The 57567-nt window shown below is 39.4% G+C and overlaps 1 protein-coding gene and 1 pseudogene across 3 annotated transcripts; both read left to right on the forward strand.

The window, feature by feature from the left end:
- The first annotated feature begins 1255 nt into the window (after positions 1 to 1255).
- On the forward strand, positions 1256 to 14630 carry ZNF684 (zinc finger protein 684). 3 transcript variants are annotated; one of them, XM_039255960.1, is made up of 6 exons: positions 1256 to 1391; positions 3344 to 3382; positions 7694 to 7820; positions 8136 to 8231; positions 12452 to 12562; positions 13085 to 14630. In XM_039255960.1, exons 2-6 carry the CDS (start codon positions 3368 to 3370, stop codon positions 13987 to 13989), a joined length of 1254 nt encoding a protein of 417 aa, XP_039111891.1. In that variant the 5' UTR covers positions 1256 to 1391; positions 3344 to 3367; the 3' UTR covers positions 13990 to 14630. The 3 variants fall into 3 exon arrangements, with proteins under 3 accessions (XP_039111891.1, XP_039111892.1, XP_039111893.1); XM_039255961.1 differs by lacking the exon at positions 12452 to 12562; XM_039255962.1 differs by lacking the exons at positions 1256 to 1391; positions 3344 to 3382; positions 7694 to 7820; positions 8136 to 8231 and adding an exon at positions 11119 to 11615.
- Positions 14631 to 22523: 7893 nt separating this feature from the next.
- Positions 22524 to 57228, forward strand: LOC120247855 (annotated as a pseudogene).
- Positions 57229 to 57567: the final 339 nt, after the last annotated feature.

Below are 57567 nucleotides of genomic sequence, written 5' to 3' on the forward strand. Positions count from 1 at the left end.
TTCCACATTCCTAAATAATAATAGAATCTCAGATGCCATTGATTATAAGATACACCATTATTGCAAATACTCTAAAAGAGAAAAACATGCTGCCAGTTAAACTATAGCATGCTATCATTTATAAAATACCAGTTTCGCAGATGTTCAAATATGAAAAAAGTGTATATTAGGATCAATGTCATACAGTATTACTTTTCTCTCCTCAAGCCTCCAATACCGTCTCTATCTTCACTTTCAGCTTCCTATTTAACTGAGAAAATACAAGTATTCATAGGAAGATATGCTCATTCTCCCACCACCAAATCTGTATCTCAATCTGCATCCGTACCCATAAACTCTGTCTCCCTTTATATTTTAGTGGATGAATGGTCCATACTCACAACTGATCCTTCTAATGTGTACTGAATTCCATCCCTTTTCTCCAGGACTTTTCTTCCTGCAACTATGTAATTTCTCCTGTATTGTCAATTTCTCCCTCTACTGTATAATTTTAATTAGCATACCGACTATAATTTCTTCCATCTTAAAAAACCCATATGCACTGACAGCCTTCTTTTTCTACTCATCTTTAAAACGCCAAACTTCTTAAAGGGACTGTCTATATACTTGCTTTCCACACTTCCTCTCTTCCCATTCTTTCATTCCACTCTTACCAAATTCTTATCAGATTTTATTGAACTTCTACCACTACGCCGAAATGGCATATTTCAACAGCCTCCACAATGCTAAATCCAATGGTCAATTCTTAGTTATCATCCTACTTGACTTGGCAGCATTTAATACAGTGGATCACTTCCCACTTCTTGAAACATTTTCTTCCCTTGAATTTGCAGATTCAAACTCTTATACTTTGACGTCTGTCTCACACATTATCCCTTCTCAGTCTTCTTTGTTGGGTCCTCTTCATCACCTTTGCTGGGACCTACGCTAGCGCATCGCTAAAAGAAACTGAAATAAGGATAGATTATTATCTTATACTGACTTAGATTTTCCAGTTTTTAAAAATTCCGGTGTCTTTTATATTTTTAAACGAAAATGATATATACACTTCCCTTTTATAAATGAGCCTGGCTCTCGGGGAAGCCCCAGAGATACCAACCCAGGAATCTCCCCACAAAGAGGCAGAGGCCTCTGACACCTTCCGGAAACGAGCTCCACAGGCCTTATGGGAAATGTAGTCCCCTATGAATAGCCTGCACCGCGGGGGGACCTGGGAACCTGGGCGGCAGTTACTTCCGCACACGCGCAGTGGGGCGGCAGCCGGTATTCAGTAATCTTCCAACCTGCGCAGCCTGAAGGGAAAGTGGGGGGTTTCTCCCCGATAGTCTCTAGGAAATCTCTGTAATCTGATCTCTTAGACCCAAAGATGGGAGTGTGGTGGTGAAAAACTGGTAGGTATGATTCTGCGGAGCTTGGGGACGTAAGGGAAGGGCTGGGAGAAAGATAGGCACCAGTTTATTGGCTTACCCAAACGAAGGTAAAACTTCACAACTCCCACGTGCAGCGATTTAGTGTTTGGGTACTAATTCTGGAATAGTTAAGAGAAAGCAAGAGAAGGGTCTGACTGCCAGTCAGTGGGTTCCCAGATCCCGAGTGGGGATGGGGCAGGCTCAGTTTGCATTCTTGATCTTGGAGGTAGAAATCACAGTGTAGGAGTATGTGCATCAGGCTTTTCCTTACCTGGTTATAAGAACATCGTTGGCCCTACCAGAGCCTGTAAAAGGCAATATTAAATCATTCCAAGGGATCTAGGAAGTATTTCTAGAGAACCTGCTATGTTCTCCGTATATTCTCACAACAGTCATCTGAAGGAAGTGTTCTCTTCATTTTGCGTATAAATTAACTGAAGCTGACAGAGGTTAAGTTACTTGCTTATACTGACGATAAGTGGAGAGCTGAGATTCAAACCAGATGAGTTTTCACCAAATTTTATTGTTTTTGTTTGTTTGTTTTTGTCTTAGTATGGTTGACACACACTCTTACATTAGTTTCAGGTGTACAACAGTGATTTGACAAGTTTCACCTTGTGCTGTGATCACCACAAGTGTAGTTAGCACCCTGCACAAAACAAGAGTTGGATTCATTCTCCTTTTGAAATATTTAAGCAATTAATGTGGAATAAATTCTGATTTGTAGTTATTGTTTTGTTTGTTTTTGTTTTAAGTAAAGGATCTTTGGTGAATTTGCAGACCTTCCAGGGAAGACTGTAAATAAAGCTGTGAGTCCTTCTTGCATATAAAGCCTTCCTATGGCCCCAGCCCTGCTGGTGTGAATCTAAAAAACCTGGGGCGCTTGGGTGGCTCAATCGGTTAATCATTCGACTTCGGCTCAGGTCATGATCTCGCGGTGCATGGATTTGAGCTCTGCGTAGGGCTCTGTGCTGACAGCTCAGAGCCTGGAGCCTGTTTTCGAATTATGTGTCTCCCTCTCTCTCTCTTTGACCCTCCCCTGCTCATGATCTCTCACAATCTCTCTCTCTCTCTCAAAAATAAATTAAAAAATTTTTAAAAAAGAATTCTAAAAAACCTATACTGGGCTCAGAGGAGATGGTGAATTTCCAGAGAAAGAGAAACAGATTTAGAATTTAAACTGAAGGCTCCTCTTAAAATAAATAAATAAAATAAAATAAAATCCTGGGTCTCTCAATCCAGCCTTCTCAAGAAAACCCAACCTAATTTGAGCTCTTTTTTTTATCCCATCTTCAGAGCAGAGACCAGAGAGTCACAGGAAGGAATGACTTCCAGAGATATGCTGGGTTTCAGAAACCAGGCTTTTAGTTAGTTTTTAGACTCATTTATTATTATTTTTCTTAGGATAAAATTTTGGGAAGAAAAAATATCACTGGTTCAGAGATTAACAACTTGCCATCAGATCAGTAGGACAGAAATGTACAACATACTTATCTAACTTTCATAGATTCATAATAGATCCACCATTAGAGTTTGGTGCTTATAAAATATGGATTTTTCTGACATCCCTAGAGTCGACATTCTCTCTCAGTAGGTGACGTTTACTGAAGCTGCAATGTGAGCCTTTCTTTTCTGATTTTTATTTTTTCCTTGAGAGAGAGAGAGAGAACGTGGGTGGGAGAGGAATAGGGAGAGAGAGAGAGAGAGAGAGAGAGAGAGAGAGTCTGAAGCAGGTTCCCTGCTCAGCACAGAGCCTGATGCGGGACTCAGTCTCACAACCCCGAGATCATGACCTGAGCTGAAATTAAGATTCAGACACTTGACTGACTGAGCCACCCATGTGCCCCAAGAGTCCTTTTCTAATAGTGCTTCTTTTCTTTTGAATTTTGGTTTTTCATGTCTTTCTATTCTTTTTCCCATTTTTGCTTTCATAGATCCCTGTGTAAGAGTTACAGAAAATGATCAACTTCCAGGTATGTATCCATTTATTCAGTCATTTAAACCTCTCAAAAATCCATATAAAAAGGACATGTATAGACCTGTATAGGGAAAATGTAGATTGAATAGATTAGGTCCAAAAGAAAATTGATCATTGATATCCAGGTCACAGGGCCTATACATAGTTGGAATAAATATGAGCTGCATATATGTACCCAATCTTTATAGAAATCATAGAAAATGGATAGCAAACCAGGTAATGTATTGGTATTGTCCACAAGAATAGAGCAAAACAGTTCCTTGGAGAAGTAAAGATTTTCCTGACACAACTCTCTAGAGAAAATATCTTATAATCGGTTTTCATGGAGATAATGTTAGAAATAATATTCACAGGGGCTCCTGGGTGGGTCGGTTGGTTAAGCTCTGACTCTTGATTTCAGCTCAGGTCATGATCTTGAGGTTTGTGGGTTCGAACCTTGCATCGGGCTCTGCATTGCTGACCCTCCACTGTAGGTGGACTCTGGGACTCTGTCTCTCCCTTTCTCTGCCACTCCCCTGTTCGTGTTTGCTCTTTCAAATAAATAAACTTGAAAAAAAGTTACAAATAAGAAAAATAACATTCACAAGCAACAGCCCTGTGATAAATAAATGTAACATCACATTTTATATTATATGACATGCTATATTACTTAGAATGTTTCCTAGAGTAAGCAGAGAACATATTGTCAATAAGCAGCACTATATGAACTCAGTTTGTAAGTTCAGATACGTAGCCTTTTTAATATTCTTCTGGAACTGTAAATAAACCTTGTATCTTTTCCAGAGTCTGCTGGTATTCTTGAGCATTTTCTCTCCTGTGTGAATTTTACTTTATTTTATTATTTTTTAAAAAATATTACTTTTGAGAGAGAGAGAGAGAGAGAGTGAGCAGGGAAGGGGCAGAGAGAGAGGGGGACAGAAGATCCAAAGCAGGCTTTGTGCTGACAGCAGCAGGCTCTATTTTGGGCTTGAACTCACGAACTGTGAGACAATGACTTGAGCCAAAGTCAGATGCTCAACCAGCTGACTTTAGGTCTCTGGTTTGTCTCTATTTGACTTTATGTCAACTTACAAAACTAATTTTTTAAGTAAAAAAAATTTTTTTTATGTTGATTTACTTTTAAGAGAGAGACAGTGTAAGCAAGGGAGGGGCAGAGAGAGAGGGAGTCACAGAATCTAACACAGGCTCCAGGCTCTGACACAGCACAGAGCCTGACACGGGGCTTGAACTCACGAACCATGAGATCATGACTTGAACCAAAAGTCAGACACTCAACCAGCTGAACCACCCAGGCACCTCTGTGTCTTTTTTAAAAATTAAAAAACAATTTTTAATGTTACAGAGCTCCTATTAAAGATTTTTTTAGTTGATTCTTAGGTTTTCTAGGTAGACAGTTATATACTTTTCAAATGGAGTTTTGTTCCTTACTGCTCAATATATATGTTTTCACATTTTTTCTTGTCTTATTGCAATGGACAAGATTTTGGGGAACTATAAGGTTTTTTAAATGTTTTGAGAGAGTGTACATGTGTGAGCAGGTGAGTGGCAGAAAGAGAGAGAGGAAGAGAGAATCCCAGGTACACACGGTGCCTCCATCTCAGAGCCGAATGTGGGACTCAATCTCATGAACTGAGATCATGACCTGAACTGAAATCAAGTTGGATGCTCAACCGACTGAGCCACCCAAGTGCCCTAGAAACTATAAATTGCTAGCCATTATCTTTTTGTTCTAGTTTTAATGGGAATGATTCCAGTATTTCATTGTTTCCTCTTGTATTTTGGTAGATAGTTGGTTTTTTTGTTTTGGTTTGGTTTTTATTCTCTTGTTTTTAGTCAAGTTAAAGATTTTTAGCTTGTGAAGATTGTTTTCATAAATTGGAAACCTTTTTTCCTATATGTTTTTTTAAAATACCTGTTGGTTGGGGCACCTGAGTGGCTCATTCAGTTGAGCATCTGACTTTGGCTCAGGTCATGATCTTGTTTCTGAGTTCAAGCCCCACATCAGGCTTACTGCTTTCAAATCCTCTGTCCCTCTCACTGTGCCCCTCCCCTGCTTGCACTCTCTTAAAAATAAATAAAACATTAAACAAAAATAAATAAGTAGATAAATACTTGTTGGTAAAATAATATGTTTCTCTAATGTAGCAGGTAGGGAATTTCTGATATTTTTCTCAATATTGAACTGTCTGTGCATTCATGAGATAAATTCTAGCTAGTCTTCTAATTTTTTAAAGGGTCAGATGGTAAATATTTTAGGCTTGAAGGCCATACAGCCTCTGTGGCAACTACTCAATTCTGACTCTGCAGCTGAAGCAAATGAATGGGTTTAAATGTTCCAGTAGTATTTTATTTACAAAAATATCAGGCCAGGGTATGGGTTGTAGTTTGCTGACCCCTATTCTATATGGTTTTAACTATGTCTTTGTGGTAGAAACGTAGCCACACGTCTTTTTTTGTTTGTTTGTTTTTATTTATTTGTGAGAGAGAGAGAGAGAGACAGTGTGAACAGGGGAGGGTCAGAGAGAGAGGGAGATACAGAATTTGAAGCAGGCTCCAAGCTCTGAGCTGGCAGTCAGCACAGAACCTGACACGGGGCTCGAACCCATGAACTGTGAGATCATGACCTGAGCCGAAATCAGACACTTAACCGACTGAGCCACCCAGGTGCCCCGCCACATGCCTTTTTAATTTCAGCTTAAGTTCATTAAACACGATTTTGATGTTATGGTTGAGAGGATATATTTTATCATGTAAAAAAATTTATTTTCTATTTTATTATGGTCACGTGAGTCTGACATGTTACCTTATAGTCCTTCTAAATAATGTATTTACTTTGTAGTATGTAATAGAGTGTAAGATGTCTGAGAACAGTAATACCTTTATTACTATTGATTTTATATCACTAGTAGAGTGTCTGGTAGGTCCTCTTTAAACATTGTATGAGGGAATGAATGAAGAACATATAAACAATATTTTAAATAATTTTATTGAGCATAATCACATATTACAGATGGACCCATTTAAAATATATACAACTCAGTGGTTTTTAGTCTCTTCATGAATTGTAAAGCCGTCTTTACAATCTAATTTTAAAAGGTGAAAGATTATATGATCTGAAGAGAAACCAGAGTATCTGCAGTCTAATTTTAGAATATCTTCATTACCCTCAAAAGAAACCCCATATTAAAAAAAAAAAACAAAACCAAAAACCCATATTGGCAGTCATTCCCCATTCATCCTGTCTCCCAGCTCTAATTTATTTTCTGTTTCTAAGGATTTGCCTTTTCTGAACATTTCATGTAACTAGGACAGTATAATATGTGATCTTTTTAGTTCACTCAGGTATATACATAGGAGGGATTGCTGGGTAATATGGTAGCTCAATGTTTAACATTTTGAGGAACTGTAAAACTGTTTTCCATAGTTGTTGCACCATTTACAACCCCCCTAGCAAGGTATGACAGTTCCCATTTCTCTGCATCCTTGTCATCACCTGTCATTGTCTGTCTTTGATTTTAACCTTCCTAGTGGGTGTGAAGTGATACCTTATTGTGGCTTTGATTTGTATTTACTAATGATGCTGAGCATCTTTTCAAGTGCTTCATGCACATGTGAGCATCTTTTTCATGTCTTTGGAGAAAAGGTGTTCAAATCCTTTGTCCATTTTTAAATTAAGTTGTCTTTTTATTGTGTTGTAAGAGTTCTTTTATATTCTAGGTACAAATCTCTTATCAAGATATTTACACATATCTCATCCCATTCTGTGGGTTGTCTTTTCACTTTCTTGATGGTGTCCTTTGAAACACATATTTTAAATTTTAATGATTTCCAATATATGTATGTTTTCTTTTGTCACTTAAACTTTTCCTTTCATATGTAAGAAAACATGGCCTATTCCAAGCTCCTGAAGATTTACTCCAATGCTTTCTTCTAAGAATTTTATAATTTTAGTTCTTGCATTTAGGTCTTTGATCCATTTTTAGCTCATTTTTATATATGATGTGAGGTGTTTGTGTGTATGAGGGGGTCCAGCTTTATTCTTTTGCATGTGGATATCTAGTCCCAACACCATTTGTTAAAAAGACCAATCTTTACCCAATTTAATTGTCCTGACACTAGTGAGTATTTTTAATGTGATTTTTGTTTCTATCACAAAGTATATTTCTGAGTCAAGCATACAGCAGTTATCATATATAACTTTCTGAAAACTTAACAATGAATATATGATCATAAGAGGCTGCCATGATTCTCTTGCAAGTCCCCAAATAATACACACTTTAGTTTGAAGATGAATGTGCCATTATAGGGATCGGTGACATTCCAGGATGTGGCTGTGGACTTCACCCCGGAAGAGTGGCAGCTGCTGGACTGTGATCAGAGAGCCTTGTATTGGGATGTGATGCTGGAGAACTTTAGAAACCTCATTGCAGTGGGTAAGGACAGTGGGTGGCACCTCTTCACGGTAACATAGCACCTTTCCTGTGGGACTTGTGGACATTCTGAAGCATCACTGAGTTTGGCCTTGCATGTCAGTGGTCACAGATTTTTAATCCCCTTTGATATTAAGCATACACAGACAGTGAGTGTTTGCTTCCACCTCCCAAATGGAGGAGAAGCATCTCTTCTGTTCTAAAGTCTGTCTGTCATCCTTTCCAGGCCCTGAGACTCAAGGAGGCAGACCTGAATTGTGAGGGAGTCGTTTGTGTCTAGCACTTTGTCTCTAGTTCTGTGTTGTTTCCCACTAACAGGGAGTCCGGTTACCAAAACAAAAGTGATCTTCAAGGTGGAGCAAGGATGGGAGTCATGGATGGCGGAGGGGGATCGCCCACGCTGGCGCCATCCAGGTGAGTGAGAGGAAGCTGGGCAGATGGGAGTCTTTGGGACTGAGATCCCAGTTGGTCAGTGAGGGACAGGTAGCTTTGAGCACCTCTTTCGGGAAGCACCTCTTAAAAGCCGCACACGTTTGGAAGTGACTGGGTACACTTGACCCGACATTGTCTGGGCCCCAGATGACACCTTCACTTACTCTGCCCACACAGCTGCTCTGTGTCTTTGCTCAGCACTTGTATGGGGGGATGCCGCACTCCTCTCTGCCCGGGCTGCCTCCACTGCCTGTTTTATGCAGGTCCTTGTTTTCTTCTCTTAATTCCTCAAATCCTCATTCTTCTTTTTTCCTCAACATGATTACAGATTGGGGCTCCCGGGTGGCTCAGTCAGTTAAGCAGCCAACTCTTGATCTCAGCTCAGGTCTTGATCTCATGGTTGTGAGTTCAAGCCTTGCATTGGGCTCCATGCCGGGGTATGGAGCCTACTTTGTAAACAAAACCAAAAAAACGTCAAAAAACCCACACCTCTTTTTTGTACATATGGTTCTTATATTGTAATCAGCTCATGTGGATTTGAAGTCTTACTCCACCAATCACTGGCTAACCTAATTATTCTGTAGCATGATTTTATTTATAAAACCAGAGTAATATTAATCCTCACCTCAGGTTTCTTTTAAAGATTATCTGAGTTAATACATGGAAAACCCCTCAAGTAGTTGGCTGATGGTAAGCATTCAATATACATTGGCTGGTTTTTTGTAAGATTTTTTTTTAAATGTTTTTGTTTCCAAACATGCTACTAACATTATGCTCTAATTATTCCCCTTTTCAAAAAAAACCTTTCCATTTCTTATAGCATATACCCCACCTGTGCACCCCACCTTGCTCATCTTTCATCTCACTGCTGACTTGGGGTATCTACCTTTTATAGTGTATCTTTTTGCTTCACATGGTGATGCAGATGTCATTTGGAAATTCTCTCAAATTCTTCATTTGAGTTGGTTTCTCGCTAATCTGCCCTCACCCTCACTTCTTGCTTATCCACCTTTGCTTCTTGCCTTCGTGTTTCTCTCCAGAACTTCTCCCATAGAGACTGTCTCCCTCTGAAGACCTCACATGATTTTCTTTGTGCTGTCTGTGCCTCTCCAACTTCCCAGTCCCATCATTTTCCCCACCTGGCCTTAATCTCTGTTTTTTCATAGTAACCAATATTTAATATGCTTCACCCTTCAAATTTCTCTTCACATTGTGATCAAGGTTAATGACTGGCCTGCTGTTTTGCAGCCTCCGAATCACTGTGGTAAGCAACTTAGCTTTTTCTCTCACGAGCGTTTCCTTAAATACTGTTAGGACTTATTGCCAGTGATTTCAATTATTAGTTTTTCTAAGACCGATTTAAAATAAAATTTTCTTTTTCCACAGAGCCCATGAAAGAAGTATGTTTCAAATGATTAAGACACCAATTAAGTGTATCTTAGCTCCTGGACCCCAACTTCTAACACAAACCAAGTGAAGTTTAACTCCTGTTATGGTGTCTAGGCTGTTCGCCAATTCCATTCTATTTTCTGGTTTATCTTTGATGTTCCTGCAAGATTTTCCCAAATCATTTCATTTTCCTAGTCACTCTTCTGACAAATAAGCACAAGTTATTCCTTTACAACCTTTATTTAATAATACTTAAATGGCTTTGAAGGTCTCTTTAATGTGATCCCATTCTGTTTATCTGGAAACGGTCCATCTGGAATAGGTCCATCCCTATTCCATGGCAGTTGGGCTCTTTAGTGAACTTTGTACATGATTTAATTCTGTGCATCAGTTCTTTTCATACTGGTGTGCTCTACCTAACTAAAACCAGCATGCTCTTAAGTCTGAATTCAGTGTTCTCCTCTTTCATGGTAACTAGTAACTCCAGCCTACGTTAATCTCTACCTTCTTTGAACCTCCATCCCAGCTCTACTATGGTTCTTTCATGAAAACTTGACATATATTCTTTTAGATTTGTTTTTAATTTAGTTAATTATTTTTTTAAATTTACACCCAAGTTAGTTAGCATGTAGTGCAATAATTATTTCAGCAGTAAATTCTAGTGATTTCATCCCTTACGTATAACACCCAGTGCTCATCCCAACAAATGTCTTATTTCCCCTCACCCATTTAGCCCATCCCCGACCCACAATCCCTCCAGCAACGCTCAGTTTGTTCTCTGTATTTAAGTCTCTTATGTTTTGTCCTCCTCCTTGTTTTTATATTTTTCCTTCCCTTCCCTTATGTTAATCTGTTTTGTATCTTAAATTCCTCATATGAGTGAAGTCATATGATACTTGTCTTTCTCTGACTAATTTCACTTAGCATAACACCCTCCAGTTCCATCCACGTAGTTGCAAATGGCAAGATTTCATTCTTTTTGATTGCTGAGTGATACTCCATTGTGCATATATTCCACATCTGTATCCATTCATCCATCAGTGGACATTTGGGCTCTTTCCCTACTTTGGCTGTTGTCGTTAGTGCTGCTGTAAACGTTGGGGTTCATGTGCCCTTTGAAACAGCACACCTGTATCTCTTGGATAAATACCTAGTAGTGCAATTGCTGGGTTGTAGGGTAGTTCTGTTTTTAATTTTTTGAGGAACCTCCACACTGTTTGCAGAGTGGCCGCACCAGTTTAAAACCCTGTATGCTCTTGGGGCACCTGGGTGGCTCAAGTCGGTTGAGCATCCGACTTAGGCTCAGGTCATGATCGCATGGTTCGTGGGTTCAGGCCCCGCGTCAGGCTCTGTGCTGACAGCTAGCTCAGAGCCTGGAGCCTGTCTTCAGATTCTGTGTCTCCCTCTCTTTCTGACCCTCCCCTGCTTGTGCTGTCTCTCTGACTCTCAAAAATAAATTAAAAACATTAAAAAAAAATTTTTTAAACCCTGTATGCTCTTAAGGCATCTTTGTGCATGATAATGTCCTGAAGAGAAGGTCCTGTATCATTTTTTGTTTGTATTCCATTGCTGAGCACACAGTGGATATTTAATGAACATTTCGTTAACTTACTGTTGTAAAGTCAGGCTTTGTGGGGATGTTTCTTATTCTTTCAATGAGGCTTTTTTTACATTTCCTGAGGAGGATTTAAAGAAAGCAAAAAACAAAAAACCATTACCATTTTCCAAGTGTGTAATTGTAGTTGAGAGGTGAAACAGCCATATAAAATATTTTAAAATTTTATGAGTGTAGAAGGTTTGTTGGATGTGCGATAACATTGCAGTTTTGTTCCAGTTAATAGTCAGGATGATTGGTCTCAAGCAGCAGTGGTGACTCTTGGAAGTTAAGAGAAAATGGAGCTTAAAGTTTAAAGTGTGCAAAGATTAGAAGACTCTGTTTTTGAGATTATGGAACAATAGCTCCTCCCTAAAGAATATGTAAGTACTAAAAAAAAAAAAAGAAAAGAAAGAATATGTAAGTACTAGATAGGGTGAGAGGTGATGAGGAAGAGCAAGTTAAGGTGGGGAAGGAACATGAGCAAAACATTGTAGTTATTTAGAGTCTAGAATTCTTGGGACAGAAGGTATTTGTTCAGGACTAGAAGAATGCGTGCTTAGATATCGTGAGTGAGTTCATTATAATGTATAGTTTTGTTCACCAGGCTGATTGCCCTGGATTTTTCAGTTGGTTACTATTAGTTGAGGGAAGACAGGATGCTGCTTCCCATCAGTTGAAGTAGAGAGGAAAGGAGACAGGCACTCCAGTCTCCATGAAGAAATGTGTACTGATGGCTATAGACAGTGCTCGGGGCAGCTCCACAGAGAAGGCATGAGGCAAGAAGTTGGGGTGTCATACTAATACTACACAGGGAGGGAAATTCAGAAGGGGGAAATATAACCCTCTTTCCCTCTTTTTTCTTTTAAGTTTATTTAGTTAAGCAACCTCTGTACCCAATATGGGGCTCAAACTCAGGACCCTGAGATCAAGAGCCACGTGCTCCTCCAACGGAACTAATGAATTATTCCCCCCCCCCCTTTTTTTTTAATGGAGAGATGGATTGGAGACTTGTAGGGTGTTGAGGATAGGAAAGAAAAAATGTAGCCTCAGGATAAAGTGACTTCAGCTTTCTGGGGACTAGGTTGTTGAGTAGATTGAAAGAAAATGTAAAATCTGTACTTGTCAAATACAGATATTACAAATAGTTGTCATATATAGAAACCCAGACAGAACGAAAGCAATAGCAAGCAGACAGACTCTCTGCCTGGGCTTCCAGGTACACAGGAGAGTGAATCCCAGCTGTTGTCGATTGGTGCCCTCTGCACACATGTCTCACCTGTGATTTGGATGGAGTTAGAAGACTGGAGATATAAGAACGTTCTTGAAGGTAACTGCCATTGTGCCAGGTGATTAAGAGGAGAAAGAGATGTGAATGATGGAAATGGGGAGCTGTCCTACCAGGGTAACTTAGGACTGGGGTAGTGAGGACTCAGATTCTGATCTGCTCCCTTCAGATCTAGTTTCTCCTTCGATAATTTTCCCTTAACTCCTGAGTCTCTTGTTCCTCTGGTCACCACATCCATTGGTCAGATCCCTGCAATGGGTCTCTTCATTCTGTGAGATAACTATGCATCGACATTGAGCAACCTTTTGACTTCTTTGTGCCCTACTTACTGTAATTTGTGCCGATGTAACTATCTACGCATAGGTCACAAGTTAAGCCATTTGTTCTCATTGTTGTCATTCATCTGCTCCCGCTTCCTCTTCAGCAGTTTTATTCTTAAAGCTCAGGAGCAAGGCATATACAGGATTTATTTCAGAACTACATACTAGACTTGAAATCCTTTTTCTTTCAGTGACCGTTGATGGAAAAAATTAACTAGGCATGCTTTATTGTGCTCCTTTTTAGAAGCCGAGTGCCTACTTGTTGATGAATCAGAGAAGAACCAAGAAAGCAAAGACAATTTTTTGAATTCAGTTTTGTTCACATTCAGTAAAATTCTGACTATGGAGAGACTCCATGGTTATAACATGAGCTCAAGTCTTAATCCTACAAGAAAAAAACCCTATAAATGTAAATCATATGGGAAGAGTTTGCAGCCTGCTTTAGATTTATTTGATTATAATAGATGTTGTACTGGAGAAAACTCTTATGAATGCACTCAGTGTGGGAGAGCCTTCAAAAAGAAGTTTCATTTCATTAGACATGAAAAAAATCATACAAGAAAAAAGCCCTTTGAATGCAACGACTGTGGGAAAGCCTATAGCAGGAAGGCCCACCTTGCAGCTCATCAGAAAATCCATAATGGAGAGAGAGCCTTTGCGTGCAGTGATTGTGGGAAAGCATTTATGTACAAAGCACAGCTGGTGGTCCACCAGAGACTTCACACCGGAGAGAAGCCTTACGAGTGCCATCAGTGTGGGAAGTCATTCACTTGGAACTCCTCCTTTACCCAACATGTGAAATCTCATACGCTCGAGAACTCATTTGAATGTAAGGAATGTGGGAAAACCTTCAGGTATAGCTCATCCCTTTATAAACATTCTAGATTTCATACAGGAGAGAAGCCCTACCGATGTATTGTATGTGGCAAAGCCTTTGGTAACACATCTGTGCTTGTGACACATCAAAGAATTCACACAGGAGAGAAACCATATGAGTGTATTGAATGTGGCAAAGCCTTCATCAAGAAGTCACATCTCCTTAGACACCAGATAACTCACACAGGAGAAAAGCCCTACAAATGTAACAAATGTGGGAAAGCTTTTTCCCAGAAGTCAAATCTTATTGTACATCAGAAAGTTCATATATAATATTCATGTTGTGGATATGACAAAGCCTTAAATATTAGATAAATCTTATTAAGTAGAAGAGAAATTCATGTTGAGAACTCCACCAATTTGAATGGATTTGGAAGAGTAGATTCCCAGAAAAAATAATCAATGCCAACCATGTTCTGGAAGTGATAACAAAGTGTTTACAGAAAAAGATCACAGAAAACATTGATTTATAAATAATAGAGCATGAGCTTAAAAAAGTCGCATAAATTAATGAAGGAATTAGTGAAAACTACATTTACTATCCCTGATTTTTATAACAAATTATTGAATTATGCAAATGTGAGTATAAAATGTTTATGTGTTAAATTATATCTATTAAGAGCGAAGCACATACCATTTTTTCTTCCAATCCTAAAAACATGCGAGTGAAAAAATGTGGTTTAATATGAAGTACGAATTTCAGTAATATTTTTATCCATTTGCTGGCACTTTTCATGGGCCGGGCAGTGTTACTGAATCTCAGTCTCTTTAACTATAAAACTTGTTAAAAAGATGTTTTCCTGTGTATGTAAGCAGCAAAAACAAACAATATGCCCGTTGAGAGGGAAAAACATTTCTGTATTACAGTAAGTTGAAATTAAGTAAGTTTGTAAATAAAACATTTGCACTTCAAATACTCCTGTTTTTCATTGGTGTATCTACATAAGGTGTAAGCATAGCTCAAGTAATGTTTAACTGAGGTACCTTCTGTATTTGATTTTAATAGACTAGGGTATCATGATACTTTGCAACTTTGGGGAGTGAGTTTTTTTGTCTTTGTTTTCTAATAAGAAATCGATACAGGTTTAGCTCTTAGGGGTACCTGCAGTTGTCCTGTGACAGCATAGGCAGCATTAATCAAGGTGAAAAAGCAAGTGTCCCTCCTTAGCAACTTCACTTTAGAATGTGTTATCAGGTAAGCTACGCATATTCCCTTAAAAGGATGAACCACCCATTATTTAAGCTGGTTTTTATTGCTGTCCACAGTATTCCTGGAAGTATTCCTTGATGATGTCAAAAACCCTTTATGCCTTTTCTTGAGTAGTGACAAAACAACCTGAACCTAAATTTGGAAATCAAGCTTTTTCAACTTTAAGCTGAGTTATACCGTGTTGCATTTTCTTTCATCAGTCAGTTTTTGAAGACTAACATTGAGTAATGATTATAAATGAGAGATAGCGAGTGCTTTTTTGAACAAGCACACTAGAACTTAACGGAACTAAGTTAAATCTTGTCTACCAACAAAAATTCTTCACTTGACCAAACTTTAGTCAGTCACCTGAACCTTCCCCTAGGCCTTCTCTTCTGAGCACTTCCTTGTAAAATAGTTTTAGCAAGAATCTCATTTAGTCAGTTTAACCAGAACTCCGTGCCCTTGATCAGGTTCCTCATCCTCTACAATCCATCACCCTGGCCTGTCTTCAGTAAGAGTCATGTTAGATCGAATTAGCCAGAATCCTCCTCATCTCTGATGTTTTCTCTTAGTAATTTTTCTATCCATTGACTTCTGCCTTGCTCCTTTGCTATAAGTTCCCACTTGCCCATGCTGTATTCAGAGTTAAGACCAGTCTCTACCCAGCTGAAATCTCATTACAGTGGTCCTTATACCTATTGCAATGGTCCTGTCTTGCCATCTTTAACAAGTGATCTTGAATATCTTCTTTCTTTTTTTAAAATTTTATTTTTGAGAGAGAAAGACAGAGTGCAAGTGAAGGAGAGGCAGAGAGAGATGGAGACACAATCCAAAGCAGGCTTCAGGCTCTGAGCTGTCAGCACAGACAGAGCCTGATGTGGGGCTCGAACTCACAAACAATGAGATCATGGCCTGAGCTAAAGTTGGATGCACAACTGACTGAGCTACCCAGGTACCCCGAATATCTTCTGTCTTTAATACTCCCCAAGTGTTTTAGGAGACTACAGTCTGGTTTTACTCTTGTAGTTCCCAAAATTTCTGGAACCCCTTTCTTTTGGAATCGTCTTCAGAAACAGTTTGATAGCCATGCAGGAAATTCTTTCGATATTTATAGTCACAGGACTTGCCTTTTTCTCAGCTCATTGGTTTTCTCATTTCCTATATGAAATCCTCATTTTGTCCTAGTTTTACCATTCCCATCCTATCTCTCTTTCCCAAGCCTGTACCTCTCATCTGAGAAACTCCACAAACTACTACAGGAAGAGAGGAAGTAGGGGGCTCTACTGTTGCTAGCGTAATGTGAGCCCCTTGAAGGAGCAGCTCTGTGGGTAAATGGGGCAAGAAGTGTGTGATGGTCTGCTCTGGGAACAAAGGAATAAAACAAGGAATTCTTAATTGTAATATATCAGGAAGGATGTAATCTGGGATTCATAAGTTATTTTGCTCCCTTCTTTAAGTGGAAGTAGGAATACAGCAGTAGATAAAATTATTTCCAGTACTGGACAGATATAAACTGCCTCCTAGACAGCTTTTGCCACTGACCTCATTGTCCTGCTGTACAAGATTTTGGCAAGAAGAAAAACAAAACTATGCTTGGATTCAACCAAACATCTTAGATTCCCAGAACTCCTTTGTGTTCTGTGGCTGAAACTGCCACGCACAATTTAGGTGAGAAATCTCTTGATTGTCCCCACCTCTAACAGTTTGTCATAACTTGAGATTTTCTTTCCTTTTTTTTACTCTATAAAAAAGTAATTCAAAATGCCTTCTCTTTTATTTGTACATAGATGGTGTATTGGCATTCTCCCCCCAAGAAACTGTTCATTTTTCTGATTATATCATGTGCTAATTTTTAAGAATCAAATATGATAAATATAATGAAGAAAACAAAAAGTGGAAAGGGATATCTGAGCTTAGGAGTCCTCATGTTCTAGAAAAAGGTAGGGAGAACATTTAGGCCTTCTAAGATGTAAAAACTTTAAGGGTAACTAGAAAAGCATAGAAATAGACTAACTTACAAATCTGAAGATAGGAATAATGAAAACTTAATAAATCCAACAGAGATCAGGAAAAGTGAAAAGCGCAGAAAAACTCTATAGACTTTATTCATATTTCACTACTTTTCCTACAAATGTCCTTTTTCTGCTCTACAATCCAAGATACCAACAATGTTCTTTTTAACAATTTTTTTTCTTCCAGTCCAGTATCCAAACCAGGATTACCCACTGCTTTTCTTTTCTTTTCGTTTTGTTTCTTTTTTCCTTTCCTTTCTTTTCTTTTCTTTTCTTTTCTTTTCTTTTCTTTTCTTTTCCTTTTCTTTTCTCTCTCTCTCTTTCTACAAAGGGCATATGGATTTATTTATGTCATTTATTTCTTTTGTGGCATAACTTTATTTCTTTTTAAATTTTTAAATATAATTTATTGTCAAGTTAGCTAATACACAGAGTATACAGTGTGCTCTGGCTTTGGGAGTAGACTCCCATGATTCATTCATCACTTCCACACAACACCCAGTGCTCATCCCAACAAGTGCCCTCCTCCATGCCCATCACCCATTTTCTCCTCTCCTCTGCCTCCCCCATCAAGCCTCAGTTTGTTCTCAGTATTTAAGAGTCTCTTGTGGTTTGACTCCCTCTCAGTTTGTGACTATTTTTTTCCCTTCCCTTCCCCCATGGTCTTCTTTTAAGTTTCTCAAATTCCACACATAAGTAGTGAGAACATAGATCTTTCTCTGACTGACTGATTTCACTTAGCATAATACCCTCCAGTTCCATCCACATTGTTGCAAGTGTCAAGATCTATATACACACACACATATACATATACATTATATATATGTATGTATATATATATACCACATCTTCTTTATCCATTCGTCAGTTGATGGACATTTGGGCTCTTCTGATAAATTGGCTATTGTTGATAGCACTGCTACAAACATTGGGGCTATGCATCATCACTCCTGTATCCTTTGGATAATTCCTAGTAGTGCTGTTGCTGGACTGTAGGGTAATTCTATTTTTAATTTTAGAAGAGCCTCCACACTGTTTTCCAGAGTGGCTGCACCAGTTTGCATTCCCACCAACAATACAAGAGGGTTCCCCTTTCTTCACATCCTTGCCAACATCTGTTATTGCCTGAGTTGTTAATTTTAGCCACTCTGACCAGTGAAGTGGTATCTCAGTGTGGTTTTGATTTGTGTTTCCTTTATAATGAGTGATGCTGAGCATCTTTTCATGTGTCTGTTAGCCATCTGGATGTTCTTCTTTGAAAAAGTGTCCATTCATGTCTCCTGCCCATTTCTTCACTGGATTATTTGTTTTTCAGATGTTGAGTTTGATAAGTTCTTTATAGATTTTGGGTAATAAGCCTTTATCGTCTCCCATTCTGCTAGTTGCCTTTTAGTTTTGTTGATTGTTCCCTTCGCTGTGCAGAAGTTTTTATCTTGATGAGGTACCAATAGTTTATTTTTGCTTTTATTTCCCTTGCCTCTGGAGACGTGTTGAGTATGAAGTTGTTGTCAGTTGGGGTCAGAGGTTGTTGACTGTTTTTCCCTGTAGCATTTTGACGGTTTCCTGTCTCACATTTAGGTCTTTCATCCATTTTGAGTTTATTTCTGTGTATGGTGTAAGAAAATGGTCCAGTTTTCCTAGCACCATTTTCAAAAGACTGTCTTTTTTCCATTGGATATTCTTTCCTGCTTTGTCAAAGATTAGTTGGCCATACATTTTTTGGTCCAATTCTGGGTTCTCTGTTCTGTTCCATTGGTCTGTGTGGTCTGTTTTTGTGCCACTACCATACTGTCTTGATGATTACAGCTTTGTAGTACAGGCTAAAGTCCTGGATTGTGATGCCTCCAGCTTTGCTTTTCTTTTTCAACATTATTTTGGTTTTTTGGGGTCTTTTCCCACTGCATTTCTTTAGATTCCTTTAATTTGAAATAATTCCTCAGCCTTTCAACACCTTTCATGACATTGTTAGTTTTGAAGAATACAAGTCAATTATTTTGTTAAATGTCCCTCATTTTTGGTTGGCCTGATGTTTTCTATAATTAGACTCAGGAATGCATGTATGGCAAGTATGTCACATAAGTGATAGTGTCCTCAGCATTTCATGACAGGAGGCACAATGTTGACTTGTCTCATTACTGGTAACCTTGATGACTTGGTTAAGGTGGCATCTACCAGGTTTTTCCAATGTAAACTTACCACTTTTTGCTTTCTAATTAAGTAATTTGTAGGAGAACTATCCTGTTTCTCTTCCAGAATTTATTAGTATCTAATGAAATACAACATGCGCTCCAAGAGGGCAGGTATTTTCACCTGTTTTGTTCATTAGTGCACATCTAAATCAATGCCTGGTACATAACATAAGCTTGATCAACATGTTTTTGTTGAATATTAGATATATGCTTACAATAAGGCCTGACAGTATATACACATTTTATTTTATGTTTATTTATTTTTGGGAGAGAGAGTACGAATTGGGTGGGGGGTGGGGGAAGAGAGAGAGAGAGAGAGAGAGAGTGAGAGAATATCCCAAGCAGGTTCCGCACTGTCAATGTGGACCCTGACTCCAGGCTTGACCTCATGAATGGTGAGATCATGACCTAAGCCAAAGTTAGAGGCTTAACGGACTGAGCACCCAGGTGCCTCCACACATTTTATTTTAAAGGTTGGGGGCAGAGGGTTGAGGTAAAAAGATCTGGGGGGAAAAACATGCAAAAGAGAAATTGTCTCCAACTCAGTCTGGGCAAAAGGGCTTTGTTTTTGTCTTGCATACTGTAATTCATAGGGGAAATTATCATTCTGGGATAATTCTGGGAGAAACTATCATTCCTAATAAAATTTTAAAATGGCTTTAACTGATAAAGACTTACTCTAGAAACTAGTCGTTCCCCCACCTTGATGCCTGTTAGATATACTCTCCTTTTTGTAGCTAGCCAAAAATGACTAGGTAATCCTTCTTTTTCCCTTTTATAAAGTCTTTTCCCTGAGTGAAAAGCACCTGGGTGGCTCCGTCAGTTAAGCAGCGTCCGACTTCAGCTCAGGTCATGATCTCACGGTTTGTGAGTTCGAGCCCCATGTCAGGCTCTGTGCTGACAGCTCAGAGCCTGGAGCCTGTTTCAGATTCTGTGTCTCCTTCTCTCTCTGCCCCTCCCCTGCTCATACTCTGTCTCTTTTTCTCTCTCTCTCAAAAATAAATATTTTAAAAAAATAGAAAAAGCTACCTGTTGGCATTATTGTTTTCCAGAAGACCCCTTTCAGCAACATTTTCTTTAAGCCCAGGGGCAGGGCAAATACAGATTTCTCTTTTGTTTTACTGTCCAGAATGGGGAACTGGACTCCAAGAGAGATTTTTGTGTGTGTGGTAAAAAAAACAAAGAATATGAGATCTACCCTCTTGACAAACTTTTAGATGTACAGCACAGTCCTTTTAACTGGGTGCACATTGTTATACGGCAGATCTCTAGAGCCTTGTCATCTTGCATGACTGAAACTTTGTACCTACTCAACGACAACTCCCCATCTCTCCACCTCTCCCAGGCCTGGCAACCAATCATTCTACTTGTTTTTCTATGTGTTTGACTATTTTAAATACCTCATATGAGTGGAATCTTGCAGTATTTATCCTTCCATGACTGGCTTATTTCTGTTAGCCTAATGCCCTCAGGGTTCATCCATGTTGTAGCTTATGATACAATTTCCTTCCTTTTTTAAAAAAAAGTATGTATGTATGTACTACATTTTTTTATTCCTTTACCTTTAAAAAAATTTTTTAATGTTTAGTTTTGAGAGAGACAGAGAGACAGAGCATGAGTGGGGGAGGGGCAAAGAGAGAAATTGAGAGAGAGAGAGACAGAATCCGAAGCAGGGGCCAAGCTCTGAGCTGTCAGCACAGAGCCCAACGCGGGGCTCAAACCCATGAACTATGAGGTTACAACCTGAGCTGAAGTTGGGCGCTTAACCGACCAAGCTACCCAGATGCCCCACATCCCTTTATCTTTTAATTGACATTAGATTGTTTCTGACTCTTGGCTATTGTGAATAATGCTGCAATGAACATGGGAGTGTAGACATCTCTAGAAATCCTGGTGTTAGTTGTTGTGATAAATGTCCAGATGTGGCATTGCTGGATCATATGTTGTTTCTCTTTTTGGTATTTTGAGGAAACTCAGCACTGTTTCCCACAGTGGCTGCACCATTTTACATTCCCACCAACAGTGCACAGGATTCCAGTATCTCCATGTCTTTGTGCCAATACTGGCTATTTACTGTCGTCATCGTCATCGTTGTTGTTTTATAATAGACATCCTAACAGATACGAGGTGTTGTCTTATTGTGGTTTGGACTTGCATTTCCCTGATGATCAGTGATGTTGAGCATCTTTTCATGTACCTGTTGACCATTTATTTATATGTCTCTTTTGGAGACAGGGCTATTAAAGTCCTTTGTCCATTTTTTTGCTATTGAGTTGTGGGCGTTCCTTATAGATTTGGGATATTAACCTCTTACCTAGCAAGTGTTTATTAAATATTTTTTTCTCCGATTCCTTAGGCTGCCTTTTCACTTTGTTGTTTGTTTCCTTTGCTGCACAAAAGCTTTTGAATTTGATGTAGTTCCACTTGTCTGTTTGGAGTCATATTCAAGGAATCTTGCTAAGACCAACCTTATGAAGCTTTTCCCCTATGTTTTCTTCTAGGAGTTTTATAGTTTCATGTCTCACATTTAAGCCTCTAATACATTTTGAGTTGATTTTTGTGTACGGTGTAAGATTAGGGTCCAATTTCACTCTTTTACATGTGGATATCTGGTTTTCCCAGCATCCTTTGTTGAAGAGACCATCCTTTCCCCATTGTGTGGTCTTGGCTCACCGTTGAGAACCATATATGCACGGGTTTATTTCTGGGCTCTCTGTTCTGTTCCCTTGGTCTAGGTGCCTGTCTTTACGCTAGTACTATACTATTTTGATTACTGTAATTTGGAAATATGGTTTCACGTCAGGTAGTCTGTCCCCTGCTTTGTTCTCTTTCTCAAGAATGTTTTAACTATTTGAGTCCTTTGTGGTTCCATATGAATCTTAGACTTGTTTTTTTCTATTTCTGCAAAAAATGCCACTGGAATTGCATTGAATCTGTAGTTCACTTTGGGTAGTATGGACATTTTTAACAATATTAAGTCTTCTAGTCCATGAAGTCAGTTTACTTGTCTTTTATTTCAGCAGTATTTTGTAGCTGTCCATATACAAGTCTTTCACCTCCTTGGTTAAGTTTATTCCTAATTGATTCTTTCTGATGCTATTATAAATAGGATTGTTTTCTCAATTTCCTTTTTGGATTATTTGCTTTAGTGTATGGAAACACAACTGATTTTTGTATATCAACTTTGCATCCTGCAGCTTAGCCAAATTTGTGTATTAGTTGTAAATAGGCTGTGTGTGTGTGTGTGTATGAGAGAGAGAGAGATATCTTTAGGGTTTTCTTCATATAAGATCATGTCATCTGTGAACAGAGATACTTCTATGCCTTCCTTTCCAGTTTGGGTGCCTTTATTTCTTATTCCTACCTAATTGGTCAGCTAAGACTTTAGGACTATGTTGAATAGAAGTGGTCAGAATAAGCATCCTTGCTGGCATTATAGACTTAAAAATTTTTCTTCTTATAATATGAGATTGGAAAGAGTAACGGGAATGTTTAATTTTACACCTTTTTAGAAGTTACCTTTTAACTTGATGATGCACTAGAGAGACAGGAGGGAAGCAAAGACAATGTTTTGAATCAAGATATGTTCACGTTCAAGAAAACACTGACCATGAAGAGAGTCCAAAATTGTAACCCGAGTATAAAATTTATTTCTTCACGACAAACACAACATAAATGTGAGTCAAATGGAAAGAGTCTGCAGCCTAATTCACACTGGCTTAGTTATAATAAAAGTTATATCAGAGAAAACTCTTAAGAATACAAGGACTGTGGAAAAGCCTTCAAAAACAAGTTTTGTCTCATTAGACATTAAAAAAAAAAAAAGCTTTGGCTGCACTGAATGTGGGAAAGCCTTCTAAAAGCAATCTTGTGTCGTTAGACATGAAGGAAAGCATACAAGGGGGAAAAAACCTTTGAATGCAGTGACTGTGGGAAAGCCCTTAACAGTAAGGGACACTTTATAGCCGATCAAAAAATTCATAGTGGAGAGAGGCCCTTTGTGTGTAGTGATTGTGGGAAGTCATTTATGTACGAAGTACAACTGGTGGTCCACCAGAGACTTCCAGAGACTTCCAGAGACTTCGCACCGGAGAGAAGCCTTACGAGTGCCATGAGCGCGGGAAGTCATTCACTCGGAACTCTTCCTTTCCCCAACATGTGAAATCTCATACGCTCAAGAGCTTGATGTAAGGAATGTGGAAAAACCTTCAAGTACAGTTCATCCCTTTATAAACATTCTAGATTTCTTTTTTTTTTTTTAAAGTTTTATTTATTTCTGAGAGAGAGCAAGAGAGACAGCATGAGCAGGGGAGAGTCAGAGAGAGAGGGAGATACAGAATCTGAAGCAGGCTCCAGGCTCTGAGCTGTCAGCACAGAGCTCAATGCAGGGCTCAAACCCACGAACCGTGAGATCATGACTTGAGCCAAAGTCAGATGCGTAACCAACTAAGCCACCCAGGTGCCCCTATAAACATTCTAGATTTCATACAGGAGAGAAACTCTACAGATACAGAGAATGTGGCAAGGCCTTCGCACACTCCTCAGTGCTTGTCCTGCATCAGAGGATTCATCCAGGCGAGAGATCCCCGGGTGTACTACCTGTGAAAAGCCCTCATCAAGAAGTCACATCTCCCTAGAAATTACTCTCCCACAGCAGAGCGACAAAACGGATGTAGTGCGTGTGGGAGATGTTTTAACCGGAAGACACATCCCCCTCTCCTCAGAGAATGCCTAAAAACATGGAAGCTTTGTGAATGTGGGAAAACGTGTAGTTAGCCTCTTCAAAAAGCAGCAAAGAATCCATCATGAGAAAAAAAAACACAAAAAACAAAAAGCCACAATTGGACGAATGTGGAAAAGCGTGTTCTGAAATTCATACTCTGTAAGTGGTACTGCTAATTTTATTGAGAAGATTACAGAAGATTTTGAGTTATAAGTTGAGAGTTTTGCTGCATAGCATAAAACTGAGGAGGTTGTAAACAATTTAAAACTCAGGGCATCAAGCTGACTATAATTACATATGTGTATTGCCCCAATTTATGATTTTTTACACAAGTTATATAAGTGCATTGCTTAAGAAATTTGTATAACCATAGGTTTGAAATCTGTGATGCACATTATACAAAATTCTATCTGTTACGGTGATAGTTGCACAGCACTGTGATGGTACTTAATGCCATGAATTACACACTTTAAATGGTTGAAATAGTACATTTTATGGTGTGTATATTTTATTGCAAGAAAAAATATAGAAATAAAACTTAAAACCAAAATCATGTCTGGTAAAATGTCTGGTAAACACCATCATTGTCTCTTCAAATCTAAAATCACCACATGCAGAATTGCGAATCATAAGTGAAATCACATGGCTTATTATGTAGAATGAAGTTCAATCCTAAAAACTTCATCTCTAACTATTTCTTGGCACCTGTGAATAGTAGTGGCAGTTGTTACTGAGCCTTCTGGAGCCTCCTTTTAAATAATAGAAGGTCAGAGATGGCAATGAAGTCTTGTACTGCCTCTGCTGAGCTGAGGACATCAGGTAATATGTTTTCTTGTCTATGCAGAACACCAAAGCATGTGTGTGCATGTGTGTATGTGTGTATTTAATCCTGATTAACTGGATATTGAAAAAGGAAATTAGCTGTGTTTTGTAATACTCTAAGCACTGAGTACAGGAAGAGAGTCATTTCTTCAGGTAAATAGTCATGTAAATAAAAACCATCCTGTTTTGCGGGCATAGCTACCTTAGTGGGAATAAACCTAGCTCAAGCAGCATATAACTGGGGTACTTTGTTTAGAAAACTTAGGCATCATGACACTCTGCAGAAACTTCTGGAAGAAAATTGTTACTTTTTTGTTGTGGAAACTGATTCAGAGATACCTCAGGCCTGTTTGGAAGTTTCCAGGTGACTAGCACAGGTGTCCAATCAAGCTCTTAGAAAAGCTTTTCTGCTTTCTTGAGCTGCTTAGCAGCTCTTGAATAGTTTGACATTATGTAAATTTTGTTTTCCCTTTAGAAACACGTGAACCAACAGTGATTTAAGTGAAGATTAACAAAAAAAAATTTTTTTAATGTTTGTTTATTTTTGAGACAGAGAGAGACAGAGCATGGGCAGGGGAGGAGTAGAGAGAGAGGAGACACAGAATCTGAAGCAGCTCCCGGCTCTGGGCTGTCAGCACACAGCCTGATGCGGGGCTCGAACCCAAAACCACAGGATCATGACCTGAGCTGAAGTTGGATGCTTAACCGACTGAGCCACCCAGGTGCCCCCTAAATGAAAATTTTTTATTTCAGCTTAAGTGTTGCTTGATAATGTAAAAAAAGTCTTTAAGCCTTTCAGTGGTTATGAGGCTTAGGTACAGAGAGCATTGAGCTTGAACCTACGTTCACCAAATCAGGCTTTCTCTTGCAAGCAAAGTTTTTGGATTAAATGTGTGAACTCGGAATTGTTTTAATCTCACAAGCATTTTTGCAGGGCGATGATGGGTGAAGACTTACTATACCTGAGTGACTTCTGAATATCCATCAGATCTAAGTGAAGCCATGTCTCACAAAGTTTCCAACACCTAGACTCCACGCTAATTAAACAGGCAGCCACTCTGGACCTCTTGGCAAACCACAGAGGTGTATATGTAAACTAGTTATAAACTCAGGGAGTTTTTCTCAAGTTCACCTGCCTTGTCTCTCATTTCCTCTTTAAAGCTGTCACTTCACTTTATTTAACATTACTCTTCCCCTCCTAGTTCTTTCTCAGCTCCCGTCCTTAGCAGTAATAGCATCTGAACAAATCCAAACTTAAGACAGCAAGAAGACTCCCTTAGGGGTGTGGAGTGTGTCATTGCCACTAGAAGGATGTGAGACCCCTCAGAGACGTCTTGTGCATCAGGGTGGCTATCTGAGGACAAGGAGCCTGGGAGTGTTACTTGACATTATGGCCTGAGCTCCATGAACTAAACTCCTTTTCTTAAATGCTGGAATTAATAGAGTAAAAGAATTAGCTAAGTATGAACCAAAATCAAAGAGGTGTTTGAAAAGTTCCAACAAAAAAAATTTTTTTTCTACTTAAGCCAAGTCATTGTCAGGCACTGAAAGTCATGAATCCCACTAATTCTAATGCATTTCATGGGGCAGGAGCTCATGTTTGAGAAGGAGAAACTGGGCCCCACTGTGGTACATAATAGGGAAGTGCATAAATTAGCGACATTTTGAGATTAATTGTGAGGTGTGCAGAACATCACATCCACTAATCAAGTATGCAAATTATGTTTAAGTAAAATGGAGTGAACCTAAGATTCTTTTTTAAAACATCATGTTTATTTTTTATTGAATTAAATAGGGTTACAAGGAGCACTAGGTATTTATACTGAATTAGAAGACTCATCTAAGGGGCGCCTGGGTGGCTTAGTTGGTTGAGCGTCCGACTTCGGCTCAGGTCATGATTTTGCAGTTCGTGGGTTCGAGCCCTGCATCAGGCACTGTACTGACAGCAAGCTCAGAGCCTGGAGCCTGTTTCAGATTCTGTGTCTCCCTCTCTCTCTGACCCCCCCCCCCCCCCCCCCCCCCCCCCCCCCCCCCCCCCCGGCTCATGCTGCCTCTATCTCAGAAAATAAATAAAGCATTAAACAAAAAAAAATTTTTTTTTAAGTTTTCTCCGGCTGTGTGTGGGGAATAGACACTAGGGATGGCAAGAGGGCAAACAGGGAGACCAGGTTAGAGGCAGTTGCCCCAGAGTCTGGACAACAGATGATGGTGTCTTGGACTAGGGCGTTGGGAGTGGAGATGCTCCTCTGGGGGCTAGCCCGTGTCGGCCAGACCAATTGCGGAAGCAATGTGTTCAAGAGGGTAGAACCACTGTCCATCTGGATCATTGCTATGGTCTGGGTTTTTGTGTCCTCTCAAAATTCCTATGTTGAAAACTTCATGCCCAAAGTGATGGCATTAGGAGGTGAGGCCTTGGGAAGGTGATTAGGTCATGAAGGCAGCGACTTCATGGTTGGGATTAGTGCCCTTAGGAACAAGACCCCATAGAGTTCCCTAGCCCCTCCTGCCGTGTGAGGATATAAGAAGTCTGCCAGCCTGAAGAAGGTCCTCTTGACCATGCTCGCACCCTGATCTCAGACTTCCAACCTTCAGAACCATGGGAGATTTCTGTGGCTATAGGCTACCCAGTCTGTGGCATTTGGTTACAGCAGCCTTAATGGACTATGTCACTGAAAGACCACACGGAAAAGAAGCTGTCCACCACCACAGACCACCTGCCTTGTACTGTGAAATGAGGAAATAAGGAACTTCTAGTTTGGCTGAGCCAATGCATTAGGAAGTCTATTTGTGACAGAAGTTTAGTTCCCTATAACTGACATAGGGGTTGTCACTGAAATATAGGTACTGGAGATAATGCAGGTTCAGTTCCAAACTGCTGCAATAAAGCAAATCAAATTTTTCTGGTTTCCCAGTGCATATAAAAACCATGTTACACTATATAAGCATGTATATGTGTGTATACACCATGTATATTATAGTCTATTAAGTGTGTAGTAGCATTATGTCTAACAATATACATACCTTAATTGAAAAATGCTGCGTAGGCACTCTCAACAATACCCAAAACATGGGAAAGAGCCTAAGTGTCCATCAGCTGATGAATGGATCAAGAAGATGTGGTTAATCTATACAATGGAATACTGCATGGCAATGAGAAAGAATGAAATCTGGCCATTGTGTAGCAACCTGGATGGAACTCGAGGGTGTTATGCTGAGTGAAATAAGTCAGGCAGAGAAGGACAGATACCATATGTTTGCACGTATAGGAGGATTAGGAGGAACCTAAGGGAGGACCGTGGGGGAGAAGGGGAAAAAATAGTTGGGGAGAGGGAAGGAGGCAAACCATGAGAGACTCTTGAATGCTGAGAACAAACTGAGGGCTGATGGGAGTGGGGGAGAGGGGAAGGGGGGTGATGGGCATGGACGAGGGCAATTGTTGGGATGAGCACTGGGTGTTATATGGAAACCAACTTGACAATAAACTGTTTAAGAAAAAAAAACAAAACGAAAAATGCTGCTTGGGGTGCCTGGGTGGCTCAGTCGGTTAAGCTTCCAACTCTTGATTTTAACTCAGGTCATGGTCTTATGGTTTATGAGATTGAGCCCTGCGTTAGGCTCCATGCTGACAGCACAGAGTCTGCTTGGGATTCTCTCCCTTTCTTTCTGTCCCTCTCCCGGCTCATACATACTCTCTTGCTCACTCAAAGTAAATAAACAAACTTTTAAAAAATTCTTAAAAATGCTAATAGTCATCTGAGATTTCAGCGAATGGTAATCACTGATCATAAATTACCATAGCAAATATAATAATGAGAAAGTTTGTGAAATTAACATGAAGTGTCAGAGACATGAGAAGTGCACAGAGGATAATTGGGGCCATTTTAGAGGCTGCCTGCATACTGAACATTATAATTTCTGGGAGCAGAGAGAAGAGAAACATGACAAAGTGTGCACTGGCTCTTAAAAGATTCGTTTTAAAAGTGGCATACACCACTACTCATATTTTGTGGCCAAACAGGCCGCACTGTCACCACTAAATTCCAAGGGATGAGAAACTGCAGGTCTACCACATACTGGAAAGAAGAGGGAATCCAGAATATTTGTGCCTAGTACAGTCACAGGTGCAGAACATGATGTTAACTGGGATTTGTCCTTTAGCCCAGGATGGAAACTAGGATTAAGAGGTGAGGCATCAAGTACCCTATGATGTAAAAAGAGCCATAAATAACCGGGCCAGACAAACCTCTCCACTTCCAGGACTTACTAAAAGCTGACCAAACAGCCTTCTGCATCCTCAACCATTTTCCCAGACCTGACAAATCCCCACAGCCTCAAATAGCTACAAGATTAGAGGGGGTGGGGATGGTGTAATAGGGTCCCCTCCCTAAAGAAAGAAAGAAAGAAAAAAAGAACATCTCAAGGCAACCTTGCTATTTGCATATGTGACACTATCCCTCACGACCTTGAAACATGAGACCACTTAATCGGACTGCATGTTTGTGTGTTACCATATTTGGGACACAAGGAAGTAAAAAAATATATAAAAAACCATGCCACGTGGTGTTCGGGGCTCAGTTCTTTGGATATGAACCTAACTGAGTGAGGCCGGCTGGAATAAAGTTGCTTCCTGGAAAGAAAAGCCTCGGTGTCACGACTCAGTGTGAGAATCCGGTGTCACGACTCTGTGTGAGAATCCTGCTACACTGCGAACTAGCAGCCATGAATCAGCCTTGGAGAAGAAGCCCCCTGCCGCGCCCCCTAACCCCCCACCCCCAGGGTTTTGCTCCAAAAATCAAGTGAGGAAGTTTCCAAGAGATTCCACATGGAGACTGGGGTCGCTTGTAAGAAGGAGATTGGAAGCTTGTAAAGAATCAGGAATGAGGAGGGGCGGCCCAATGGACATCAATTATGTGCACTGGCTGGGGGCAGCTGAAGAGCCCAAGGGTTTAGCAAGGGTCACCCTAGGCGGGGCTACACAGCAGAAAACCGTACTGGAAGGAGAGCCGCACACTCTGGTCCCTGGCAACCCTGAGAATACCTGCCGGCCCAGAGAAGCCTGTGCGGTGACATTCCAGATAGGACCACCGGCCAAAGGAGAGGCACCAGTATCCCCAACTCTTAGCCCCAACCCCTAAGTAGCCAGACTCTCAAGTGCGAGGCGTGGGCCCCGAGGTCGGCAGTGTGGTGCAGCTCCCACGTCGAAGGAGGGAGGCCGTTCTTCCATTGTAGGATCCCAGGAACTGAAATTTAACGACTTTCAGGTGCGCCTGGGTGGCTCCAACGGGTAAGCAGCTGAGTTGGGCTCAGGTCGTGATCTCAGGTTTGTGAGTTCGAGCCTCCCATTGGGCTCTCTGCTGTCCACGCAGAGCCCTCTTCAGATCCTCTGTCCCTTCCCTGATGGCTCTCTCCTCTCTCTCTCTCTCTAATAAACATTTTTTAAAAAGTGACTTTCCTACCCCCACCCCCGCACCGGCAGGGCCGGCCGAGAAACCTCTGCAGGCCCTGGGACCACGCAGGTGGATCACCGGGTGTCGGGAGCAGCACTGAGGCGGTGCGCCGCAGGGTCTTGTGGGAGATGCCCCGGGCTTCCCCTGGCGCAGGCGCAGTGCTGCCCGGTGACTGGCTTGGCTTGGCTCAGGCATCGGCTGCCTGTGAGTCTGGGCTGCCCTTCCCCGTAGCCTGCGGTTACTCGCGGAGAGCCTGGGGCTCACGGGGGCACCCTGGGTCAGCAGAAAGATGGAGATCAGAGGGCCAGAGTGCGGGTGCGATGGAGGGACTTCAACCTCCAAATCAGGGGCCCCGGGAGGGATGGCCCTGAAAAGAGTATGATGCTGAAATTTGGCCGTGGAGGGTGGGAACCTTCCAGGTATTTTAAAGCACTCCAGCTGGCTCTGCTCATCTCCGGTGGGGGTTAGTGTCATCTGCTGCCTGAATGGCTCCAGAACCCCTTTCTCCTTCCAGCTCCCCAGTTTGGCTCCACAGCCCTGTGCCGGCCGCTCTGGCTCTGAGCGTCCCCCAGGCCTGGCCCGTGATCCTGCGTCTGCCCACAGAGTAGTGAGCCCCTGGGGCCTCCCCTCTTTGGTGCCTCAGGTCGCCTGCTTTGCCATTCCTATGTCCAGTGTCCCTAGCCCAAGTTCCTGCAGCTATGTATCCTGAGAGGTGCTTAGCGTTAACTTTGAGCCTGGCTGGGTTTCCGGAGTCTCTTGCTGGAGGGCACAGAGCTTTGGAGCCCAGGAGAAAGATGCCAGCCGAGGACAAGCTGTAGGAGCCAGCTTGTCCTGAGCCAGTAGGAGCAAGCCATGCTGTAATGAATGAAGGCCGCAGCTCCACAGCAGCTGGAACTCATCCTTGAGGGGACACCTGTGACCTGAGCCCTGCCAAAACTGAGCCAACACTGAGGCCTCTCCTCCCCGGAGGAGGCCGGGGTTTTGGAGCTGCTGGGGCTGCAAGGGTTGGGTCACATGGTCACTTGCAGAGAACAAGGAGAGACTGGAGGTTTTGACTTAGAACAGAGGAAAGACGACTTAGATGGTGAACAGTCTGCAATGTGGACAAAAGAAGGCAACATAGGGCAGGATGGTTGAGGGAATGGTTCAAACAAGGCAGAAACAATGGCCACTCACTCTGGGAGCTGCAAGGAAGGCTTGGTGTCTCATGGTTCCTTTCTCCTCCTTAACTCCCTCTTTAACTCCCTGACCTTGCCCAGGAGGAAGAAGAGATGACCAATTCCCAGGTGAGATGTGATTTTCCTTTTTTCAGTCCTGACTCTTGAGGAAAAACAGAAGTTCCTCTTTCTTACTTAGGAAAGGAGAGGAAACCTTTATGGAGCACTTACTACATGCTACATAACACTCAACACTGACTTTTCTTTTAATTCTCACAATAGGTGTGAGAAGTGGATATTATTCCCATTTTACCGATGTATCAACTGGCTCTGTGAGGCTTAGAGATTTCTCAAGTTCACGAAGCTATTAAATGGGGAAGCCAGGATTCATCTCTAGGTCCCTTGTCTCTGCTGTACATGTTGTCAATGGGCTGGTCTTCTCATCCATGGACTGGGCATAAATTGTCCACATCCAAAGGGCTGGGTCTAATCAGTGAAATGAAGGACTCCAAAGAGAATGCCCGTTTCTGGCATGATGCCCTCCTTTTAAGTTTCTTAAGTTTCTCTTCTCTAACATGTTGCATCTTCATTTATCCACTTAGTTATAGCGCTCTTTTTATTTGTAAGAGCGTGACAAATTGACTTAGATACAGTTCTTCAAAGTATGTGGTTTCTTTGAGGGAGACTAATATATAAATGTATAAAGTAGTGATTACTACTCATGTATACATTAAATAAAATGACAGAAGCTATATCTAAGTTCAGTGGTGTCAGTGTGAGAGAAGGGTGCTTGAGGAAGACTTCCTGAAGGAGGAGAGCTTTTGTTTCTTAAAGAGAAGATTTGAGTATATGAACTTCCATACCTCTTTCAAGTCTTTACTTTTTTTGTTGTTGATAATTGTTTTATAGCCTAATATATGATCAATTTTTACAGCGTTTTATGTGTACTTGAGTAAAATACTCATTCTCTAATGTTAGGTACCGATGTCTATAGGTGTTTATTTATTTTTGTTTGCTTGACTCATCAATAATTAAGGGAAAAAATGTGTGGAATTTCTTTGAGTAGTAGGTATGTCAGTTTCTCTGTACAGTATTTACACTTAAAAAATGTAATTCATGGATATTTTAAGAAGCATATACAAATTTAGAGTTGTGATATCTTCATGGAGAATTGGATTTTTTAAAATCTCTATGTAGTGACCTTTTTTTGTCACTAGTAATGCTTTCTGTGTAGAAATCTACTTTGTTTGATATTAATATAGCTATTCCAGCTTTCTTTTGGTAGCTATTTGCCTGGTTTATCTTTTCCCACACTTTCAACTGATTCATGACCTTATGCTTTAGGTATATCTCTTGTTAACTATTTATTTATTTTGAGAGAGAGAGTTCACACATGAGTTGGGGAGGGGGCAGAGAAAGAGAATCTCAAGCAGGCTCTGCCCTGGCATCACAGAGCCTGAGTCAGGGCTTGAACCCATGAACCATGAAACCATGACCTGAGTTGAAATCAAGAGTCAGGTGCATAACCAACTGAGCAACTCAGGCATCCCTCTTGTTAACAGTTTACGGCTGAATTCTGCCTTCCCCTCCTCATTCTGATCATCTCTGCTTTTTTAAATGGCAAGTTGGGTCTATTTACATTTAGTGTAGTTATTGATATGCTTGATGTGTTTATACTACCTTAAATTTTAATTTTATTTATCCATTTTTTGTTTTTTTCCTTCTTTGTTACCTTTTTTTATATATTGCTTTTTTTTTTTAAGTGGCAAGTGTTTTTTTTCTGCCTCTCATTTTAAGTTTATAACCTATGTCTGTTCTTTTCGTGATTATCCTTGAAATTTTACCATGTATTTGCAAGTCTCCACTTATTTATTTATTTATTTTTTACAAATAGTTTATTGTCAAATTACTTTCCACATAACACTCAGTGCTCATCCCCACAAGTGTCCTCCTCCATGCCCATCCCCCCTCCCCCCCACATCCATCAGTCCTCAGTTTTTGTCAGCATTCAAGAGTCTCTCATGGTTTGCCTCTCCCTTTCCCCCACCATTTCCGCCCTTCTTCTCCCCCTTGTTCCTCCGTCAAGTTCCTCCTAATCCTCCTATACGTGCAAACATATATTTGTCCTTCTCTGCCTGACTTATTTCGCTCAGCATAACACCCTCAAGGTCCATCCATGTTGCAAGTCTCCATTTAAATAACTTCCAGGGGTGCCTGGATGGCTCAGTTGGTTAAGCATCTAACTCATGATTTTGGCTCAGGTCATGATCTCAGGATTGTGAGGTTGGGCTCTCTGCTGAGTGTGGAGCCTGGTTAAGATTCTCTCTCTCCTTCTGTCTCTGCCCCTTCCCTGCTCTCCCCCTCTCTCCCTCTCTCTCCCTCTCTCCCTCTCCCTTTCCCTCTCTCTCTCTCTCTCTGTCTCTCAAAAAAGTAAGAAACAACTTTGAGAATATTGAAGAGACTTTAAAACTCTTTACTACTGATTGTTTTATCACTTGACTTATAAGCTATTATTTTCTGCATTTTGATTCTGTTCTTTTAATTTAATAAATTAGATATTATTAGAACTATTATTTTATACAGTGTTTGTCTGGATTTACATACATATTTATCACTTGTTTGCTTGCCATTCCTTTTTAGCCTGTTGGGATCAATTTTCTTTTTCCTCAGTCCATTCTTTAGAAGTTTCTTTTTTTTTTTTTTAAGTTTATTTATTTTGAGAGAGAAAGAGAGAGAGCACAGGAAAGGGGTAGAGAGAAAGAGAGAGACAGAATCCCAAGCAGGCTCTGAACTGTCAGTGCAGAGCCCAACACAGGGCTCCATCTCACTAACTGTGAGATCATGACCTGAGCTGAAATCAGGAGTCAGGTGCTTAACTGAGCCACCCAGGTCCCCCTAGAAGTTCCTTTTTAATGCCTCTTTAGATGTTCAGTTTGTTATTTTTTCACAGTTGCATGTTATTTCCAGATAATTTCTTTGCTTGATCATTTTATAATTGCATTTATTTTTTCAAATCATTTATGTATTGCTGCTCTGATTCTGTATCTGGTGGTTTAAATATCTATAGTTGTTGGTAGTCTAAATTTGTTTTCTGCTGACACTCACCTCTGGTGACTTTAATTGTGAGCTCACTGATTGATCTTAATATATATGAGTCCTATGGGAGATTTTCCTCCAGAGAGAATTTGCTTCTATTTCTGGTAGTAGCTTAGAGGATGCTACTAATATGGGATGAGTCCAGTTCCTTAGAGTCAGTCTAAACTCCCCAGCCTGCAGCTGTGTCGCATAGTAGTGTTGCTGTTGGCATCTCTGTGTCGGACAAACCTATGCCTTCCAGCTGCCTGCCACTCTAATTTTGGCCTAGTCTGTGGTTTTGTTACATTTTTCATTTTCAATTGTTGGGAAAAAGAATAGTCCTTCTTCATTGTTTCTAGTTAGGTGAAATTCCTTGTTTTAGTAAAATGGTGTTATTGACCTGTAGAACTCACAAATATTTTTTTAAAATTTAAATCCAATTTAGTTAACACGTAGTGTAATAATGATTTCAGGAATAGAATTTAGTGATTTATCACTTACATATAATACCCATTGCTCATCCCAACAGGTATCCTTTTTTTTTTTTTAACATTTATTTAATTTTTGAGACAGAGAGACAGAGCATGAGCAGGGGAGGGGCAGAGACAGAAAGAGACACAGAATCTGAAGCAGCTCCAGGCTCTGAGCTGTCAGCATAGAGCCCAACACAGGGGTTCAAACCCACAAGCCGTGAGATCATGACCTGATCTGAAGTTGGACACTTAACCAACTGAACCACCGAGGTGCCCCACCAGTGTCCTCCTTAATGTCCTTTGCCCATTTAGCCCCTCCCCCACCCAATACCCCTCCAGTAACCCTCAGTTTGTTTTCTGTATTTAAGAGTCTCTTATGGTGTGTCTCCCTCCCTGTTTTTATATTATTTTTGCTTTTCTTCCCTTATTTTCTTCCCTTATGTTTTGTATCTTAAGTTCCACATGAGTGAAATCATATTTATCTTTCTCTGACTGACTAATTTTGCTTAGCATAATACACTCTAGTTCCATTCACATTGTTGCAAATGGCAAGATTTCATTTTTTTGATCATTGAGTAATATTCCATTATATATATATACTACATCTTCTTTATCCATTCATCAGTTGATGAACACTTGGGCTCTTTCCATAATTTGGCTGTTGTTGATAGCACTGCTATAAACATTGAGGTGCATGTGCCCCTTCAAAACAGCACACCTGTATCCCTTGGATAAAATGCCTAGTAGTGCCATTTCTGGGTTGGAGGGTAGTTCTATTTTTAATTTTTTTTTTTCTGTTTTCCCAGAGTGCCTGCACCAGTTTGCATTCCCATAAGCAGTGCAAAAGTGTTCCTCTTTTCTCCGCATCCTTGTCAACATCTGTTGCTGCCTGAATTGTTAACTTTAGCCATTTTGACAGGTATGAGGTGATATCTCATTGTGGCTTTGATTTGTAATTCCCTGATGATGAGTGATGTTGAGCATTTTTTCATGTGTCTTTTGGCCATCTGGATGTCTTTTTTGGAAAAATGTCTATGCAAGTCTTTTGCCCATTTCTTCATTGGATTATTTGTGTTTTGGGTGTTAAGTTTGATAAGTGCTTTATAGATTTTGGATACTAACCCTTTATCTGATATGTCATTTGTAAATATCTTCTCCCATTCCATTGGTTGCCTTTTAGTTTTGCTGATTATTTCCTTCATGGTGCAGAAGCTTTTTATCTTGATGACGTCCTGGTAGTTCATTTTTGCTTTTGTTTCCCTTGCCTCTGGAGACATGTCAGATAAGAAGTTGCTGCAGCCGAGGTGAAGGAGGTTGTTGCCTGTTTTCTCCTCTAGGACTTTAATGACTTCCTATCTTTTATGTTTAGGTCTTTCATACATTTTGAGTTTATTTTTGTGTATGGTGTAAGAAAGTGATCCAAGTTTATTCTTTGGCATGTCGCTGTCCAGTTTTCCCAGCACCATTTGCTGAAGAGACTATCTTTTTTCCATTGTATGTTCTTTCCTACTTTGTCTAAGATTAGTTGGCCATATGTTTGTGGGTCCATTTCTGGGTTCTCTATTCTGTTCCATTGATTTATGTGTATGTTTTTGTGCCAGTACCATACTGTCTTGATGATTAGTGCTTTGTAATACAGCTTGAAGTCTGGAATTGGGATGCCTCCAGCTTTGGTTTTCTTTTTAGGATTGCTTTGCCTATTTGGGATCTTTTCTGGTTCCATACTAATTTTAGGATTGTTTCTTCTAACTCTGTGAAGAATGCTGGTGTTATTTTGATAGGGATTGCATTCAGTGTGGAGATTGCTTTGGGTAGTATCAACATTTTAACAATATTTGGTCTTTCAATCCATGAGCACAGAATGTTTTTCCATTTTTTAATGTCTTCCTCAATTTCTTTCATAGCTTTCTATAGTTTTCAGTGTATAGATTTTGCACCTCTTTGGATAGGTTTATTCCTAGGTATTTTAGGGTGAACTTACAAATATTTTTACATCTGGCTTAGTATTTTCAACTTCACTAGTAATCCAAAAAATGTTAATTATAATATAATGAAATGGCATTTTTGCCACTTGTCAAATTGGCAGATAATGTGTTTTTTAATAAGGTTTTTAAAAAATTTTATTTATTTGAGAGAAAGTCCGCACACATAAGTGCGAGAGGGGCTGAGAAAGAGGGAGAGAGAGAATCCTAAGTAGGCTCTGTGATGACGTACGGCTTGAACTTACAAACCATGATCATGACCTGAACTGAAATCCAGAGTTGGATGTTTAGCCAACTGAGCCACCCAGGCACCCCCAGGTATGTGTTTTTTGAAAACACTTTCTAGTAGACTGAAACTGTCAAATACTTTTAAATTAAATATCTTTTTGCTACTAACTTTTTGGAGTGCTTTTGGAAATATGTGTCAGAAGTCTTTAAAGTGCCTGTATCTCTGACCTAGCAATTCTACTTCTAGGAATTTACCCAAAGAAAAAAGTTGAAATGCTCATGCTGTCTCTCTGTCTCTCTCAGAAATAAATAAAAACATTAAAAAATAAATAAATAAATAACAATGTAACCATAATGTGAACCACTCTGTAGCTACTAACAAGGTATAGAAGAATAGTTACTAACAAGGGAAGATGTCCATGATATTTAAAATTTTTTAATGTTTTATTTATTTCTGGAGAGAGTGAGAGAGAGAGAGAGAGAGAGAGAGTGACCCTCCAGGGGAGGGTCAGAGAGAGAGGCAGACACAGAATCCAAAGCAGGCTCCAGGTTCTGAGCTAGCTGTCAGCACAGAGCCCGACGTGGGGCTTGAACCCAGAACCACGAGATCATGACCTGAGCCGAAGTTGGACGCTAAACCGACTCAGCCACCCAGGCGCCCCCATGATATTTTAAGAGAAAAATATTTTTAAGCTGTAAAGAATATTCCCAGTTTAAAAAAATCTACATATATATATGCCAAAATATAAATAGCAGTTGTTTTGGAACAAGGTAATTATGTATTTTGTATTTTTTTCTGTAGTTTTCTCTTATTTTCTATAGCACTTTTGTTATCAGAAAAAAATAGCAAATGAAATGTGACTCCCTTTTAGGGGGCAGGGCATTATTAGAGATGTTTGTTGTTTTATTATCAAGTTTTCTTACTATATATGAATAGTAATATATTAGTACATACCCTAGTGGGGGAAGGGTCATAATTTAAGTTGTCTAGCCTAGAATACAAGTTAGTACTCTGCCAAACTAGTGGGATACATCTGTAGTTATATATACATATATATATGTATATTTATATATATGTATATATAAAAAGATATATATATAAAGAGATATGTATGTGTGTATATATACATATTTATATATAAAGAGATATATATAAAGAGAGTATGCAGAGAAAAAAAATCCCCAACCAAGTGGTAGTACAGCTATATTGCACAGACATTCTAGAAACAAGGAATATGAAGAAGAATCAGAGGTTGTACTTTCTTTACATAAGATCAAACAGATCAGAGACTTAGAGTATATATTTATATCAGCGGTTAATTTATGTGTGCCAGCACAACTCACTGTGTGTAGGATCCTTATAAATATGAGGCATTTCAATACTGCCAGTGATTTTTCCACATAGTTGGTAGTGTATAGCTGTATATACACTTGATGTTGCTGTTTCTTTAACAGCTGAAATAAAACCTAGGGCTGGGCATTAAAAACTGTGGTTTTAGGGGCGCCTTGGTGGCTCAGGTAAGCGTCTGCTTCAGCTCAGGTCATGAGCTCATAGTTTGAGAGTTTGAGCCCCACATGAGGCTCTGTACTAACAGTCAGAGCCCAGAGCCTGCTTCAGATTCTGTGTCTCCCTTGTTCTCTATGCCTCCCCCATTCATGCTGTCTCTCAAAAATAAATAAATGTAAAAAAAACCAAAACTGTGGTTTTAGGCATTTATAATGATACATCTCTATTATATTTGGGAATAAATTTTTAAAAATGTAACTGATGGGATTATTCATTATTGATGAAGAACAAATACAATATTATTTCTGTAAATTTGTAAAAGAAACTCTTTAACAAATATTGTCAATCTCCCGATATTAAAGACCAAGTCAAAATATTAGCATTGTTTCCATATTCAAGACCAACTTGAATATTTTCATTTTTACAAGCAGTTCCCAAAAGCTTCTCATAATAATTGAGAATGGGTGATAATTGGGGCACCTGGGTGGCTCAGTTGGTTGAGCATCCAACTTTGGTTCAAGTCATGTTCTCAGGGTTCGTGAGTTCGAGCCCTGCATTGAGTTGCTGCTTTCAGTGCAAGGCCTACTTTGGATCCTCTGTTCCTCTCTCTCTCTCTGCACCTCCCACACTCACACTTGCTCTCTCTCAAAAATAAATGTACATTAAAAAAGAAAGAAAGAAAATGAGTGCCACTGTATGAACACACCTAATTATTGGGAATTTATTTTGATCAACTGTGTTTCTGAATTTGCTATATCTTTGGATGTAGCAATTTTGCATTAATTCACTGCATTATAACAAATGACTTATATAGGAAATAATTTTGTGATGATTGAGAACAGAATTAAGACAGGGGCTGGTTATCTAGAACCTAAGTCTTACATATGTCTTATTAACTTAAAACTACCAGCAAAAAATTGGTTTATTCAAGTATAACAGAGAATTGCAACTAGGGACAAGCAAGCTAAGGCAAAGTCATAGTCAAGTCTGTAGAACAAAGGAGAGGAATACTCTTGTACAGGGGGGGGGGGGGGGTTGGGAGGGCTCTTTTGTTATAAACAAAAAGTCCATTGGAGTAAAGTGGGTATTTGGAGTATAGTGGCTTTTATTATTTTATTTAAAAAAAATTTTTTTATATTTAAAAAAAAAGGGGGGGGCGCCTGGGTGGCTTAGTCGGTTAAGGTTAAGCGTCCGACTTTCGCTTAGGTCATGATCTCACGGTTCGTGGGTTCGAGCCCCGCGTCGGGCTCTGTGCTGACTGCCAGCTCAGAGCCTGGAGCCTGTTTCAGTCTGTGACTCCCTCTCTCTCTGACCCTCCCCTGCTCACGCTGTCTCTCTCTCTCTCTCCTAGAAATAAATAAAAATATTTAAAAAAAATTTTTTTTAATTTAAAAATTTTTTTTATTTATTTCTGAGAGAGGCAGCATGAGCAGGGGAGGGTCAGAGAGAGGGGGAGACACAGAATCTGAAGCAGGCTCCGGGCTCTGAGCTGTGAGCACAGAGCCCGACGCGGGGCTTGAGCCCATGAACCGTGAGATCATGACCTGAGCCGAGGTTGGACGCTTAACCAACTGAACCACCCAGGCACCCCTATAGTGGCTTTTTTTAAAAAGTTTGTTTATTTTGAGAGAGAGAGAGAGAGAGAGAGCGAGCATGTGAGTGCGTGAGTGAGCACGTGTGCAGCAGGGGAGGGGCAGAGAGAGAAGGAGAGAGAGAAAATCCGAATCAGGCTCCCTGCTGTCAGTGCAGAGCCTGATGTGAGGCTCGATCTCATGAACTGTGAGATCATGGCCTGAGCCCAAATCAATAGCCAGGCACTTAACTGACTGAGCCACCCAGATGCCCCATATGGTGGCTTTTCATTGGCTGAATTGTGACAGCCTTTCTTTTGCTGGGCTATTGTCAGGGAAGGAGGAAACCTTTCTTCCTCTTGCTGGGATAGCGAAGAGGTAAAGTAGTGTGGACTTGCAAGGTACAGGTGCCTCTCCTGTTGGGTCTGCTGTTGACCTGTTGGTAGTGTGTGAGAGCTCCCCCTGCTGGCCTCCTGACTCCAGTCTAAGCAAGGTTTCCCTTATTAATTTTCAGTCTTTAAGTCACATATAATATATAGTCCTAGAAAATGAGTTATGATTATTAATACACTGAGTATTAGTGATGTTGATGTTTGAATTTCAAGACTGACAAATCATTAGTGAAGTATTTTAATCTTTACAAAAGGCATTGAATTTCATTCTTAAGAGTCTTCCTACAGTACAACTTAATCTTTCTTCATAGAACCATAATAAATACAAATAAGCACACTAAAAGATGTATCACATCCTTATTCATATTGGTTGTTATGTAGTAATTGGGAAGAAAAGCAGTAGCTTTTCATTAATCCCATAAAATGATTTTCAGTTCATAGGATACATGCTTGTCTATTGTCCAAACTGCCACTTCTTATCAAGGGCATTTTAATACTTAGCCACTCTATTTGGGTATGAATGCAGCTATGTTTACAGTTAGTAGTTAGTCTATAAGATAGTTCAAGAATCCACAAGTTTGCGTGAAAATAGGAATGATAGGGGTGCCTGGGTGGCTCACTTGGGTAAGCATCCGACTTCGGCTCAGGTCATGATCTCAGGATTCGTGAGTTCGAGCCCCACATTGGGCTCTGTGCTGACAGCTCAGAGCCCAGAGCCTGCTTCAGATTCTGTGTCTCTCTTTCTGCCCCTCCCCTGCTCTCACTCTGTCTCTCTTTCCCTCAAAATAAATAAACATTTAAAAATTAAAAAATAGGAATGATATGTTGCTAGTCAAATAAAAAAGTATGTATTTTGTGAAAATGGGGGTCAAAAGATTGTCAATATGATTAGAAGGGTTTCAGACTTCTAAGCAAGTAGCTGTTGTTTTTAAAAAAATTATCATTGCATATTGATATGTTATTCTCATTTTGGTTTATATTTTCTCTGATTATTTCAGAGAAATAGTTCCTAGACCACTGTTCCTTTAGAAGGGTTTTAAAATTGGGCATTTATTTTCTTTTTTCTTTCTTTTAATTGAAGTATAGTTGACACAGAAGTTTATTTTATTAAATGTTGTTTTTGCCATCCTGTGAGATGATCCCATAAAATTTCCTTTCTCACTTGCTATGATTACATAAGTAATAGATTTTTCTAATGCCAACTGTCCAAATATTCAAAATGCTCCTTAACCAGAAGGAATTTATTGAGGGATATTTGGTAGCTCACAGAATCTCTTCAAAGGCCAGAAAGACAGGCCTGGAAGCCACACAATTTGGAACGATGCTCAAGTCACACAGCTGGACCATCCCAATGGAGTGACCACTGCTGGGCAGACGCTTAGTTTGCACTGCTGACCCAGGGCTACAAACACCACCTCTAGAACATTTGCTTCTACTGCTTCTGTAACTGGATGCTTCTGCTGCCATCCTTACTCTTCCCAGCCATTAGCTTCTGAATTAAAGACTTGTGCAAGTACCCTTGCTGGGTGACCGAGCTACAAGGGATGCTGGCAAGCAAGTATCTGGCTTTTCTCTTGAGGACACACAGATTCATAAGGTGAAAAATTCCTTAGACGTAGGGTGTTTAAAGTTTCTGGGTTGCCAAAAAGAATAATAGATCAAGGAATCATTCGACGTGTTTAATAATAAATGTATCTGTTAGCATGCCTAATTAGGTAGGGTTCAGTGAACTTAATGTTGAGCTCTAGCTTTGAAATGAAATGGAAGCTGGCTGTGTAGATAAGTAAATATATGAAAAATATGGACGTCTTCAAGTATGTATCTAAAACAGATATAACACTATGGGTCTGTGTATAGTTGTGGGGAGTGAGGGAAAGGGGACCGGTTAAGGCTGAAGCACAAGTTTTGGGCAGCCGGGTGAATGGTGAAATCTTCACTGTGATAAGGAACAGAGGAGATGGAGTGTGTGTGTGTGTGTGTGTGTGTGTGTGTGTGTGTGTGTGTAGGGGGAGTTAGAAGACACTTTGAAGTACCTATGGGACATCCAATTAAAGAAGTCTAGAAGAAAGTTAGATATCAAGGTCTGAGACAGATCCAGGGTAAAGATACAAATTTATGAGTTGTAACCATGGATGTGGTGATTAAAGTCATGGGCTTGGTTAAGCCAGTATGTGACAAAAGAAGAAAAAGAAGGTAACTAAAGAAAAACCTTGAACACAACTATTTAAACTATTTAAGGCTGGTCACAACAAGAGGGGCCAGAGTAGAGGTTATGCTGCAGGAAGGCAAGATGGTATAGACCAGTTAGGAGGCAGAGGTGAGATGGTGGCTCAGAAAAGTGGTGTCAGCAGAGAGAAGAGAGATCTTTACAAAGATTTAGTGATGGAGCAGGTGTGAGATATGACATAGAGGAAGTAAATGATGATGCCTCTTTTGCTGACTTGAACATCTGAGTGGGGGAGGTGTGGTTTCGTGAGTTAGGGGATGTGGGGAGAGAAGCAGGTCTGGAAAGGGAGATAAAGTCAGAACTGAGCTGGTTGATTTAGATGGCTTTGAAACATCCAAGTGGATCTTTATTTCGTTTGGTAGATCTTTATCGATTACCTTTATCGATGCTTAAAGATCTATCAAATAAATCTCACACTGGATGTTCATCATGTAGATAATAGGGTCTGAAACTCTAGGTCTGGCTTGAGGTCTTGGCTGCCAAAGTGCATTTGAGATTTGCCAGCATTTGAATGGCATTTGAAGCTGTCAGGATAGATGAAATCACATAGGGAGAGTGAGAAGGCGGCTTGGGAACCCCAACATTGATGAATAGAAAAAGAGATTGAGAAAGAGTGATCAGAGAGTCAGGAGAAAAGCTGGGTTACTCTAATATCCGAGGTCTAGGAGGGGAGAGTTTTGAGGAAGACCATGTGGAAAACAGGGCCAAATAATGCAAAGTCAAACATAAAAAAGATTGAAAACTTTCCATTGGATTTATTAGCAAGGGAGTCATTAATTATCTTGATGAGGATGAATTTCTAGAATTGGGAATGTTAGATCAAAGGATATGCTTGATAGATACTGCCAAATTGTTTTCCAAAGAAATTTTTACCTAGTGTTTATTGGCCATTTATTTTTCTTTTAGGAATTATTCAGATCACTTTTCACTTGTATGTTTTTTTTAAGTTTGTTTATTTTGAGAGAGTGTGTGCATGAGTGGGGAAGGAGCAGAAAGAAAGGGAGAGAATGCCTATCTTTTGTCTTCTTCTACTTGATTTTTAAGAGCTCTTCATATTATTAGGGTTAGTGAGCCTCTGCATAAGTTATTATCTTTTAAAATGTTTTAATTTTTTTAATTAAAAATTTTTTTAAAAATGTTTATTTATTTTTGAAAGAGAGAGACAGAGCATGAGCAGGGGAGGGGCAGAGAGAGAGGGAGACAATCTGAAGCAGGCTCCAGGCTCTGAGCTGTCAGCACAGAGCCCAATGTGGGGATTGAACCCACGAACTGCAAGATCATGACCTGAGCCGAAGTGGGACACTTAACCAACTGAGCCACCCAGTCGCCTCTCTTAATTATTCATATGTCTTGGGGCAGAACTCTGAAGTCTTCTTTATTCTATTTACCTTTGTCAGTGTTCCCAAGTTTAACCTTTTGCACCACAATCATTGGTATAGGTCACAATCATTGGTATAGGTGCTTAAGAGGAATTACTGTTCTTTGGTGTTTTAGGAACCTGTTACATTCAAGGATGTGGCCATGGACTTCACTGAGGAGGAGTGGGGCAACTAGATCCTGCACAAAGGGCCCTATACAAAGAGGTATGCTGGAAATCTGTGACAACCTGGTCTTAGTGGGTGAGGACAATTACTCTTTGGAGTATTTTTTTTCCTTGGTTGCTAAAATCTGTGGACTCTTAAAGTTTTTAACTAAACGAAGGCTTGTGATTCAAATATCAGAGTATCCAAATCACTATTTAAAAATTTGTTCTATTGAAATATAGTCGACATAAAATGTATTGGTTTCAGGTGCACAATATAGTGACTTGACAATTCTATACATTACACAATGCTCACCATGATAAGTGTACTTACCATCTGTCACTTATGCAGTGTTACAATATTATTGACTGTCCCTATGCTGTAGTATTCACCTCCGTGACTTATGGATTTTGTAATTGGAAGTTTATACCTCTTAAACCCTTTCACCTATTTTGCCCATCCCCCTTCCCAGCCTCCTTCTGGCAACCACCAGTTTGTTCTCTATTTATGAATCTGTTTTCTGGTTGTTTTTGTTGTTGCTACTGTTACTCAATTTGTTTTGTTTTTTACATTACACATATAAGTGAAATCATATAATATTTGTCTTTCTCTATTTCACTTAGCATAATATTCTCCATCCATGCTATTGCAAATTGCAAGATCTTAGTTTTTATGACTAAGTAATATTCCATTGTGTATATATACCTAATTTCCCTTATCCATTCATCTCTCAGTGGCTCTCGGATTACTTCCATATCTCAGCTATTGTAAATAATGCTGCAGTGCACATAGGGCTGTGTATATCATTTTGAATTAATGTTTTCGTTTTCTTTGGGTAAGTATCCAGTAGTGGAATTACTGGATCAGATGCTATTTCTGTTTTTAAGTTTTTGAGGCAACTCCATCCTGTTTTCCATAGTGGTTGCATCAGTTTGCATTCCCACCAGCAGGGCATAAGGTTTCCCTTTCCCCCATATCCTCGCTAACACTTATTTCTTCTCTGTTTGGTACTAGCCATTCTGACAGGTTTGAGGTGATATCTCATTTTGGTTTTGATTTGGCTTTCCCGGATGGGGAGTGATGTTAAACATCTTTTCATGTGTCTGTTGGCCATCTGGATGTCTTCTCTGGAACACTGTCTAATGGTATCTTCTGTCCATTTTTTAATCAGATTGGTTTTTTTGGTGTTGAGTTGTAGAAGTTCTTTACATATTTGGATATTAACACCTTGGATATGTCATTTGCAAATATCTTCTCCCATTCAATAGGTTGCCTTTTTGTTCTGTTGATGATTTCCTTGGCTATGAATACCTTTTTATTTTGGTGTAGTCCCAATAGTTTATTTTTGCTTTTGTTTCCCTTGCCTCAGGAGACATAACCATAAGTACGTTGCTAAGGCCAACGTCCAAGAAATTATCGCCTATGTTTTCTTTCAGGGATTATATGTTTTTAGGTCACACATTTAAGTCTTAATCCATTTTTAGTTTATTTTTGTGTATGGTATAAGAAAGCAGTCCAATTTCATTCTTTTGCATGTAGCTGTCCAGTATTGAAGAGACTGTCTTTTCCCCATTGTATATTTTTGCCTCCTTTGCCATAGATTGACCATATAGCAGGGGTTTGTTTCTGGGCTCTCTATCCTGTTCTCTTGATCTATGTGTCTGTTTTTGTGCCAGTATCCTACTGTTTCAATTTCTTTTTTTTTTATTTTTATTTTTTTTTTAAATGTTTTATTTATTTATTTTGAGGAGAGAGAGAGAGAGAGAGACAGCATGAGCAGGGGAGGGTCAGAGAGAGAGGGAGTGACAGACTCTGAAACAGGCTCCGGGCTCTGAGGTGGCAGTCAGCACGGAGCCCGACGCGGGGCTCGAACCCACGAACCGCGAGATCATGACCTGAGCGAAAGTCGGACGCTTAACCGACTAAGCCACCCGGGCGCCCCCTACTGTTTCAATTTCTATAGCTTTGTAGTATATCTTGAAATCTGGGATTGTGATACCTCTAGCTTTCTTATTCTTCCTCAAGATTGCTTTGGCTGTTCAGGGTCTTTTGTGGTTCCATTAGAATTTTAGGATTATTTGTTGTGCTATGAAAAATAGTATTGGTATTCTGATAAACATTTCATTGAATTGGTAGGTTGCTTTGGGTAGAGTGGGCATTTTAACCATATTAATTCTTCCAATCCATTAGCATCTATATCTTTCCATTTTTTATGTTGTCTTCAGTTTCCTTCATCAATGTCATATGGTTTTCAGAGTATAGATCTTTTACCTCTTTGGTTAAGTTTATTCCTTGGTACTTTTTGGTGCAATTATAAGTGGGATTATTAATTTTTCTCCTGCTACTTCATTATTAGTGTATAGAAGTGCAAAGATTTAAAAAAATACAACAGGTATCTGTATATTAGTTTTGTAACCTCCAACTTTACTGAATTCATTTATCAGCTCTCATAGGGTTTTTTGATGGAGTTTTTAGAGTTTTAAACATATCGTATCATGTCATCTGTAAAGAGTGACAATTTTACTTCCTCATCAATTTGGATGCCTTTTATTTCTTTTCTTGTCTGATTGTTGCAGCTAGGACTTCCCTTACTATGTTGAATAAAAGTGGTGGAGTGGATATCCTTGTCTTGTTCCTGATCTTTGAAGAAATACTTTCAGGTTTTCACCATTGAGTATGATGTTAACACTATGTTTACAATTTACGGCCTTTATTATGTTGAGGTATGTTCCCCCTAAACCCACTTTGTTGAGAGTTTTTATCATCAAGGGATGTTGTACTTTGTCAAATGCCTTTTCTGCATCTATTGAAATAATCATGTGGTTTTTATCCTTCCTCTTGTCAATGTGATGTATCACATTGTCTGATTTGAGAATATTGAACCACTTTTGCATCCTTGGAATAAATCCCATTTGATCATGGTGAATGATCCTTTTAATTGTACTGTTGAATTTTATTTGCTTATATTTTGTTGAGGATTTTTGCATGTGTGTTCATCAGGGATATTGGCCTATAATTGTCTTTTCTTATAGTTTCTTGTCTGTTTTTGTATCAAAGGTAATTCTGGCCTCATAGAAGGAGTTTGGAGGCTTTCCTTCCTCTTATATTTTCTAGAATAGTTTAAGGACAGCTATTAGCTCTTCTTTAAATGTTTGGCAGAATGTACCTGTGAAGCTATCTGGTCCCAGACTTTTGTTTGTTGGGAATTTACCAATTCAATTTTGTTAATTGAATCAGTAGTAATCAGTCTGTTCAGATTTTTAATTTCTTCCAGATTTAGTTTTGGATGAATTTGTTTCTAGGAATTTATCCATTTCTTCTAGGATGTGCAATTTGTTTGCATATAATTTTTTACTAGTAGTGTCTTATAATTCTTTGTATTTCTGTGGTGTCAGTTGTTACCTCTGCTCTTTCATTTCTGATTTATTTGAGTTCTCTTTTGTTCCTGATGAGTATGGCTAAAGGTTTCTCAGTTTTTTACATCTTTTCAAAGAACAGCTCTTGATTTCATTGATATTTCTATTTTTTTTATCTGTATCATTTATTTCCACTCTATTATTTCCTACTTTCTCCTAGCCCAAGGCTGTGTTATTTTTCTTTTTTTTTTCTCCTAGGATTTTTTTTTTCTTAAATAGTTTAGTGTCAAGTTGGTTTCCATATAACACCCAGTGCTCATCCCAACAAGTCCCCTCCTCCATACGCATCACCCCCCTCCCCTTCCCCCCGACTCCCATCAGCCCTCAGTTTGTTCTCAGCATTCAAGACTCTTCTCATGGTTTACCTCCCTCCCTCTCCCCAACTATTTTTCCCCTTCTTCTCCCTCATGGTCCTCCATTAAGTTCCTCCTAATCCACCTATATGTGCAAACATATGGTATCTGTCCTTCTCTGCCTGACTTACTTCGCTCAGCATAACACCCTCAAGTTCCAACCACGTTGCTACACATGGCCAGATTTCATTCTTTCTCATTGCCATGTAGTATTCCATTGTATAGATAAACCACATCTTCTTGATCCATTCATCAGTTGATGGACAGTTAGGTTCTTTCCATGTTTTAGCTATTGTGGAGAGTGCTGCTGTGAACATTGGGGTACATGTGCTCCTATGCATCAGCACTTCTGTGTCCCTTGGGTAAATTCCTAGCAGTGCTACTGCTGGGTCATAGGGGAGTTCTGTTGTTAATTTTTTGAGGAATCTCCATACTGTTTTCTAGAGGGGAAAAACNGTTCATTTTAGCCACTCTGACTGGCATGAGGTGGTATCTCAGTGTGGTTTTGATTTGTATTTCCCTGATGATGAGGGACGCTGAGCATCATTTCATGTGTTGGCCATCTGGATGTCCTCTTTGGGAGAAGTATCTGTTCATATCTTCTGCCCATTCCTTCACTGGATTATTTGTTTTTTGGGGGTGGAGTTTGGTGAGTTCCTTATAGATTTTGGATACTAGCCCTTTATCTGATATGTCATTTGCAACTATCTTTTCCCATTCTGTCAGTTGCCTATTAGTTTTATTGATTGTTTCCTTTGCCGTGCAGAAGATTTTTATCTTGATGAGGTCCCTATAGGCTGTGTTATTTTTCTAATTCCTTTAGGTATAAGGTTAGATTGTTCATTTGAGATTTTTCTTATTTCTTTTGGTAGGCCTGCATCTCTATAACCTTCCCTCTTAGAAGTGGCTTTTGGTATGTTCTAAAGATTTTGGACCATTATGTTTTCATTTTCATTGGTCTCCAGGTATTTTTTTTTTGTTTCCTCTGATTTCTTCATTGACCCATTGGTGCTTAGTAGCATGTTGTCTAACCTCCGTGTGTTGTTGTTGTTTTTTCATTTTTTTTTTCTTAGAATTGTTTTCTAGTTTCATATCGTTTGGTCAGAAAATATGCTTGATGTGATTTCAATCTTCTTTACATTTATTGAGCTTATTTTATGAACTAACATGTGATCTATCCTGGAGAATGTTCCATGTGAACTTAAAAAGACTATGTATGCTGCTGTTCTTAGGTAGAACATTCTGTATATATCTGTTAGATCTGTTTGGTCTAACGTATCTTTCAAATCCACTGTTTCCTTATTGATTTTATGTCTGCATCATCCATCTATTGATGTGGGGTATTAAAGTCCCCTGCTATTCTGTACTAGTGTCATTTTTTCCTTTTATGTCTGTTACTATTAGCTTTATGCATTTAGGTGCATCTATGTTGGGTGCATAGATATTTTCGATTATTGTACCCTCTTATTGGATTGATCCCTTTATCATTATATAATACTCAATTTGTCTCTTGCTACAGCCTTTGTTTTAAAGTCATTTTGTCTGCTCCCCAGACACCAGCTTCCAGACAACACAGGAGGCTGGCGAGCCTTCCGAGGTGGTCCTGGGGTACAGCAGGTCCCCAGCCCCCCTCTGCCACATCTCTGTGCCCTCCCACAAAGTATGCGGTGCTGTCTCAGGGCCTCCCAGGGCCAGGGCCAGGGCCAGGGCCGGAAGGCACTGAGGACCAGAGGAGACCCCTGCTGGTACACTCTTTCCTCACCCGTTCCCTGGAGAGCCTCCGTAATAAACTGTGGGCTCTGGGAAAAAAATAAATAAATAAAAATAAAATAAAGTCATTTTGTCTGATATCAGTATTGTTAACTCTAGCTTTTTTCCCCTTTTTATTGCATGGATATCATTTCTCCATACTTTCACTTTCAGCCTCTTTGAGTCTTTAGGTGTAAGTGAGTCTCTTATAGCATACAGATGGGTCTTTTTTTTTTTTAAATCCATTCAGTTACCCTGTCTTTTGATTGGAGATTTTAGTCTATTTACATTTAAAGTAATTATAGATAAGCACATACTTATTGCCATTTTGTTAAAATTTTTTCTGGTTATTATAGTTCTCTGTTCCTTTCCTCTTCTCTTGCTCTCTTTCTTTGTGGCTTAATGACTTTCTTTAGTGTTATGCTTGGATCCTTTTCTCTTTATTTTTTGTGTATTTATTTTAGGTTTTTGATTTGTAGTTATCATTGATTCGGTTCATATAGAGCAGACTGTGTAGATAGCAATCTGTATTAAGTTGATGGTCATTTAAGTTCAAACAACATTCTTTTTTTAAGTTTATTTTTTTTAGAGAGAGAAAGCATGTGAGTGGGGCAGAAGAGAGGGAGAGACAGAATCTCAAGCAGGCTCCATGCTGTCAGTACAGAGCCCAATGTGGGGCTTGATCCTGTGAACTGTGAGATCATGACCTGAGTCAATATCAAGACCCAGATACTTAACTGACTAAGCCACCTGGGCACCCCAGTTTGAACAACATTCTAAAAGCTTTGGATAATATGGACATTTTAACAATACTTGTTCTCCCAATCCATGACCATGCTGTATCTTTCCATTTATTTGTGCTGTCTTTAATTTCTCTCATCAGTTAATTTCTCTGACCAGAGTATAGGTCTTTCATCTCCTTGGTTAAGCTTATTCCGAGGTATTTTATTCATTTTAGTGCAATTGTAAATGAGATTATTTTCTTATTTTCTCTTTCTGCCACTTTGTTATTGCTGTATAGAAATGCACCAAGATTTCTGTATGTTAAATTTGTATCTTGTATGATTTCTGCAGCTTGGACTTCCGTTATTATGTTGAATAAAAGTAGTGAGAGTGGACATCCTTGTCTTGTTCTGACCTTGGGAAGAAAGCTCTCAGTTCCTCCCATTGTGTAGGATGTTCACTGTGGGATTTCCATATAAGGCCTTTATTATGTTTACATATGTTCCTTCTAAGCCTACTTTGTTGATTGTTTTTATCCTGAATGGATGTTGTGGTTTGTCAAATACTTTTTCTGTGTCTGTTGAAATGATCATATGGTTTTAACATTTCTTTTATTGATGTGATGTGTCACATCGAATTGATTTGTGAAAATTGAACCACCCTTGCCATCCAGGAAAAATCCCACATGATCATAGTAAATGACTTTTTTTAATGCGTTGTTGGATTCGGTTTGCTAATATTTTTGTATCTATGCTCATCAGAGATATTTGGCCTATACTCTTTTTGTGATGTCTTTGTCTAGTTTTGGAATCGGGGTAATGCTGGCCTCACAGAATGAATTTGGAAGTTTTCTTTCCCTTCTATGTTTTGGAAAAGTTTGAGAAGAATAGGTATTAACTCTTCTTTGAATGTTTGGCAGAATCCTCCTGGTCCTGGGTTTTTTTTTTTTGCTGGGAGTTTTTTGATTGCGGATTCAACTTCACTGCTGGTAATTGGTCTGTTCAAATTTCCTATTTCTCCTTGCTTCAATTTTGGTAGATTATATGTTTCTAGGAATTTATCCATTTCTTCTAGGTTGTCCAATTTGTTGGTATATAATTTTTCATAATATTCTCTTATAATCCTTTGTATTTCTGTAGTGTCAGTTTTGTTATTTCTGCTCTTTTGTTTCTGATTTTGAGTCTTCTTTTTTGTGATGAGTCTGGCCAGAGGTTTATTGATTTCATTGATCTTTCCAAAAACCAGCTCCTGGTTTCACTGATCTATTGTTTTGTTGTTGTTGTTTTAGTTTCTATATCATTTATTTCTGCTCTAATCTTTACTCTGATAATTTTGGGTTTTGTTTTTTCTTCTTTTTCTGTCTCCTTTAGGTGGAAGGCTAGGTTGTGTAACCCTAACCCTAACCCCAACCTTGATTGAGGTAGGCTTGCATTGCTATAAACTTCTGTCTTAGAACTGCTTTTGCTGCATCCCAAAGATTCTGAATCATTGTGCTTTCATTTTCATTTATCTCTATGTATTTTTTTTTCATTTTTTGGTTGATCCATTCATTGTTTAGTAACACATTATTTAACCTCCATGTATGTGTGCTCTTTCCAGATTTTTTTCTTGTGGTTAATTTCCAGTTTCATTGCATTGTGGTCAGAGAGATGCATGGTATGAACTTGATCTTTCTGAATTTGTTGATAGTTGTTTCGTGGCCTAATATGTGACCTATTCTGGACAGTGTTCCATGTTTACTTGAAAAGAATGTATATTCTGCTGTTTTAGGATGGAATATTTTGAATATATATACTAAATCCATTTGGTCCAGTGTGTCATTCAGAGTCACTGTTTTCTTGTTGATTTTCTTTTTAGATGACCTGTCCATTGATGTAAGTGAGGTGTTAAAGTCCCCTACAATTGTATTACTATCAATTAGTTTATTTATATTTGCTATTAACTGTATTATGTATTTGGGTGCTCCATGTTGGGTGCATAAATACAATTGTTAGTCGTCTTGGATTGTCTGCCTGATGATTACATAGTGACCTTCTTTGTCTCTTGTTACAATTTGTCTAAGTATTGCTACTCTGGCTTTCTTTTCACATCCATTTGCGTGATAAATATTTCTCCACCCCCTCACTTTCTTTTTGTAAGTTAATTTATTTATTTAGAGAAAGAGTGTGAGCAGGGGAGGGGAAGAAAGAGAGGGAGAGAGAATCCCAAGCAAACCGTGCACTGTTAGCACAGAGCCTGATGTGGGGCTCAAACTCATGAACTGTGAGATCATGACCTGACCAAAATCAAGAGTCAGATGTTTAACCAGCTGAGCCACCCAGATACCCCCATCCCCTCACTTTCAATCTTCATGTATCTTTAGGTCTGAAATGAGTCTCCTGGAGGTAGCATATAGATGGGTCTTATTTTTATTATCCAGTCTATCAACTTATGTCTTTTTATTGGAGGATTTAGCACATTTACATTCAAAACATTTTTTGATAGGTCTGCATTTATTGCCATTTTGTTGTTTTGTGGTTGTTTTTATAGATCTTCTTTGTTCCTATTTTCCTTTGCTTTCTTCTCTCACCGTAAGTTAGCTTTCTTTAGTGATATACTTGGATTCCTTTCCTTTTCTTTTTGTAATCTATTACTGGCTTTTGATTTGTGGTTACCATTAGGTTTGTATATAACATCTTCTGCATATAGTGTATATTAATTTGGTGGTTACTTAAGTTTGAACCCATTCTTTAACTCTTTCCTATGTTTTAGGTATATGCGGTCATACTTTACATCCCTTTTTTTTTTTTTTTTTTTTTGTAAGTCCCCTGGCTGATTTTTACAGATATACGTATTTTTACTGCTGTTGTGCTTCCTACTTTTCTTATTCTTAATTATGATCTTTCCTTTCCACTCAGTGTCCCCTTTAACATTACTTGTAGGGCTGGTTTAGTGGTCACGAGCATCTTTAGCTTCTGTTTGGGAAATTCTTTATCTTTTATTCTGAATGATAGCCTTAGTTGATAGGATATTCTTGGCTGTGGTTTTTCCCTTTCACCATTTTGAACATATACCACTCCCTTCTGGCCTGCAAAGTTTGTGCTGAAAAATCCACTTACAGCTGTATGGGGTTTTCCTTGTATGTAACTGTCTTTTCTTTTGCTGCTTTAAAAATTCTCCATCACTACTTTCTGCCGTTTTGACTACTAGGTCTTGGTGTGCACCTCCTTGGGTTGATTTTGTTAGCAGATCTCTGTGCCTCCTAGATCTGGATATCATTTTCTTCCCCTAGATTAGGGAAATTTTCAGCTCTCCCTCCTCCCCCCCCCCCCCCCCCCCCCCCCCCCCCCCCCCCCCCGCCTTCTTCTGGGATTTCTGTAATGCAAATGTTATTGCACTTGATGGAGTCACTGAGCTCCCTAAGTCTATTCTCATTCTGCATAATTTTTTATTCTTACCTGCTCAGCTTGATTACTTTCCATTACTCTGTCCTCCAGTTGCTAATTCGTTCTGCTTCTTCTAGCCTGCTATTTATTCCCTTTAGTGTATTTTTAACTTCATTTGCTGAAGTTAAATAAGTTGTCTCTGATTGGTTCTTTTTTGTTTTCTTCCTCTTTGTTAAGGGTCTTAGTAATGTCCTCCACTGTTTTCTCAAGTTCAGTGAGTATCTTTATGAAAATTACTTTAAATTTACTATCAGGCATATTACTTATATCTGTTTCACTTAAGTCTCTTGCTGTGGTTTTGTCCTGTTCACTTCTGGCATGTTACTCTGTCACCTCATTTTGTCTCTCTGTATCTATTTCTGGGTGTTAGGAAAATCAGCTACTGGCTCTTGCTTTTGAAATAGTGTGTGGGGTGCACACTTTTTACAAAGTGGCACTGGTCCTGTTCCATAGGGACATGAAACCGCCACCGAGACTGGCAGCTGGGGCTGCTGCACATAGTGTGGGTGTGGTGGGCAGTTTCAACAAGGTGTGCGTATCCTCTGTAGAAGGTGACGAGCCCCCATAGCCTCCAGGACTGAAGTTCCACAGAACACACAGTTGGGAGAGGCTGTGTTGGCAAAGTTTGCACTGGTCTTTTGGGCATGGGGAACCGCAGTGCCATACTGAGGCAGGCAAGGCTGGAGGGGGTGGAGCACAGTGTAAGCAAGTTAGGTAATGAATGCCTGTACCACACTTGTTCCTGCAGGTGGTCATGTATTTATTCTGGGGGAACAGGGGAGGGATACAGTGCTCACTAGCTCCTTTGTTCCTGGAAGAGTCTTCCAGCAAAATCTGTACCTGTGGGACACACTCTGTGATTAGTAAATGGCTCTCCCTCTCATATGCCCCAGACATTTTTCCAGCTGCTGCTTCTACACTGAATCTCCATGGGTTGTTTGTCGTGCAAGCTCTTTAATGGCAGTGACTCTATTTCCTATTGCACTCTGGGCTCTCCCAGAGCAAAGCCTGCTGATTTTTGAAGTTCCAGGCTTGACGTTCCACTGGCTGTAAGAATTTATGAAATTTGGCCCCTCTGGTTTTCAAAGCCAAATGCTATCATGATTCATGTACCACATACAGGCTCCCCAGTGTGATAATGTTTTTCTTACCCCTCTCCATGACTGTGGCTCCCTCCCTTCCTCAGATAAACAGAACTGTGGGCTGTCTCTCCACTGTATTCTTCCTACCCTCTTTGACGTGCCTCTTCTCTACATTGAGTTGTTGTGTTTGTCCTGCCATTCTTTGGGTGGTTTTCCGGGTTACTTATACTGACGTGAGTGTTATCTAGTTGTATCCGTGGATAAGGTGAGCTTAGGGTCCTCTTACTCCACCAGCTTCCCCAGAAATCCCCTGGTTAATGTGTCTTTCCTTGAATTCTGCCTTGTCAGATATTAATGTTGTTCATCTGTTCTCTTACTTAGCATTTGCCAGTGTATATTTGTCTCTTGCAAGTTGTAAATGGCTGGCTTTTTTAACCTAATCTTGGAATCTCTAAGACTTTAAGTGGAATTTAGCCCATTTACAGTTACTGTGATGATTAATATATTTGGTCTGATTCCTGACATTTTATGCATTCTAACTCCTCACCCACTTCCCTTATTTGGGAGTTCTAAATGAATTCTTGTTTCTTTCATTTTTCCCCCTCTATTTTTATCCCTCAATTAATTACCCTTAAGGTTTTAATATGTTTTATATATTTCTGTCAGGGGCAAGCATTAAACGGTTATTCATGAATTCCACTCTCCAGAATACAGATCTCTTAACAAACTTTCACTTAGCATTCTCACACACACATCCTCTCCCCATGTCCTGTTTTGTTGAAACCAGATATAATTCTGTTAATTTTTTTTACATTGTATCTTTACTTTGTCAGAGATTAAAGTAGCCTTAATTTGTTCCATAATTTCTTAAACCCCACATCTGTTTTTTGCTTGGATCTATTTTTCACTTGCAAACAAACTTTATGAACTCTTACATGTTTGTAAGGGTATTTCTATTCACCCTAGTCTTGAATACTAGTGTGGTTGAGACCCCTATATTCAAAAATCATTTTCCCTGAGAATGTTTTATCCATTGTATCTTTAACCTGTTCTTTTTCTTCCTTTCTGAAAACACTGAGAACTTTCTTCTTTTTCTCCTTGGAATTTTAACAGAATGTATGAGTGTGCAAATTTTTTTTTAAGTAATCATGTTTGCCAGTCATTGAGCCTAGTCATCTGAATCTTTCAGCTCAGAGACATTTTCCTTATTATTTTATGAGATTTTATTGAGTGAAAAGGAGGAAAAGCTTTTATTATTCATTTTTACTTTTTGCTTTTCATATTTTCCCTCTTCATGAGTTTTTATTTTGATTAATTTTGGTGGTCTTTGTTTTGAGAATATCTTCCTTTTGCATATGTTGCCTATGTAAGGGAACCATTGGTTGAGGTCTTAGAATTATTGAGTATGGTCTTTTTTCTTCAGGATACTAGAGACGTTGTACCATTGTCTTCTGCCAGTCTTGCTCTCTTTTCAAAGGAGTAATTTGTGTGTGTGTTTTTAAAATATTTTATATGCTTTTGTTGATCCTTGAAATTCAGAAGTTTCACACACATATGTGAATATTAGTTTGTCCTGTTTCAACTCCTATATGGTACTGGGGGGATACTTTCAATCTAAAGAGTCATGTCTTTCAGATTAAGTACACTTTTTCATTAATGCTTCTGTTTGCTCTTTCTGGATCTCCTATACAGATGTAAGATCTCCTAGGTCTATCCTTCACAACTTAATATTTTTCTTGTAACTTCACTTTTTTAATCCTTTCCCTCTGAGTCTTGGTAGAACTCTTCAAGTTGTTTTTTTAACTAATACAGTTTTCCACATTCTCCAGTCTGATAGCCTATTGCTTGCAGCCTTGAGATTTTTGACAATCATTTTTCATCATTGCAAACATTTTCTTTTTCTCAACACATCGCCTTTTCCACACAGGGAAGAAACTTTACGACTGTGCTGAGTGTGGGAAGAGCTTTAGTAGGAGCACAGATCTTCACTATCATCAGAAAATTCACACTGGAGAGAAACCCTTCATATGTGATACATGCGGCAAAGGCTTCAGTTATAACACAAATCTTTGTGTTCATTGGAGAGTTCACACAGGAGAGAAACCTTTTCAGAGTTTACACAGAGAAACCATTAAATATGAGAGACATAAGGGTTTCAGTTATGTCATGAACCTGCATCTTCATCGATCCCACATGGGAGATAAACCCCATTGGTGTGGAGCATGTGGTCAGAACTTCTGTTAGAGCGCATCTCTTCCCCTTTACCAGTCTGTTTCTGCCTCAATTCTGTGAGCGCCATGAGAGTCTTCATTTTACATGCTTTTGCTCACCATTTTGTCCCCAGCTCCTGACGTACTGCCTGGCACAAATAGTCATTCGATAAATATTTCGTGAATGCAGATCCATTTGGGAGAGAGCCCCTGTAAGTGTGATGTGTGGTGAAGACTTCACAGTCCACACATTGAAATACGACATGGTAAAGATTTCAGTCAGATCATGGGTTTCATTGTTAGTTACTCCCTGAAGGGGAGAAGTCCTGTTAAACTGAAGAATATACTAATGGACTTGAGGTAATATTCATGT

This window comes from Hyaena hyaena, unplaced genomic scaffold (assembly GCF_003009895.1).
Source record: "Hyaena hyaena isolate Hyena2069 unplaced genomic scaffold, ASM300989v1 scaffold_551, whole genome shotgun sequence".
Lineage (NCBI taxonomy): Eukaryota > Metazoa > Chordata > Mammalia > Carnivora > Hyaenidae > Hyaena > Hyaena hyaena.

What these genes read in the sequence shown, in the direction of transcription:
- ZNF684 (XM_039255960.1), top strand. An exon ending in TAGAAACCTCATTGCAGTGG is followed by an intron (nt 7,821 to 8,135) that starts GTAAGGACAGTG and finishes TCCCACTAACAG; the next exon opens with GGAGTCCGGTTACCAAAACA. An exon ending in ATATAAGAACGTTCTTGAAG is followed by an intron (nt 12,563 to 13,084) that starts GTAACTGCCATT and finishes GCTCCTTTTTAG; the next exon opens with AAGCCGAGTGCCTACTTGTT.